Raw genomic sequence first — 70,644 nt, 5'->3', positions numbered from 1 at the left:
CCTTATCCGGTCTCTTTGCATTTCTTGGTGTTTCCGTTTCTGCGGCTGCCGACCTGCCTCGTTCAATGTACTGGAATAAGTGTCTGACTGCCCAGATTTTGATTGTGGGTTTGTCTGTGGGATCCCGATATAATCCGCTGCTTGGAGAATTCTATCAACCTCAATACTGCACTTGCCAATTTGGCTTGGTCCAAGGGATCCCTCTGTTCGGCTTTCTCCAACCACCCCCTCTTGGTTCGGGCCAGAATCTAGGGTCAGCTCTCGTTGATGCTCGGTGCGCTTAGTGCGCTTACATTCGTGACATAGAAGACCTTCCACACTCATTTTATTCCCTTGACCCAAGCATTTTGCCTTCATTTGATGGATGGTGGGTCGATTTTCTGGCTCATGTGGACGTGGCTGTCCTACGGCGGTCTCTAGTCAAGTTAGTTGACAAACGTTCAAGTGATGAGGGATCACCTGACGCCGTCTTCGAGGGGGTAAAGGAAGTACCCATGCCCTCGGCTACATGTATTATTATTTTTACTTATTGGATGCATGGTTCGGAGATACATATGACTGATTACCTTTCTTTCTATCGTAGGCATACCTCATCTGTCAAACGTTTGATCCTTATCACTTTCCGCAATTTGACACTCCCGAAGGTTGATCTCAAAGCCTGCCGTGCCCAAATCGCGGCCGAAATGGCCCGCCAAACGACCAGCTCCGTCACCGTCTTCCCCCCATGTAATCCATGAACGAGTTTCCCTTAAGAAGATAGACTCTTATCCCGTTGGAATTGTGCAGGTTCCTCCCAAAATGGTCACCCTTTTATCCTCAATCGCCTCGGCAGTAGAATCGTCTTCGTGGACATCACCTGCTCAGGTATACTTGGCCTCTCTCTCTCCTTGTACTTGCGTGTGCGAAGTTTCCTGATGGACCCTGCTTTGTAGGCTTTCCGCGCGGAGGTAGGCTCTGAAGCCGCCGCCAAGTCGATAGAGCGATCTATTTCCCCGCCGTCCTCTTTCCATGTGGGCGTTAAAAGATCAATATAGGTTTACCTCCGCGAATTGTTCTAACTGATGGAAGCATGCAGGTTTCTCATGGAGCTACAATTCCGAAACCGTGATTGAATCGGCCTAGACCCGCTCCCCTGTCTCAGTCAGGCCTGATAACACCTGGATGTCCGTTTCTCATACCGCTCCTTCAATCCCGGAAGTAGTTCCCGCCGATGTGGAGGCATATTTTGCTCAAAGCCTCGTCACTGATGTCTCTGCTCCTTCGACCCTTGGGGAATTGGGTCCGGATCCCTTTAATGCCTATCAATCTGCCATGCCGGAGAATTCGATCATCCTAGACACCTTACAGGCATCTGTCCTGACCGCGGTTGCATCCCTGTCGTCGGACCTGCATCACCGCAAGCAGCTGGAGGATCTTGCTGACCGCTTATGTGAGACCTCCGGGCACCTAAAGATGTTGCAGGGTGTCCGCAATATGAATGACAACAAGCTTAAAGAGTTGGTGGCTCTTGAGGCAAAGAAGGCGACCTGTGCTCAGAGTTTTCTATACGAGAAATAGCGCACTGAGGATGAGACGGCGTATATAGAAGGCCTTTGTGCTAAAGAAACAGCTCTACGGGCCGAATTGAGCAGAATTGAGGAGTGACTGAAGGAGATCCCACCGGAATTGGCGAGGGTGGCTGCGAGTCTCGTTTCTAGGACTACTCGGATGATGGAAATGTACAATCAGGCGAGGGCTCTAGATGAGCCTTTCTTGGGACTTTGCGGGCAGAAACTCGTCTTCGAGAAGAACTTCCAGCGGGCTGAGAATGGGTTAGAAGAACTTCGTTCTGCATGTCCTATCATGATGGTCCAATGGACTTATTCGCGCCTCGAGACCCCGGGACCAGCCAACCATCCTCCACCAATGTTGGTCACTGTAGCTGGGGGATCATGCATTGCAGATGCAATGCCCGAACCGCCAGCCAAAGATGGCTCTGTTGATGGCGTTGGGCTCATAGGCGTCCATGTTAATCGTGATGTAGGTATAAGTGATCCCCCCGTGGATTTGTAATTTGTTTCGCATATTGATCGGTCCTTCGTGTAACTTGAATTCAATTGCCCTTTCCCCCTTTTTATTTTTTCTCTCTTTTGCAATGACCTGTAAGCGGCGGGGGGAACTATTTCTGCAGATGTTAACCCAGTGCCGTATCGGCCTTGTTTTGATGGTAGACCGTCTCTTTAGTCCTGGTCATCTCTGTTATATCTGTGGGCCAAAAATCATTGATTACGTGGGCCCTTCTTTTTTTAACTCCCAAAGGGACGGATAAAATTTCTTTAGATATTTTCCATTAATAAACATGTTGAACTCCCTTCCCTCGGGTTCCATTAGCCTGTATGCACCTCCGGTCGTCTTAGCTGATATGATAAACGGTCATTCCCATGTGGGTGACCATTTCCCAAGTTTCGCCTCCTTTGGACCCACCAGAAGGACGACCTTCCAAACCATGTCACCTTCCTGGAAGGTCTGGGACCTGACGTGATTCTGGAAGGCCATCTCTGCCTTCTTCTTCTGATGTCACGTATGTTCGAGTGTTTGTAATCTTTCTTCGGGTAAAGCATCGAGCTCCTGGAGCAGTGCTTGATCGTGTTCTTCCATTGACAGTTAGTTCATCAGCAATGTTCGGAGAGATGGTACCGTAATCTCTAATAGAAGTACGGCGTCATGACCATAAGTTAGCCGGTAAAGAGTGCTGCCGGTCACGGAAGACTTAGCATTCCTGTACGCCTGATAACTCCAAATAGGAGCATATTCTTAGCTTGACAAAACTGTGTATTACTCAAATTTCCGTATAAAAACCATCGCAATGAATCATCAATGGCATACATTATTGATATATATCGCTTAGCATGATCCAGAATTCGTTGTTGAGATTATTGACGATTTTTGCCTTTTTAAGCGGTAGTCTGGTGCCAGAAAAGCTAAGGCAGACGCCATAAGCGACAGCCACCTTCGCTCGCAAGCGCCCAGAATACATCCTGAAAATACTAAGGCATGAGAGGCAAGCAACAGCCTTCACGGCCCGCAAGCAACAGCCTCTCCCGCTTGCAAGCGACAGCCCAGACACCCACCGCTGCAGACTATCATCAGATTCCAACTAAGTGTTCCAACTGCAGCGGTACAGCCATTCCATTTTCAGCCAGCACAAGCGAGCCTAGCTGCGCTGATGCCCTCCAGCCCTTCGGAAAGCGAGGAAGATCTGCGCCCCTACAATTCAAGGCAATCAAAGCAAGCGCCCTGGGAATTATGGTCAGCAACTGCCTCAACAGAATAACCACCAGCAACTGCCTAACTGCCCAGCGGTTGGAACTGCCCAACAACTGATTTCAACTGTCCCGTTTCACCTTCTATAAATAGGGCCAGATATCTTTATGTAAAAAAAGATCGATACTTCGATTTTAAACACTCTTAGCAAGTACTACGCAGCAAGTCGTCTTCCTGTTTTTTAGAGCTTCAACCCTGTAAGGGAGTTCTCCACAGGAGTGGCCGAGGGAGTAGGGGTTCTCCTTCTCCCTTGGCCAAGTCTTTACAGCTTTCTTAGATTAGATTACTGCTTTCATTTACAGCTTTATAGTGTTAATCTTTTCATGCTTTCATAGTAGATAATAAAAAATCATTCTGTTCTTCATCCTAAATTCTTCCACCATTATACACACTTATATAAAGTTTGAATTTAGATAATTTCATTCCACTGGTGTAGAGCTAAAGAAGAATTGATTATCTGAGCCTTTTTACGCGCCAAAAGCGGTCTCAAGGTAGTTCAATGTAGTTAAGCACGCGGGAGCCTTGTCGACCTGCTTAACTGCTGTTCTGAATTCAGTTTTGATTAAAAAGAGGTAACATAAGGGTAAAGCCACTAATGAGGCAGATTTCGGGAAAATTAACGGGACATAGGCGGTGGTCTATTAGGTCGCAGAAATTCCTAGTGACAATAGGGTTTCTTTCTTATAATATCTTGAATCTGGGTGTCATTGAAGTCTTGTTGTAAATTCCTTAAGGTAAAAAATTCTAGTGTTATGAATTCTTTAAGTTCAGTTTATATAATTACATTACTTCCTTCTCACCGCTTCCGTGAATACATATATTTCCGATAACACAACTTCATCGCTCGCTCATTGCCTCCAGGGAAATCAATCAATTTAGTAATGCACAGTTCAGACACAACATCTCTCCTTCACTCTCGGTCGCTCATCTATATATATATGTATACGTATAATGTGCCGCTCGCTCATGTCCCATTCACTCGGTAACCGCCATTCATCCATGTCCTGTTCATCTGGTCCCCACTTCCGCTCATGTCCCGATCATCTGGTTACCGCTGGCACTTCATCTTCCTCCTTCGCTTCGCTCACTCCCGCTCAGTCCATCTTTATCGCTTTATTTACCGCTTTTTATAGTCTAGCTAATTGGATCCACTGCAAGCAGATCCCTTCCTGTATTTTCGTCACTTTTTCAAGATCTTCATCGTTGAAATTCATGACTTAAAATTCTTGTGTTCGACCTGAAAACTCACCAGTAAAAAGAGTATAAATAATTGTGATGACTACTCAGGGTCTACAACCACAAAAATTGCTATATCTGATCGTTTTCTATAAATTTCCACTCACTGATTTTCAAATATAAATTCCCTGTGAATTGTGTAAACACGCACATTTCCCATAGTGTTTCTTCTAACATATCGTGCCAGCCTTTTGGATTGTTTTCCAAAGCTTTTTTTATAATCGAAATCAACACCTTATTCGTTGCCTCGGCCTGCCCATTAGCATGAGGGTAGTATGGAGAATAATGGAGCAATTGGATCCCATATTGGGCCGTGAACACCTTGACCTTCGCGCTCATAAACGCGGTGCCTTAGTCGGTGGTTATCGTCTTCAGGATACCGAACCTGTAAATAATATTCATTTTAATAAAGCGTATAGTATAGTTTTGTTGTACCTTGGTAAGCGATATGCCCTCCACCCATTTCGTGAAGTAGTCGATTGCTACGAGGATAAATGAGTGCCCCTTGGACGATGGGGCATGAATTTTTCCAATTACATCCATTGCCCATCCCTGGAAGGGCCAAGGCTTGATGATTGAATGAAGCTCCTCCATGGGGATTCGTCGAAGCAGTCCATGGCGTTGACATGTTGAACATCCGTGTGCATAATCCACACAGTCCTGCGAGATCCGTGGCCAAAAATAGCCATAATGGAGTATCATCCATCTCATTGCGGGTCCAGCCCTGTGTGCACCCCCAATGCGTTCATGAACCTCGGCCATGACCTTCAATGCATCCCTGTGACCCAGAAAATGTGCCAACGTCCTATCAGACCTCCGTCGATATAGCTCCTCATTGATTGGGTATATTTCAAGAGCTGGTACTGTATAGCTTTCGATGTGACCTTCCCAGGATCTACCAATCCTTCCAGCAGAGGGGTTCGCCAGTCTGAGTCTGGTGCGACCTGTAAACATTCGAATCCTTGAGGCATCTCTCTCATTTTGAAACCAGAAACCCACTGTGTCAAGTTGTTTGCTTCCAAATTCTCTTCCCGGAGTATGTCCTCTAATATTACGTCTGTGAGCTACTGAAGGAGGTCGTGAACTTCATGGAGAAGGGTCTGGAGCCGTGGATCTCTACACTTGAATTCTTTAAGGGCTTGTCGGATAACTAACTAGGAATCCCCTCGGATGACGACCTTCCTGACCTTCCTGGCGACTAGGAACCACAAAGCCAAAAGTAGTGCTTCGTACTCGGCTTGGTTATTCGTAACACCTTGTGGAAGTTGATGCACGAAGCGCCACACTCCCCCTTCCGGGCTAGAGATTATTACGCCTGCTCCGGCTGCCCCCGCGGTGCTGGACCCGTCAAAAGCTACCATCCAGGGTTCTAGCCCTACATAGTCTACAGGCGTGACTTGAACCATCCCTGGATGTTCGGCCAAGAAATCAACAATGGCCAGTCATTTGACGGCCTTAAGGGGTTGATATGTCAACGCAAAAGATGCTAATTTCAATGCCCATTTAACCAAACGGCCTCGTAGGACTGGCCTGTTTAGTAAATAGCGCAGGAGGTCGACTTTACATACGACTTTAGTTTCGACCGGCATCAAGTAATACTCTAATTTCGTGCAGGCATTATATAAGGATAAACAAAGTTTTTCAATGCAAGAATAACGAGTATCGGCCTCATTTAAAGTCTTACTAAGATAATAAATAGCGCGTTACCAACCTTCGTCATAATCCTGAGCCAAAAGACAGTCTGTCGTGTCATCAGTCGTGGCTATATATAGTTTCAGCCCCCTTCCGATGATCGACGACATTAACACCGGAGGAGATGTCAACGCCCGCTTAATTTGGTCTAGAGCTTCCTGCTGGGTTGTTCCCCACTCAAATATATCTTTCTTCCCATGCAATAATACCGAGAAGACATTCATTCTCCCAGCCGCGTTGGCAATGAATCTTCTCAAGAAATTGACCTTCCCCATCAAGCTTTGTAGCTCCTTAATGTTACGGGGGGGGGGGGGGGGGCGAGGTTTTGGACAGCCTTGGCCTTGTTTTTATCAACTTCAATGCCCTTCTGATGCACCAAAAATCCTAAGAAATTTTCTGCCTGTACTCCGAAGGCGCATTTCACTGGGTTCATCTTGATATCATGCCGCCCCATTCATATGAAAGCTTTCCGAAGGTCCAGCAGGTGATAGTCGAATGCTAGGGAATTAACGACCACGTCATCTGTATATACCTCCATGCAAGCACCAATTAGGTCGTGAAATATTGCGTTCATCGCCCTCTGGTAGGTCGCTCCGGAATTTTTTAGGCCGAAAGACATAACTATCCATTCAAAGATTTCGATCTCTCCGGGGCAACAGAAGGTTGTTTTATGTGTATCCTTCGCGGCCAAATATAATTGGTTGTAGCCAGAGTAGCCGTCCATGAAGGAATGGGCATTACGTACTCGTCCTTTGGTGTCGCTAAATTGAGATTCCGGAAATCATTGCAAATCCGGATCTTTCCGTTCTTCTTCACTACGGGGACGTTGTAAAAAATCCATTTTGGTTACCTGCACGTTCGAATAAAGTTAGCTTTAAGGAGTTTTTCAACCTCCTCTTTCACTTTTGGCAATAATTCTGGGTTGAAACGTCTAAGGGTCTGCTTATGCGGCCAAAATGAAGCCTTAGTGGGTAGTCGATGCTCCACTAAGCTTCTTGATAATCCGGGAATCTCATGGTAGTCCCGTACGAAGCAATCTCTAAACTCGCAGACCAAAGCAATCATTCGTTCTTTCGCACCAACATCCAGCAGGGCACTAACCCGTGTCATCCGAGGCACTGCGTCATCCCCCAGGTTAACTTCCTCCAAAGGATCTTGTGCTTCGAAAGGTGGGGAAGCTCTTTGAATTGGCGGCTGAATGTCCTCCTCATTCTTATCATAATCAGACGGCTGGGAGGATGTCCCTGCCTGCTCGGGCGGTGTAGCGGCATGATTTCCAGCCTGTATGAATGGACAGCTGGACCTACCTGCCCTTGACTCCAAATCCTGCACAATCAGGTCGTCAAGCATGATGACCACCTGTATCATTAGGCTGTTCGTCAGCCTCCACTTTGATTTGAAAATCTTTCATGGTTAAATTGCATTCTTTCCACATCCCAGCATCCTCTAGCATTATGGACAACGGGAATACCTCGAATGAGTAATAAATGGCTTCTGCGGAACCATGACAGGATCGGCCTCGGCTTTCACCATCTCAACTTGATTTTCATTCCAAAACATGACTTTCTGGTAAATTATATATCTCCCACCTATATTTTAGTTTTTTTTTAGCATAAAACCCCTTATGATAAAAATATTAGCTTGAATCACTTTATGTTAAAAAGTAATTGCACATGTCTCCTATCTAACAGACAAATATAACGTTGTTAATAATATATGTGATTGGACCATTATACCCCTAGGTTTAACAAAATAATTGTATTCTCCCAAATTTACTATGAGCCATCCTTTCATTTCTTTCTAAACCCTCTCCCCCAATTTCTCTCGAGTCCATCCGTCATCTGCCCCCGCCATCCGCCGTTTGCCGGAGAAATTTCACCCCGTTCGAGCTGGCGTTTCTTAATCTCTCTCAATTTCTGTCGTTCAGCACCGGATTTGTAGCTCGCATGTAAGAATCACCATGTCGATTTTGTGGTGAGTAGTTTTAATTTATGGGTTATTTTGCTAGTATGAGTTTTTTTTATGTGAAATTTTGTAGAAATTATGGATTTCTTGTTCGATTTTGAGTAGGGTTTGAGTTTCTTTAACACTATTGTTGCAATTTTCTTAGTCTTTGGTATTGCGATTTTTGGTTCGATTTTGGTCTTTGTTGCGATTTTCTTAGTCTTTGGTGTTGCGATTTGTGGTTCGATTTTGAGTAGGATTTGAATTTTTAAACTCATTGATTTGCAGTGACAAATTTGGGAATTTTTCTGCATTGTTTGCCGTATTTGATTTGGGCTTGGACGCCCTTGGATTATTGATATTTTGGAATTTCTTTACATTTTTTTCGTTGGAAGGTGTTTGTAGGGACCATGAAGTTTATTTGTTGAATTTGTTCAAATGTTCTAAATTGAAAAATATATATATATATATATTTATGCTATACAGGCATGGGAAACAATGTTAATGCGATGAAGAGGGAAGGCGAACATAGGAATGACAATATAACAATGGGTGATGGGGTGATAGAGGGCGTCAATCAGGAAGATTCTATTAGTGATGTGATGGAACATGGATAGGGCAGTGTTCGAGATGATGAGATTGCGGAGAGAATGAATGCACCACCCAGGCAGAATTGAAGGGCTGAAAATTATGATGATGAATGCCCAGAACCTTCTGACTCTAATCATTAGAATACAAGTGAAGAAACAAATGGGCCAGGGCGTAATTTCCCACACAGACCAAATGTGGCGTTCTCGTGAATAACATTAGTGAGTCTTGGAATCACTACATAATGGTGGATTCATAGGTTCAAACCAACAAAAAAAATCACTTCGTTTGAGTTTACAATTACAAAACAATTTACTTTTAGTGTCTTTTGTGACATAGAAGCATATCTTCCGCATCAACAAAACGGATTCTTATATCTCAAATATAACTTCTCATTGGTGTTTCTATGCTTAACCTTAGATGAACTACTAGACATAACTACTTTAATCGAAGTATGCGACAGTTACGTAAATCATTTAGCAAATCACAAGTAGGTCATTTACTACTTTTATGTAAGGCAACTACATTACTGCTTCGATAAAAATTTTCTGAAAAAGTAGAAAATTATTTTTGGCTTACGTACCTTTATTTTTATATAATATTTTAATTTTAAACAAAAATTTACTCATAAAAAGAATTACTGCAATGTGTTTCCAAAATCCATAAAACCCTACATTTTCAAGCAAATCACACAAAATTCACCAATATTTACATTCCCGCATAAAAATTATCATATCGATTTTCTCAACTCGACACAATCACAAACAAAAACTTAGATTCAAATAGTAATTGAAATTTGGATTTAAGAACAAAAAATTTCATATTATTTTGTATTGTCCGTTGTCGCCGATTTTGGAGGAGTCGCCCATTGTTGCTGGTCAGTCGAGGTGAACTACAACCCCAATCTCGATTTCAACCTCAGGTATTTTAAGAGCTTATACTCTCGTACAGAACACGTGCCTGTTATGGATATTATTTTAAAAACAGAGGGGGTTTTATGCTATAGGAGTGGATAATGGACTTTACCCTATATAATATATATATTTATATATACAGTACATAAATATAAAGTACATACATATAAAGATAAACCCGTGTGTATATATATATATAATATATATATATAAAATAGTTATTAGCGATAAAAATAACTAATATTTTTTCCTAATACGCAACATCATAAAGTCCTATTAAAAAGAAAAAATCTAAAACTATTTCTTCACTTACAAATCTAACTACTGTAAATAGAAACGAAAACTGGCCACCCCATCTGCAATTAAAGCAAATCAAATGAAACCAACAACATTTCAAGTTAAAGCAACAAGACATAGGTACCTAGCTACCTCAGCTCACACAACACAAATACTACTAACTACGACTATATGGCACACCAATCCATAATATATATAATAGTCCAACACTATCACAAACTATAAGCAGCAGCCAGCCAACTTCACATAATCAATCAATCAATCAACATCATAAAATAAATGCATAAACAGCAAAAAACCAACTAAAGATCCCGAGAACAAAACCAAAACCAAACTAGTAAGTAAAGAACAGACACAAATACGAACCTGCAAAGTAGAACCGCTGCTGCAATTTTTATCATAAACAATAGAATTCCCCATATAAATATATCGAGGCCACAGTTACAACAGCTGCTAGGTACACATCTTTTCCTTGCTACCCGAAACAAAATTCTCACTTTACAGGCACGACACCACAAAGAGGTCCGAGGTGGATGAGACCATAAAACAACAAAAAATAAAAAAGAGAAAAAGAATCGAAATCTATACTAAAACTAACAAATTAAGAATGAAGAGAGAAACCTATAGAAGGGCTCCCCAGGTATATCACTGGAACGACAAAACCACACATGAGAAGCAAGAAAGGGATGGTCGGGACATTCTGGCCTCGATTTTAACCTAAAAAGGTTGTTAATAAGTCTATGGGAAGACCACAAAAATATATCAGCCGATTTTATTGGCCTCTTCCATTACTTTACACTCCTTGCGCCTGTGGCTTCCGAATTTTCTCTCTCATCAAATTAGAACTTCTTTGAAATATATCCCATCGAGGCATTAGATTTGCAGATTTGAACCTGTGGCTGTCTTGGGGAAAGAGACGTCTATTTAGTAGTTGCTCGGCCAATTAAGTTGTGCATGCTGCGGCTGCTGGTAGACATTGGCTGTTGGACCCGCCATATCCATGGCATTGGTAATGGGTTGAGATTGCTGCAAAAGGGGATGAACATTTGCGGCAGTCATTGCTTGGGCCGGGTGGAAAATCCCAGTGAAGGCTCCGTGCCCGGGCTGAGTTGGGGTGAAAGCAATTTGACCCTGAGGGAGATTGTAGAAAGAACTAGCCGTCAAGGCAGATATGTCCCGATTCGGGGCAGTGAACCATACACCAGAACCTTCATTCTGAAAAGAAGCAAAGGAACTTACACGTCGTAAATGCTTCCAACATGTTAAAATAAATTCAAAACTGCACAAAGAAGAAAGAAGCCAACAACACTAAGCTTCATAAAAGGAAACTCCATAATGTCGACTCCTCGCAAAAACATTTGAGGAATAAGATTGCAATAGCATATTGAGTTAGCCCGTAAATGAAAAAATTAGGTATTATAATGAGGTGCACTTTTGCCAAGCACGCTATTGAACAGTTACTTATTTGGCATTAGCAAATGCTATCATGATATGCGTCTGAGAGCTAACACGAAAACAGTATAGAATGATGAACCAAATAAGGATAAAATAGAAGATCTGAAAATATTACAAGTAAACAAACCTGTTGGCCACCAGGATAGACATTATTATCCTTTATTTGAGGACCGCCAATATCCTCACTAGATGTCGAAGTAACAGCAGCTGCGGCTGAACTTGAAGCATAGTTAGCCATTGTTAGACCGTATGGGCCATAGCTTCCAGGCAATCCAACATGGGCTGAGCTCGCGGCATTTGATCCCTGTTTGTATTGAGAGGCCGAGTATTTTGCAGCTGTCCCAGGTGCCGTAGGATGCAAACTGCTAGCCTGAGGTTGCTGAGGATACGCGCCATTGCTTAAGAACTGATGAATTGCTGGTGGTGGGACATAAAATGGAGAAAAATAGGGACCGTAAGGAAGGTAGTTTGGAGGATAATGGGGTAGATGAACCCCAGTAGGTTGCCGGAAGACGGGAAGAGGTTGCTGGGTTGCAGAGCTTTGCATAACCCCAGCAGCTTGGGTAACTAGGGGACTAGGAGAAGCTGTAGACAAGATGAGAGGAACACCGCCCTGCAACTGAATGAGTTGATACGGTAGTTATAAACATAAACTGAGGAAAATCTTAATAACATATATGAAAATCGAAGGAAAGGGCTTAATAACTTCCAACAAGTTCAAACCAGAAACAGACAGAACAGATTATAGTATAACTACATAAACATTGTCCAATACAAAACCACACCAGAGAATAGTTTCAAACACAAGCACAAACGCCGAACAAAGATCTTCATGAAAATTTAAAACCTATTTCTCAGCAGAAAAACATGGTAAAGAACCTTTCTGTAGAGGTCAACCTGCATATGCAGATCATTATAAATAAACTATGTTTAAAAGAGACTTCTAGTAGGAAATATACAACAGTTCTCACAAAATGTACAAAAATTTGGAGCGCATGGCTAGGTTTCAAATTACCAGAACGTTTACACATATATTGAAATGACGCACCTCTTGAGGAGCCTGGGACGTCTGTGCAGAAATAAGAGCAGCATTTCCATTGAATTTGCTTGCAGCTCCAGGAGGGTGGAAAGGGGAAATGCGACCATCACTATCCATACCAGAACGATAAAATTGTGCATAATAGCTTGCTGCATCAAAAGATTGCGGCACCTGCTTTTGCATTAACAGCAATATTCAAAACATTAAAGATCAAAACATATGATGAGGGAGTTAAAAAATTACATAATACATCCATAGCATACATAGAACATAATATAGTAGACCAGAAAATTTGTAGTCCCTCCGTCCCAATCCAAAAGGGTCATTTAGGGTTTGTAGTAGATTAAAAAAATAATAATATTTTATTGATCAATGAAAATAGGTAAAATAATTTTGATATTTTTGTCATGTGTACTTTATGTATAAATAATTTGTGTGTGTAGTAGTATGTTTATATTTATGTAAAAATTAGCAGACATTTTAGTATTAGTGTGTAATTACTTTTACTATAATAGGAAATAGATACATTTGAACGGGACGAACGAAAATGGTAAAAACACATACTTTCAATTGGGACGGAGATACTACAAAAATAAATGATGAATAAGAGACTTACGACAAAGTTTGGAAGTCGAGAGGCATCACGAGCTTGAGATTCTGAACTTTCAGATGTAAGTTGACCACTCAATATTGACGGGATGAAACCTAAGTTATAAGCTGATGAAGTACGGACCACAGTTTGATGGCTTCCTGTAGAGACCTCTGGTTTGGCCTCACTAAAATCAGGGGCTACTGACAATGAGACTTCAACCTCATTCGGTGCAACATTTTCTGGCTGTTGTGAAGGTGATGGGGGGCAGTCAGGATAATTCGTTTCAGTATTCTCTGCAACTGCCAATGGACTTTGATTGCTGCAATTAGACATGAAATTGATGTATTAGAAAAAGCAAAATGAAATTTTGTAAGTAGAAAAGTCAGCACAAAATGAAAATCCTAGTAGAAAGCTTCAAGCACCATGCACCAAATCTCTGCAATGAAAAGCAATCTGATAGATGAAGTAACGGACAAGCAATGAGCAACCACTCAAAACAAATGACAGTAAGAACCAGCAAATTGACAGTTCAAGCAGCAGCATGGCCACTTCATGAACCAGTATTCTGAAGTTCAATCAGCCCAAATTATTTACATAAAGATGCAATTAATTTATAATAGAAACACATTTTTTCTATCTATAATTTCTCAGTAAGGAATACACAAAGAATGGAACAAATTAATGAACATAAATCAACAGATCAATCTTGACAAACTGAAGATGGAAGTGCAAATGATGCCTAATATAGTAAAACCAAGACGCTTGGCAGCAACTAGTGTGACTGGATGAGAATGGGGCATATTCAAAGAAAAAACACCCAAACATCAATACAAACAAGGCTCAACTTTACAAAAGTGAAATGGAAAGATTTACCCAGTGGAACTTATTCTGCAAATCAACACACCGAAAATTTCAGCTGCAAAGTTTCTAACTTCACATCTTATGTCAAACAACAAAGAGAATATTGTGCTATTAAGCTCTTTCCTGGGCTAATAAATTATATCTAACACATTTCGAAAGCAGCAAACTAGTAAATTGGGTACTAAAATCAAGATTTCCTAATAAATTTATGAAATATTCAGGCATTATTGTCCAATGAAGCGATTTCAAAATCATATTGATGTATTTCCTAGAGTTCTGCAAAATCTTTGATTCACTTCTACTTTAGCCAAAGAACTTTTCAGAATAATCATCTCACAGGTGTGAAACTAAAAATGAATCTCTGCATATATACATACACACATGTATTAAAGAATAAAATAAAATAAAAAAATAGATATATATATATAGAAGAATTGGATAAAATGGTTTTACGTTTGATACACAGCAACCAATGCCAACACTCACCACAGACATAGGGCTCGTCTAGCTTTAACAATGCAATGGAGGTAAACTTTTTTAGGTAATAGTTTACATATCTGCAGGTGAGAGCTGTTCTCAAGCACCCATCTATTTTCAGGACATTTGCAAGAACTAACCCAGCATACACTATTTTTTTATCATATAAACATGTGCTCAAGGAAATGGAAGATGAGGATCATACATGTAAGTATTAAATGAAGAAAAAATAACACAAAAGTAAAACCAAATTTGTTTGAGAGAGAGAGAGACCTTGTTTGTGGCTCCTGCACTGGTTCGTCAGTTGCTTCAGAGGGGGGTTCAGACAGTGGTGGAAGCTCATCACTCCCTGGAACACCATTTGGGTTCACATCCAATCCAAAGCTAGCATCAAAACTTCCAAAACAAAATCCTAGCTTGGCAACCTCGGGGACATGCAGATGATTAGGAATAATAACATGTTGGCTATCTGAGATGTGCAACTCCTCAAACTTCCTCTGCATCCCAAGAGTAGCTTCCTCTGAAGTGGGAACAACAGGAGTTGTCTGAGATTCAGTATGACAACCAACAGACACTGTAGAAGCCTCTGATGATGGAGCTGTAGCAACACTTTGACTATTATGGGCATTAGTAGACTTTGGTTTCCACTCTTTGCCAGGACCCACTGCAAATTCACACAATTAAACTCACTAACAGTTTGTATTCTAAATTCATAATGAAACAATAACGCATACACATTGTTAATTTAGGTCAACATTAATCAAAGAATTACATTGGGACAGAAGCATAGTTGTAAGTTAATACTCCCCCCGTCCAGTAAATTACGTCACTTTGTCGGGCACGAACACTAAAAATCAATGATATTTTAATAAGAAAGTAGGATAGGTAAAAAATAAAACAATAGTATTATAGGAAATTTATTAAATAGTTGGTAAAAATAATAGTGACAGAAAACATTATTTGTTATACTAAAGGCAATAAAATTGTGAATAACCAAAATCAGGACTCAGATGATCCCATCACCATCCAAGTAAAGATGATCAGATCGCCACCCAGGTTTACAATTTTCAAAAGACATACCACTGCAGATTAGACCACCATATATGATGGGTGTTTACAATATAATGTCTGTTAGATGTTCATTTTTAACTGCAGTAGCATTAGGTCTTTCAAGGCATATCAAAGCAGAATGACAAGTTTTCACACTACAACATGCCATACATACCTTTTTGTTGCCCAATCACTTGAGAGCGGTTGTTGTAGCTTGATGCAGGTCTGCTACCGATCGAAACACCACCAGTAGAAGATGTGACTGGCATAGGATCTAAAGGCTGGTTCCTTCCAGATCCAGATTGCAAAGCAAGCTTGGAAGTAGCTAATCCATATTTTAAACAAAATAATTCCCATTAGTTGTTTCCATGGAAATGTAAAAAGAAATCAATGTTAGCATAGAGAGACAATCAGCATACAAGTTTTAGCAGAAGATGATTTGCTCTCAGATATACCACCACCAATCAGTTCAGCTGTAACATCTTGATTTCCCACTTCAACCGTACCCACAGTACTGGGGACGGAGAAATCTTGAGATGATGACATCACAGGACCTGAAGAAGTAAGAAAACCCGAAGCAGGTGCTGGACTGGTGCTAATCTCCAGAATTGGTTGCTGCTGAATATCCTTGTTTCTCAAACTTTTATCATTTTCAATTGATTTGGCTCGTGGTTGAGGCTGAAGCGGTCCCTCTGACTTCTTGATACTAGTTGATGTATTGGATAAATTCACACCTCCTCGGGAAGCATGATTGTCTTGCACAACACTAGCATCCTTAGATGTAACACCAGATGGACCATTAGATACTGCGGCTATTGGGCTGCAGAGACAAAAGGCAACTCTCATAGAGCATCCATGAGAAAGGATGACAGGAAATCACACAGCATCAGTGTAGATTTGTTGCGTATGCTTGGGGATTTTTTTTAGTGGGTTCGTTTGGAAGACTTTGGCAGATTTCTACTATTCCTCCAAAAAATTTTCCATAAACATCAGATCAAACACTTATTTTTTATTTTTTTTTTAATATTTTACTAAAAATTAATTTTACATTCAAAACATCACATAAACACCTATTTATATAAATTCAAACAAATATTTCAAGTTAAAATCTTACTATTTAAAGCTCAAATTCAAAATCAAAACCCCCAAACAGTCACACCCAGAGATTTTTCACTATTCAACAAATTTTTTCCCTAAGAATATCAAATCAAACACTTATTTTTTATTTTTTATATTATACTCAAAATAAATTTTACTTTAACAACATCACGTCAACACTTATTTATATCACATCAAACATTTATTCAAATTTAAATTTTTACTACTCAAAGATCCAAACTCAAAACCCCAAACAAACACACCCGTGTTTTACAATAGAAGCACAACAGAGCACAGAGCAAAATTAGTGAACCATTTGCCGCACCTTGCAATGGAAGAAGCTGCATTCTTTCTCATATCTTGTGAACCTACTACAGGTACTTTGCCAATGCCTTTCTCTGGAAGGTTACTTGTAGCACTTTCCCTTGGAGCAACTGCACCCCTTCCACCGCTAGTGACTAAAAGATTATGGAAACACAAAAGAAATTAGTGAATGAGTAAACACAACCTTGGCTGCAATTTTTCATTCGTTACTTCTGTTGAAGGCTGGCTGATAAAGCAGGCATTGTCGAAAATTTAAGGAACAACAGAGTCAGTACTGCAGAAAGCATCAATGTCAGCTCACCATTAGATGTATACCGCAATGAATAGTTCCCACGGCTCACTCTACTGCTGCGTGCCTGGGCACCTTGCTTCCACTTCAATTCCGCTGGCTCCTTATTCTGGTTCTGAAACATACCAATAGGAATTCAGCTCACATACTAGATTTTAATTTCAGAGTGGTTTGTAGATTGGGGTGGGGGCATACACGAACGGATAGAAGCAAAAGTAGCAGAAGCTAATCAATTGTTTGGAGTCCAATGTGAATGCTGTATGTAGTGAAAATCAAGCCAAAAATATTTCAGCATTTAATCACCATTTTAAGAAGCTCCGTCGCAATCGTATGAATATTATTTTATTTTAATTTTCTTATGACATGGAGACAGACTTGCAAAAGATTCAAAAAATGATAGAACACTGGTTCAGTTTGAAATTTAAACATGAAGATCCCATCTTTTCATGATACATAGACAACAAATTGTACACACATTTCCTAGCCCAAGGGCAGATGATGGATAGAGGAGATACAAATTGGTCATTTAGTCTTTTCATTTATAGTTTGTTTTAAAGTAAATGGATGAAAAGATGTATTTTATGATAGTAATACCAATTGAGAAAAAAAAAAATTGGGATATTCACTGACAAATTGACTGGTTGAGGTCAGATTGACTTGAAGAACAATGATTATTCACAGATATTGGCAATTGTGCAGAGATTAGCAATTAGCAAATATCGTATGAGATTCTCTAGTCTAACCACTCTGCTATGCACTCTATGTGATCCAATACTCTAGTTCTTCCAAATTTAAAAGTTCATGTTAAAAGAGCACAGTTATTAACCTAACCATGTAGCAGTATAATCCTAGAGTTCAAACAATTGCTTCATTTTGAAACACTTCAACCCAAATATTCTTGTTTGGCAACACACACACACACACACACACAATATATATATATATATATATATAGAAAGAGGAAATTAAGAGAATTGAAGATGCAGCCCGACATCAAAATAAAAACCCAAAAATGCATAACCTTTAGGACATTCCTCTGGCAAACATTACCAACACAGAACACAACGAACTCAGCAGTGAAACAGAGCGTACCTCTTTTCTCTTATCACGTTTTCTCCGTACTTCATGAAACGTATCTGCAGAAGAATACAAACAACAATCTTCAGCACGCTTCACACAAATAGAATCCAAACAACATAAAGCCAGATCAGAAATCAAATACTCCACCCAAAGACACCACAGATCAAAAGCAAGAAGCGAGATCAAATGCCCATGAGTGAAGCAAAAAGAAAATTAAATTAAAATAGTTTTTTTAAAAAATAAAAATAAAATACAGAGTGAGTGAGAGAGAGGGAAAGGGGGAATGAGAAAATTCACCAAGTTGAAGAAGCTTCTGCGCAGTCTCGTTGGGATCCATGGAACAGTCCCTGAGCATTGCATAAATCTCATCCTCGGAGTGATTCTGGCCTGTAATTTCCTTAATATTCTCGATCGTCTTCCTAACGCCGCTGGGGATCGAAACCCTACCCGCACTTGCCTTAACCCCACTGCTCATCTTCTTCTTCTTCCTCTTATTCTTCTTCGTGCGCGATTGATTAATTAATCTGTATGTGTGTTATGTATATCAGAGTAAAAGCAATCCCGCGGGCATGAAATCAATCAATCAAGAGGAAAGAGGCATGAATCGATGAATAGAATGGAGAAATCAGCAGCGAAACATTGAAGAAGACGAAGAATCTGGGGGTGGGCGGGGGGCGGATTAAGAGAGAGAGAGAGAGAGAGGGAAGGGTTGGGTGGTGAATTTTTTGTATTTGGGGGAAAAGGAAAGAAACGCAAATGAAATAAATGAATGAGCAGAGGAGAAGAGAAACGAAAATAAGAAGACTGAAGTGACGACTAATTATTAGCTAAGGGGAAAGGAAAGGCAATCAAAGGGTTTTTATATATTTTTAATTAAAGATAGATATATATATATATATATATATTTTATTTATTTTAAATATTTATAAAATTAAATAAAAATAATATAATAATTAAATTTAATTATAATAATTTCGTGCATAGCACCTATTTATAAAATTAAATAAAAATAATATAATAATTAAATTTAATTATAATAATTTGATGCATAGTACGAGTTATTAAGAATAGAAAAAGGAAAGCCAATCACTTGTTAATATTAATATTAAGGGTGTGTTTGTTTGGGATTTGGATTTAAATATCAAAAATTTTAAATTTGAATAGTTGCATGATGCCGATATAAATTAACTTTGATTTGATATTTTAAATATTAAATCAATTTTTAATATAAAATAAAAAATAAAAATTAAGTATTTGATGTAATATTTTAAAAAAAAATGGAATGAATACTGTATTTAGGGAAAAGCCCCTAAACAAACACATCCTAATAAAATTAATATTAGTATTATAAGTAATCGAAATCTGTTCTTTTATCTTTTCACTTTTTCATTCGGTGCTATGATATGTGATTTATTTATATTTTATGTGTAAATTTGAATAAATAGTAGGAGTACGACAAAAAAAAAGAAAAAAAAAGTTAAATTTAATTCTATAAAAAAAAATAATAAATTAGTTAAATAATAAAATGGGTTGATTTTAAAAAATAATGATTATTTAACATGATGGTTTTTTTATATATAAGTAATTTTTAATTTAATATAACAAATAAAATATAGTAGATACAATAAAAATATTTAAAATTTACTTGAAAACGGACCTAGCTATTCTTTTGAATGTTTAAGTTTGATATGATTTATCGAAATTTTGGTTGCGTATGATTTATAATTAAATTTTTAATTTAATACTCTATAACAAAAATAATATTTTTTTGTCCCATTATAAAGTATTTATTTTTTTATTTTAGTCCGTCTCATAACAAAGTATTCAATTTTTTTTAATGATAAATTATTTTTTAAGTAAAAGCACTCCAAATTTTCAGTTAAAAGTATCTAACTAAATAAACATTTTTAATTTAATATATTATTAAAAAAATTAAAAATATATTATAAACTATCACATTAAAATATTAATTAAATCAAAATTTAAAATTTAAAATTATTTTTCTGTTTCTATTTTTTTTTTTCTTTTGTGAATTAGAGAAATTAAAATTAAAAAATCAAAATACATCTTTATGGAATTTCTTTTCTCTTACATGTGTAAATAAATTGAGAAAAATAAAAACTAAGAATCCAAATGAATGTGTGTTTGTTTGTTAATTTGTTTTAGTTTTTACTATCCATTTTTTACTATTTTTGTTGTATCACTCAAAAATACATTTTTCTTATTTTAGTGAAAGTATATATACCAATATTAAAAATACAGTACACGTACAATTACTTTATAAAAATATATATATATATAAAAATTTCTTATATATTTTTATTAACCAATAAAATACTAATATTATTTTTAGTCTGCTAAAAATTTCAAATTTATACATTCAAAATACACGGAATAATAGTTATTTGATATAATGTATATAATTGTTACTAAAATATTTTAAACATAAAATTAATTTTTAATAATATTAAAATTATATAGAAAAGAATAAGTGATGCGTTTCTTTGAAATTTAATAGTAATTTTTAATTTGAAACTTTTTCAAAAAAAATAATGAATAATGGAATATGAATTTAAAATCCACAAACCAACTAAAAAAAATATTTCAATGGTGCGCTTTTAGTTTAATTTTGAATATTTGAATATTTTTTTATTCAAATTATATTGGATATGATATTTTATAAAATAATAATAATACTAATAATACTCCATCCGTTTCAATATAATAGTCGTTTTTACTATTTTTATTTGTCTCAAAACAATAGTTTCATTTCCAGAAATAATTATATCACTGTAAAATTACTACTTCTTCCGTCCAGCAAGAAGGTTGTCATTTAGTTTTTGCATTATTGTATTTAACATTAAAAATATCTTTATATTTGAATAATTTACTCGACAAATATAAGTATATGTATTATAAGAGACTAATAAACATATTTTTGTTTTGTTTTCTTGATTTGTACTACGTATTAATATTATAATTAATATTCAAATATCAACACACAAAAAGCCAATGACAACCTTCTTGCGGGACAGAGGGGGTATTACTTTTTTATTATTATTACACAATTGTCACTACTTTTTACACTAATACACTCACAAGGGCAAAAAAATCTTTTATCCGTACTTTTTATCCACTACCGATATAATATCAATATTCATTAAATCTTGTATTAAATATAATCTAGATTATAGTTCTGGTACAAAGGAAGTATAAAATTTAAATAATAAAAAATTTACTAAAGATAATAATAAATAACACTGAGTTGAAGGGTTTGTTGTTTAGTATTTTGATTGAAAAATATCTTTGAATATGAATATAATGAATACGTGGATAATATAAAAATTTTAAAAATATATATTTTATATTAAATATTGATTTTTTCTAATAAAGTAATATATATATATATTAAAAATTATTTTGGAGAAAAATTATTGACCAAACAAACCCTAGTCTTTTTATATGTTTCTATTCAACTTGAAATTGACTATTAAAAGAGAAAAAAATAATAATAATCAAAAGTAAAAGCCAGTACTTGAACTACTTTTTGCTCCTTCATTTTTAAATTATTGAAAATAACAGCCATAATTATTCAAATATTAGGCTTCTATTTTTGTTTTTATTATGGTACTTTCTTTCTCTTGCATATTATCTCATATTTTTTATTTTTATTTATCTTACATATCATATCATGTGATTTTTTTAGAAAAGTATTTTATGTTTAATATATTTTAAATTTTATATTTTTTTTATTTTTTACTAAACTAATTAGTTCTCTTGATTTTAATTTACAATTATTTATATTATATTGTATTTAAATTTGTTAATGAATTCTTAATTATTTACTAATCATATCACTCTTCAATTCTCGTATCCACAATAATGCTAACATCATTACGATGACGGAGGGAGTATTATATAATTTATGATAAAAAAATTTATATTAATATACTATTAGTTGATGCAGATACTTTAGGACTAGTCGCCACAATGTCAATATATATATTTTTTTTATTTCACTTAAATATCATTGCATTCCAAATAAAATGAGAACAATTTTTCTGGCCCTTCCATAACTATTAATTGAATTTTCTATCAGTTTTTAGAATTTGAGTCAAGACCCAGGACATAGAACAAAAATTTGTCTATTTGCCTCAAACTTACTATACTTAAATAAAATAATAATAATAAAATAAAAATAAATAAAAAGATAAAAATAAAAATTCAAAACACTTTCAAAATAAAATCGATTATGACAATGACATATTGATTAGTATCATCATCACATTATAATAATATACATCATATATGATTATTGTTAAAACAATATAGTCTCTCCGTTCCAGAACTATAGTCTAAGTTGCGTTTGACACTGGATTTAAGGAATATTGATATTATATTAACAGTGGGTAAAAAATACGGATAAAAATTTTTTTTTACCCTTGTGAGTGTATTAGTGTAAAAAGTAGTGACAATTGTGTAATAATAATGAAAAAATAAAGGTAATTTTATAGTGATATGGTTATTTATGAAAATGAGACTATTATTTTGGAACAAACAAAAATAATAAACAAGACTATTGTATTGGGACGGAGAGAGTATGTTATATACTCTATATAATTAGCCATTAAATAATGCATATTGTTTATATGATTAATATGTGTTGTGCTAATGTCTTTAAAACAATATTGACATATTGTATGAAGTATTGCGATGTATTATGTGTGCTTTTATTATATGAGATTATGATAGATAATACTATTTATTCGATTTAATCTCATATTTAATTTAACGTATTAGAACTCTATACAGTTAAAAGTCCGTAACAATTATATTAATTTATTAGATTTTTAATACATTTTAATCCCTAATATTATTTAATCATACTTACTAAATTGTCTAAATTATCATTCTCTTTAAACACTTAAAAATATTTTATATAAATGTATTAACAATCTTTTATTTTTAACATATTTTAATTTCATTGAAATGTTAGTCATATACATATTTTAAATTTTTAATCAATAATATAAAATAAGTAAAACTTAATTTACAATTTTGAGGATAAAATTAAATATATTTAATAAATAATAAAAAAATATCAAATATTATATACATATTATGTCGTGACAATAACTCAAGTAAATTTTAATATTGTTATATATTATATTGTTATAATTAGAAAGAAAAATATATATCCTTCCGTCCCGGTGCAAGGTTGCCGTTTACTTTTTGCACATAGATTTTTCAATATTAATATTATAATGAATTATAGTGAAAAAGACAAAAATATCCCTATTAGTATTGTGTAATATAAAAGTAATGACATTTGTGTAATATAGTGCAAGTTGAAAGGGTGACGGATGAAAATAGAAAATGACAACTTTTCAATAGGACGAATGGAGTATAACAAATTTTATCACAATAACTTATAATAATATTATTAAGGATATTTAAAAAAAATAATAATAATCATACTATATAAGAAAACATAATATAATTTTATCTAATATTTAATCACACAAAGTAAATTTTATACTCCTTCCGTCCCATGTAATATGGGTGTATTACCGTAGACACAGGAATTTAGATAAAATATAATTAGTAAATAATTAAGAAGTGTATTAATAAAAATAATTATTATTTAGTAAAAATAATTATAGATTAAGATTAAAATAAGTAAATAGTTTAATTAAAATTAAAAAAATTATAAAATTTAAAATTTAAAATGCTATTAAAGTGCATAATTATATTTCCAAAAATAAAAATGACAAGTTATGTGGGACGAACGAAAATAGAAAATAAGGACAAATTATGTGGGACGGAGGAAGTATTAATTAGTCTATTGATTATATACTCTATTAAAATAATCCAATATTTTAATAAACACACCCTATTTATATTATACTAAAATAAAAAATAAATAATATATTGAGCATGTATTTGTTATAATATATCAACCTTATGTTAGAAGTTTATTCAAAGTACTAACTACAGCCCAAAACAAAACAAAAACATCTTTCTTTATTTTATATTTGCTTCAACTATAGCCACTAAATAAACAAACATTCTTAGGAAATTCAATTCCAACGTAACACAAAAAAAACAAAAATTTGATCTAGGTTCTAAAATTTTCGGACAAGGACCGGACAACATAGTTGAAAAATCAGGTTGTCCCCAGGTTTGTATATGAATTGAATCGAATCGAAGCGATTAGTGCAGTCTTCGATCGATTCGTAAAAATAATCGACTATTGATTTGATATTCGATTCGCTTCTAATCTTAAAATAATATTCGTATTCGATTCGAGATAATTTTTAAACTATTCGATTTGATTTTTTAAAATGCAATTTTAATAATATTATTCAAATATTTGATTAAAATTTGACTCATTTTTATTTTATCCGATTCGATGTAGCTATTCGACTTGAAATTTTAAAATTATATTTTTAAACAATAATTTTAAGACAACTTAGATAAAAATTATACACACATATATTATTATTATTATTATTATTATTATTATTATTATTTTTTTTTTTTTTTTTTTTTTTTTTTTTTTTTTCAAATTGAAACAAGACTTTCATGCTTTGACAAAAATAAAAATTACGTATAAATGTAGTTTTAATTTTATTATATATTTATTTATATAAAATTTAAAAGTAATATTATAAATAAATTTAGTTTCATTGATTTATTTTGGAAAGTACATATATATATAAATTATTTTATCCTATGTATATATATATATATTTTTATTATCGAATCAAATATTTACGAATATCGAATCAAATATTAAACATTTATATTTTATTCATATTCGAATCGAACCGAACATTTGTATTCGAATCCAAATCGAATATCTTATTGAACAAGATTATTTATTTCATTAACAACCTACTACTATTTAAGTCAGGCCGGCCAACTCTAATTTATAAAACTAAAATTTAAACTTAAATATTTTTTAAAATATAGTATTAACGAAGATGCAATAAAACAAAAAAAAATTATATATTAAAGGCTCATTTTTTTTAATTATCAATAAGAATATTATTTTATTACAATCGTATTTATTTAAATTAATGTAATTTACTTTTTAACTAAAAATTATACCTTCTCCGTCGGCTAAAATTATACTATAATTTATTATTTTTTGGCCTTCATTAGATTTATATACAATCTAATTACATTAACTATTTTGTCTATCTACAATTGTATTATATTTATTTTAATAAATAATAATTATTTTTTCTATGTGTCTCATTACTTTTTTTTCTCACTTTTTAAAATAATATTCTTACTTTATTTTTTACCGACTTGATTATAATATTAAAATTTATTATTATTCGTATCCAATCAAATCTACAAAATATGTAACTATTATTAAACCCGACCCGGCATCGTTTTCATTTGGGTCATGTCCTAAAGTGGGTTTTCAAGTCGATCTAAAACCAGCCCTGGGCCGGGCCTAGTTGGCTCGGATTTGAAAACGGGCCGGGCTTCAACACAAGAATGAATATGTAGGGCAGTCTAGAGCATTTCATTTAAACTGTACCGTACCATTCACACTTGAAAAATATTTGTACTTAAAAACTTCTTATTCAAAGGAAAAAATAGTAGTAGAGTGAGTTTGTTCATTACCTGAAGAAGGATTGCTTCAATCATCATCAAGTGTCAGTATTCTTACACACTACTTGTCATCAGATGCTATTCGACTCGACGACAACGACGGTCGTAAGAGGAGATAGATGCTCGGGCCGAGTAATGGAACAGCCGATACTGGAATCAGCCAAGATCCCTTATCACCCCTGGCAATACAAACACACAAAGTATCCCGATGAATATTATGTTATCTGCGAAAGATTCGATCAATCCTCTAAAAGTATGAAGGGTCGGGTGGGGTTAACCATTTTCGTGTGGTCATGTCATTGTAGACCCAGAACGGCGCGAATGCTGAACATAGAAGAAAATCTATGGTCGTGATATGCGTCTGCAACGAAATGAGTCAGTCCTCCAAGAGTTAAAGCACATCCTTATACATTAAACCGAAAAACATAACCAAAAAGAAAGGAAAAAAATTGCATGCTTATTCAACTACCCCTATAGAGTCGAAGATCCTTGAAATCAAATCTCGATGCCGTATGAAATTTCAATTTAACATTTGTAAAAGGTTAATAATAAGCAATATTTTCACTTAGCGTTTTTAATGTACACAACTCCAAAAAATATTACCAAAAATATATATACACAACAAAAAAACTCAACAAAAACCCAAAAAACATCATTCTCTATAATAATTTACAGCTAAAATTATACGAAACAAAAACGTTCTATACATATAAAGTTCATATATATATATATGTATATGTATGTATGTATGCATGCAAGATGAATGAATCGAGAAATGAAATACTCACGATTTTGCTTGCTTGAAAATACTGGTAAAATTCCTTCCATCCGTCTCCGCCAGCTGAAAGTCCATAGACCATCAGGCCTATCCCTCCAGCCAATGCAATCTGACAGATAAATGTATGTAAAAATTGCAAAATTAACGAGAGGATAGCAGGCAACGTCTTAGTCTTCTTGAATATGGTCATGATAACAACAAAAGAGTGATGCTTAAAGTGATTTTAATTCTATAGAATAAGTCACGAAGCCATTGTTTGGCTTCATAAAATTGGAAATCTATATAAAAACAACTCTTCTTTGTGGTATAAAATAGCGTCGCTGAGTTACTCAGCAAAACAATTACAGCATAATTCAAGAACAACACATAGTTACAGCAATGCCATCCCTATCAATGAGTGAATATGAAACGATTAACCATGATAATTTTCAAATTGAATTTTCTTAAATATTAATTCGAACATATTTTCACCGTGTGAGTAGTTAAATGTCCCCTGAAGCTTGTCTAGTGCAAATTCTTAGAACAGGCAAACTTACCCCTGCGGTAATTTTCGAGTCCAAAATTTTCAGTGCCCGTCCCTTCAGTTCAGATTTTGCAACCGGTGGAGATGGTGGCCTCCACAGAACGAAGTAGGGCAAAAGAGCATATATGCCGCCGAAGAGCGATAGAAGAAGAAATGGCCACACGGGGATTTTGCTTTTATAGCTGCAGAAATCAAGTCATGCTGTTACATAAGACCATATGCAGTTGTGTAGACATCAATCATCTTCGCATTGTTTTCGACCAAGAGGGCGTATAATGAGTTACAAGTTAATGCACTTATCAACAAGAACAGGCTCTAGCAAAAAAAATACACAGAATCAATTTAATTTGATTGGCTCAAACTGTCGGTTATGCTCAAAATTGTCGATGCTTACCATTTATCTTAGCTAAACATGAAATTGTGTAGTAAATAAAAATATGCCTGTCTGATCTTTTTATGTGATACACACAAACTGAGTTTGTATACTAAAGATGGAATAAAAATTACTTGAAATCATACTTTTGTATAGAATTAAGACATTAATAATACATGAATGTACATGATCAGACGAGATCTGAATGAAATAAAACTTTCTAGAAGTAAAGGAGAAAAAAAGGGAATGAACGATACAATATTCCACTAGAACCGTCTCCCTTGCATAAAAATGACACTAAACTAATATAGATGAACCAGAACTTTCATGAGGCAAACACTAGTTGTAAGAATGATTGATTCGAAAATTCTACAAGCTACCAAGTAATAACAACATTTTATACATTTACACACAATTTCATTCTCCAATCCCAGATGCTATCCCTCCATTCCCGGGGTTAGCTGGGGTCACAAAGGGGCACATAAGTATTCTAGAACCACCATTTCTAGCACCAACTATTTCATTCGGTTGTGACATCTAGAGCTTGGCTACCTTTCAAGGCTAAGATAAACGCCTTGTGTGGTATAGACTAATATGGGAACAAAGAAGTTCACAAATAAAACATTAGTTTGTGAGAATAACCGATTCAAATATTCTACAAGCTCGCAGTAGTAACACCATTTTCTTTATTTTTGTAATCAAAATTGCATTCTTGAAGACGTTGCCAAGTAGAGTCCACATAAGTTACCTTCGGGCAGTGGGAATAAGCAGCATACTGTACACCAAAGGCCATATTCCCATCATGTTCCATACAGCCACCAGCACTCTATTCATTTCAAATCCATCGTCTCTAATCCAAAACAGAAGCTTTTTCACGAAGTAAACATCCGTCGTCTGCAGAGATAGTTAACAAGATAAGGTCATGTTTGGTTATACTTTTCATCACATTTGTTGTTGAGAAGATGCATGGACTGTAAACAGCTTTCACAAATCCAACACTTGGAAAACAATTCATCAGTTGCTTATTTTTCGAAATTCAAACAATCCTAAACCAACTTAGAATCACATCAATTGCTGTAAACAACATATGAAAGGCCATAATTACCTCTCATGTAGCTCTATGCATAAAATTTCCATTAATATATAATAAATAGGGGTGGACACAGTTTGATTAGTTGTAAATATGTAGATATTTGATATTCAAACCGAACATAACAAATATCCGAAAACGTAGACTTTTCGTAGACCGTATTTGAACCTAAATTTTTGGTGAAGCGAAAATTCAAGTAACAAAATATATTTCTATTATTTGTAGATAATTGATTAAAAAGTTCGAACGGTTCAGTTTGAATATTTTGAACACCCTTCAATTGATAAAGCAGCATATAAATCAAAGAAACCAGAGAGCAAACCGCCACAACAGATTACGAAGCATCAAGAATTCGAAAAATAGCATAATGAACAAATCTATATGTGTGTATGTGCAGAAACATGAGCAAGATTTACATGTAGGAGAGAAAACAGATCAAAAAATTCGATATCTACGACTACTAGCAAAAAGAAAAACCATAAATGGATTGTCGAATTATCAGCACAACTAAAATGATATTAAAACGGGGGAAGTAGAAACATACCGGCGTCTGGTTAGGAGCAAGGAAGAAGACGTAATACATAAGACCGAGCCAGAAACCAAATAGCAAAAACGACGTCGTCCAATCCCTCTCCTCTCCTCCTCCACCGCTGCCGTCGCCGCCACCGAGAAACTCATCTTCTCCTTCTCCTCCTCCTCCTCCTTCAGAAGAAACAATCGACTCAGTCTCTGGATTCCTAGTGTCCAACGAACTCCGACGAACCTGAACATCACCCATTCTCAGCTTCATGTGCAACTGCAATTGCAACGAATTGAAGTAACCGCCGGTTCGATTAGGCTTTAGTGATAGGGAAATTGAAGGTTGGGGAGAAGCAAACAAGGATTTTCGCGGGGAGAGAGATGATTTGAGCAGTGTAGGAGGGAAATTACAGGAGACCGCATTTGTAACCGCTGCCATAGCTGTCTAGAGCTAAGGTTCTTTGCATCCATCGCCAAATTCACGTCAAAAAGCATTTTATAATACTAATATATATTTAAATAAAACAAGCAGACAAATGTATGAACAACCAAAGCAGTGACTTAAAAAGCTTTGTTTACTTAACAAGTTTTTATGTTGACACTATTTATTTTTTTAATGATCATATCAAATGTTTTTTTTTTCATAAAATATTAAATTAAATTTATTTTTACTTTACTTTACTTTTTTATCCATTAGTTAAATATATTCGGTTATTTTTTATCGAAGTCGACAAATATAATAATTTATCGAAGTCAACAAATATAATATTGAATTATTTTTCTTTTTTTTTTTTGTTCAACACTTATTTACAACAACAAATACTTCTGTCTATATTACATTCTCTCTTTATTTATTTTAATTTCTAACTAAATTTCCAAACATAAACTCAATTATCTTTTTACATTGATCATTTTTTCAATAAAATATTTATTTGAATGGACTAATTTAAATGAACTAAAAAATACTAAAATTTTACTTTTCTTCTTTTCGAACTTTCAAAAGTTAAAAAAAAAACCTCTGTTTAAACGGAGCTAAGTGGCCAACTGGTGCATAATTTTTGGTGATTTTATTGTTATTTTTTTTTATTTTATACATGATATTTCCAATGCGGACGCAGCTGCATAATTGGAGTTTTGCCCGTTCAATTGAATGCTATATCTAACACTATTTTTTTGTGTGTTTGCTACATGAAAATACTATTTTTTGTGTTGCACCTTAACAACTCTAATTATGATGTCTTTTTATTTATTTATTTATTTTTAATTTTTACAAATTGCAAATAGATCCCCGGAGGGACAATTTGTAGTTTTTCATATTTTAATTGTGTATATTTGTAATTTTTATTATTTATTTCGTGATTTAAATTTACGGACAATTGAGGATAAATCCCTCTGTCCATTTATCAATTGGGATTCAGTCCCTATTGATAAAATCTTTGTCTGCACTCCTTCGTTCTCATTTTTCTATCTTTCTTTCTTCCCCTATTTTCTCGATTCTTCTTTTCCTTCCCTTCCAGACAGTTTTTTTTTCGCGCTGAAAAATTCCTCGTCCGTTGAATCCTCTTCCATCAGGTCAAAATCAACCTCTCATCGCCCAGTTTCCGGTGTGAAAAACTCTCTCCCCTTCTTCCCACGGCCGGTTCGCTGTTCTTTCTCCGATATTCCGTCTAGTTAGCTATCCGTCCTCCCTTTGTACACCCGGTTCGACGTCATATGAGGTCGCGCGCTTTGGTGGGAGAAGCTTCTCAGACCGTCGTCCGAGGTCGCGCTTCGGTGGGAGAATTTTCGAGGACCGTCGTCCGAGGTCGCGCATTTTAATAACATTTGGATTAGTAAGAAAATTGTTATTTTAGGGTTTTGGGGAAAGTGTTGATACTTGTTAAACTACTAGAAATTTATACATGAAGTATGAGATTTGTGTAGTGGGTAATTTTTTGGTGATTTTGATAATAATTTTTTTTGGTGATTTTGATAATAAATTTTGTTGGCAGCTAATTTGTAAATGTTATATTTGTGAACTGGGTAATTTATTGTTATTTGAGAATCAGTACATCACTAGAATTCTAGGTTAACATATGATTTTAGTCTATTCTGTATAAAATTGTCGAATCGCCAATATGACCTAATATAGTTCATACATACATTGGTTGGATCGTTAGGTTCCGATGGACATGGAGCAAAGTAGTCTGAAATTATTAATTATCTGTTCGTACGAAGGTGAGCATCATGTAATTGGTTTAGAAGAGGGCACCATTCTGGAGAATCTTTACCGGAATCTATCAAAAAGATGGAATAAGGTGAGTGTAGAGGCGGTAAAACTTCAATATATTGCACCTATTCAGAAAAGCTACGTGACGTTATTGTATGATGATGATGTCGCCAATATGTGGAGAATGCATATCTTGTTAAAGGTTATGTTTGTGGATAAGATTGCACGGTGTAGGAGCGAGCACTAGAGCGTGCCTCTCCGAAGCACGGTTGGACGCAGGTATGTTACTCATATTTTGTAATTAAGTAGTCTTTATTCAACTTTGTTATAGAATGAAGTCACAACTGTGCCTTATGAAAGAATGCAGCCTGTAAGCGCTTATATATATTCATGTTCAACACATCTGAAAGCATGTTGTTTATACACAAACTTTTAGTTGGTATGATGCATATACCTTGAAGTTTGATATATTGGTAAGAAGCTACCTACCTTTTATTTATCAGTTACCTAATTCTTTCATGATATTGGCATACAACAATACCCTGGTATTTTGTTGCGATGTTGTCTGTAGGTAGTAAGTATTCGTCTCTGCGATTTTGTAGTAGCGCGGTGCAGAACAAACCACTGAAGAGATTGTAAAGATATGTAGTGGGGATATGACGTCTTGAAGGTATTTAAAGATGTTCACTCGTTCTTTACACGCGATTGTTAGTATCCTCTAGCAATCCGGTTTAGGTAGGTGTACCATGATCGATACGTTGAAATTTTCGTAGCCTGTGGCATTTACTGCATCATGTAGCTTGCTGCGGTGAATAGATGCAATTGTTCTTTTGAGTACCATGGATGACATGATAGGTAACCATATACACCGTGGACATACTCGGTTGAGTAAGATGGGTACCCATGTTTTTTTATTTACGAAGAAAAGATTTATCACCATATAGAATTAGAATTATTTACATCTGACAGAGTTCTCATTCTTATTATTTTATTTGTAATGCAGGGGTGAGGCCGAATGTTCGGGATTGAACGAAGATGGCACAGGTGGTATCTTTATGACCACATTAGTTCTGTGGTCGAATCGATGCTATTGGCCCGGGACTTCATTACCCAATCACACCCAGAATGTTGGGCAAATTCATTATTTAGAGGAACTCGTTGAGGAATAATAAATAATAACATTGCTGAGTCATGGAATAGTTGGGTGAGATCCGCAAGGTCAATGCCATTCGTTGGGATGTTGGATACCATTAGAAGGCAAGTGATGGTAATGATGAATGAACGCCGCGAAAAGTCGGAGATAATGCACGTGAGGCTCTGTCCAAAACATGAGAGCAAGTTGGCACTGTCGTATATGGCGTCTCGACAGCTACAGTGTTGTTCATCCTCTAGAGCTGTATTCGAGGTAACAGATTGTAATGAAAGATACGCAGTCAATTTGGAGGCGCGAAAATGCTCGTGTCTGCAAGCATGCCTGCGCTTGCATTGAAAAATACAATATGTCAATTTATGATTTTTGCAATCTTTATTATAGCATTTTAATGCTACAGAAAAACGTACCCGGAACCAATAAATCCCGTACCGACGCATAATATGGACGTGATTGTTGAAATTCAGGCGGACCGAATTCACCCTCCTCCGTCGTCTGTCCAACCAGGCCGACCAAAGAAGCAAAGGTTCGAGTCCCAGCAGGTAAAGAATCCACAAAAATGTGATTGTTGTGGGCGTCTCGGACATAATAGAAGAAGTTGCAGGCAACGAATAGATTAACAAACCTTTTTTTCATTGTATATCTTTTTGGCTTCCAGGAGTATATATTAAGACAGTAGGTATGTATCCAATAGGTATATTGTAATTGCTTTTTGTGTCTCTAGGATGTAACCGGTTTGATCCACCGACTTATTTGCAGTAGTAAGTGGTATGTAGCCCTCTCACGCAGGTATATAATGAAGTTGTGGAGGTTCGTAGTTATATTCTGCAGGTATATTTTTCATGTACTGAGGCATTTGATGATGTAGCTCTGTAGGGACGGATGGTTAATGTAATATCTAATTGTTTCGAAGGTACATGCTATTCTATTTTTTGGTTATTACTAGGAGTTATAGTTGTATTAAATTCGTCATACTAACCAACTGCATATGTCATACAACTTAAGTATTTTTTGATGCCTTCTTTAACCATCAGTAGTAAATACATGCTATTTGAAGTAAAAAAAGACCGTTTCCCTAGCCACAGGTAACCAAGGCATACATAATCGCAATTGAAGTATAATGTCACGGTTGTTGTACACCGTTGTTGTAAGTACGTAGTAGCTTACGGAGGGTATATACATTAATGATTCCAACATATAGGGTTGTGGTCCGAGTACAAACCAGATCTCATGTTGTTTATACGGTATTTAAATTGTATTACCGTGTAATAACTTGGAGGTGTAGTAATGATTAAAATTCGGCACACAGCTAAGTACCAAACTTCCATATGCCACACAACTATATTGTGGTTATATTATCATGTCTATTCCATTGCGTTCTAATTCAATTAAGGGTAACCGCTGTAAGTTTTATCTGTGGCCTAAGACACGCCATTCAAGATTATGGAGTTGACGAGAAACACTACCATGGTTAAACCAATACAATTTTAGCGTCATTTGGTGAATATTTCAAGAGAAAAGGCCGAGTCTCCACCCACAGGATACCAGAGCATTTGAAATGGTAACGGAAGTATAAAAACTATTGTCGTAGGTACATAATAGATAATATAGGGTATTTGTATTAATGACTCCGTTACGTATGCATCTGAGCCGAGTACCAGACTCGTTGAACGAGGTACATAGATTGCGTATGCAGGTATCTGTGTTGTAGTTGTAGGTATCCTAGTTGTAGGTATAGTAGCAATTATCTGTAACCACGTGTTGTTTAGCACTCCGCAAGAAATAGTTGATTGTAATTCAGACGTTGGCACACACGAAATTACCAGACACGCATGTCCCGCACAAATATTTTATTTTTATATTATCATGTTGTTTTCATAGTGTTTGATTTCAATTAACAGGCAAGCCCTTACAGTTTCACCGGTTGATTAAAACATGGCGTCCAGTAGGGTTTCACGAGAAACGCTGACACGGTTGAATTGATTCAAAGTAAACGCTAATTCAGTGATCAGTGCAAAAGAAAAGGCCGGTCCCACAAACATAGGTGACTGGAGCATGTAATATATAAATGGAAGTACATACTAGTTTAATGTAGGCACATAAAAGCTATCAACGGGTATCGCCACACATCGCAAATATATAATGAAAATGCCAAATCAATCAACATAAAAGACATTTACCAATTCCATCACATCGATACACAATGCAATAACTTCCCATATCAATCCAAATTGAAGACATTAAACAAATCCATCACCTCGCCACACAACGCAAGAACTTCCCAAATCAATCCATATTCATTACATGTGTTAACCTGCCATGTTTTTCCATCGGGGTCTACGCCTCATAGGGGGACCTTTCAATATCCTTGCCGCAATCGTGCCTCGGTAGCTTTTGACATTGTCGAAGTCCTCGCCGAGGACGCCCACGAGATTGACATCTGGACCCGCCCGCGCATAACACTTTGCGAACATGCAGACTAAAGGTCCACAGTCTAGCGTTTCACCCTGGTGTTGGAATCTAATGTACTCGGGTGTGTCGCTGACCATAGGCCATAGTCGTGACGCGTTCATGTACAATGATAAAAATCGCGTCTGCACAAATAACGTTACTATTTCGTTAAGGAATTCAACCTATCCATAGGCAATTAATTATAATCATTCCACAGACGTACCAATTTCTTTGCATTCCCCTGGCCGAAGGAGTCGCGCATTGAGTTACACTCCAGCATAACGTGTTTGACGGTATCCAATATGCAGAGATGCCAGTGAAACCGGGTGTGTACGGGTAGAAATATGTACCGGCACCCAGACCAGATTTTGTCCATAATTCCGGCGATCTTTTGGCCTACAGTCACTTGCAGTGAGTTGGCAAACGTGACCACATTACCCCTATTGATGATCGGCTTTTTCGCTCCCCTGCTTGGTCGTGATAGCGCGTTGTTCACGGCTTTCTGAAAATCAAACAAATTAACCAAAGCAATAATAACAGTGTGATTTGTAATACTAACCGTATAAATTCCAAATAGTATACTCACCGCTACGAACCATGGCACACAACCACACCACACTTGCGGATTGTGTTGGAGCTGATATTCATTGCTGCATAGATGATGTAGGTACACGTTGATGACTTCGCCTTTCACAGCTTCGTCAAATAGTAGTTGTAGAACGGTATAAGACGAGATAGAGACGACGCCCTGCTGCCATACAGTGTCCCTACAAGATGATAGCCGTAAACGGATAAAAACATCAATTGAGAAAAACATATAAATCCTTAATAGTGAATAGCAATACCGGATGGAGAATGATGCGAGAAATTGTTCAATGGTGATACTATAGAGGTTATGAAGATAGTAGAGAAGATACTACGAACGTTGACTGAGAACTTCAATTTTGTCGTCTACTCGATCGAGGACTCAAAAAATATTGATAAGTTAAATGTCGATGAACTACAAAGCTCTTTGCTTGTGCATAAAAAAAGTTGCGAAGTCAGGGTGATCATGAGCACATGTTGAATGTTGAGCATGGTTCCACAAATGAATAAGGCAAAGACAGAGCTAGAGGCATATTTTATAGGGGGAGTGACAACCACCTATGTGGAAGAGGTCGAGGAAAAATCTGGTCGAATATCAATAAAATTACTATCCATTGTTATCAATGTCATCGTTTTAGCCATTTTCTATACGAATGTCCTCACATTGACAAGGTATCAACTATGTTGATCTCAATTAAGAAGAAAAGTTGCTTTTAATGGCCCACACTGAGGTAAAAAAAAGTTTCTAGTCAAAGAGAATGGTATTTGAATTCTGAATGCTCAAATCATATGATAGCAATAGAGATTGGTCATCCGAATCGATGAGAATTCTAGTCACACGGTGAAGCTTGGTTAACTCAAGTGTAACAGTCACCGAAAATGGTAGTATCTAACTTGAGATTGAGGGAACAATACACATTATAAATATATTTTTCGTTTCAAAATTGTCTACTAATTTTTTGAGTATCAGACAACTACAAGAGAAGGGAATGACCTTCGTTATTTTGTTATTAAGGTTGGAATTCGTACAATGTATCATCCTTTAAAAAAGATTATTGTAGTAACTACGATAACCTCAAATCGAATGTTCGTGGTATATGCAATCAGGAGGCCTCTTATTCACAATTGTCTTGGTTACAAGAAGGAAACAATAACATATTTTTGTTATAAAAGATATGGTCCCCTAAGAAACAAAGAAATTAAAATTAGGCAGAATAAACAAATGTTGAAGGAAATACCTCAACTAAAAGGTGATGTTGAAGTATGCAAAGTATGAAATATTTGCAAGCAACATTATGCAACGATACCAAAGAATAGTCAATGGAGAGCATCCAAAAAGCTTCAACTAATACACACAGATCTATTGGTCCAATAAGCCCAACTTTTCCAAGTGGTACACCTTAGTATTTGTTGATGATTTTTTCTAGCAAGACTAGGGTCTAATTTCTCTCAAGAAGGGACAAGACTCTTGATATGTTCAAAAACTTCAAAATTAGTGGAGAAGGATGTAGATGGTCATATACGTTGTTTGCACAACGATTGGGGAGGCGAGTTCACTTCGCATGCTTTCAATAAGTTTTGTGAGCTATATAGAATCAAAAGACAAATGATAGCCGCTTACACTTCCCAACAAAATGGCATGGCTAAAAAATGAAATCATATCATAATGAACATTGTTAGATGATTGCTTGCAAAAAAGGAAATATCAAAGTATTTTTGGATTACTTTAAATTATTTGATTGTATTGGGCATGCGCATGTGCCCAAACAACTAAGAAAAAAGTTGGATGACAAGAGTCATAAATGTATTCTACTTGGGGTAAGTACTGAATCCAAAGCTTAGCGCATATCACATAAAAGGGTGATTATTAGTCAAGTTGCGGTATTTGATGAATAAGCAATGCGGAATTGAAATTTTGAATGTTTATATTTGGATAGCATAGAACATTAAGATCATTCCACAACCACACTACACAATGAAGATTAAGGTCTTGGTGACGCTAATATTACAACACAAGATGCAACAACTTAACCAATAAATCCTCAAGTCTTAGAAGAGTCACAGTGGGTGTTCAACATCAAGCTAAATGAGCATAGGAATGTTGATAAACAAAGCGAGTCTGATCACAAAAAAACATACTCAATAGGAAAGAATCGACTTCAACGAAGAGTTTGCAGCAGTGGCCAGATGGGACACCATCAGAACTTTTTTGGCCGTAGCTGTACGCACCGATGAAAGGTGTACTAACTTGTTGTAAAATATATCCTTCTGTACGGAGAACTAGATGAAGTTGTATACGTTGAGCAACCCCCAAGATTTACAAATAAAATGGAAAAAACAACATGTATCGACTGAAGAAGGCGCTGTACAGAGTAAAACAACTCCTAAAGCATGGTTTAGTCGGATTGAAGACTACTTTTAAGTGCATTGGATTCATAATGAGCAATTATGATCATACTTTGTTCATCAAACAGATTGGTGAAAAACTTGTTTTGGTAAATCTCTATGTTGATGACTTAATCTATGTTAAGAATGATGTCAAGAAATGTGAAGCATTTAAGAGTTCTATGAAACAAGAATTTGAGATGATGAGTCTAGGGATGATGCAGTTTTTTCTCTGCATAGAAATATATTTGTATTCAAATGGGATTCATTTGTGCCAAAATAAATATGAAAAGAATGTATTAGAAAAATATGAAATGAGTAATTTTAGGTACTATTCTAACTAAACAAAGACATGAAGAGAAGTTGATTTTAGTTTGTACAAACAATTGGTTGGTAGTTTAATGTATTTAACGGTCGGACGGAAAGACATGATGTATGCAATGTTTCTAATGTCTTGTTTTCTGTCTAAACTAAAAGAAGATCATCTACTTGCAACCAACATGATACCAAGATATTTGAAAATAATTGAAGAGAAAACAAATTAGAGATTTTCCTTCACGAATTCTGATTATGCAAGAAATGCATACAATAGAAGAAGTACATCAAGTTATGTTTTTGTCTTAGAGGGGGCTACAATTTGTTAGAATTCAAAAAAGCAACCAACTGCCACAATATCATTTATTGAAGCCAAATATCTAGTTGCCACCATGTGTGGTTGAAAGGATTACTGAAGGAGTTTTTTAGTAACAAGAAGTGTGGTACTCTTGACATTCTTTGTGATAATAGTTCACCTATTAAGTTGTCAAGAAATTTGGTGATATATAGGAAGACCAAATTTATTGATGAGAGATATCATTATTTGTGAGATCTCACACATAGGAACTGTGAAATTAATCTTTTGTGGAACCAAAAAATAAGTCGCTAACAGCATGACAAAACTTGTTACACTAGAGACATTTGTCAAGCTGCAAAGTTTACTTGAAGTGCAGGAATTAGAAGATTAAACCGAATACTTTCAACATTTAAGTTTAAAAGGAAAGAATTTATTGGAATATGCTATAGGTTTTGAAGTAGTCAAATAAAACTATTACCGAATAATGAATCACATACCTAAATTGTAGGAAATAGTTTTTTTTTCATGCATTTATTTATTTTTATTATTGTTATATGCTATATACAATCAGGGTGAATTTTTAATTCCATATCTATCATATTTTTATCATCTACAAATACTCTATCTGTCCCACCTGAAATGATACTATTTCATTTTCAGTTGTCCCACTTTAAATGATCATTTTTTATTTTTAGTAAAGTTTATCAAATCAAAATATAATTAACAATAACCATTAAAATTAATTACCTTATTTTATTATTAATATAAAATGAATAATTTTTAATATATAAATAAATAAATACACACTAACACACCCACGCCCATATCCACGATTTATAATTGAAACAAATAATTAAATTCTAAAAAAATCTAATAGCCTCACAATTTCTCTCGTTCCAAACAAAAATCCTAATTGTCTTCATCGATGTATTCCACCCTAAGTCCGATTTCTGATAGTTCCTGGTTAGTCGCCGCCACCTTGCTGCCGAGGATGTCGAAGGGAGAAGTCATCGGTTTCGATTCTGGGATCACCGGATTGTCTTTTCCATCGGTGGTGTCGACTGTTGAATATAGTGAGTTTGTTCCTCAAACTTATTACGCCTATGAATCGGGTAGCGACGTTGCTTGGTACGACCAGGTGAACCTCTCTGGCTATGTGACTGATACCCCTAATTTACATGGCTATCAAGGTCTGGGTAGATTCCAATCTTGGTTTTGCGCATATTCACCATTAGTATTCAAACAGTCTTTAAAAATCGTAGAAGAGTTTCAATAGCTCTACTTCCCCTCAATTTTCACTATGTGAGACTAAGAATTATCTTTAGTGATTTATGCTAAATTTTCATGTTTAGAGAAATTATGCCTCAATTTTCTTTTAATTTCTGCAATTTGATGCTCTCTTTGTTGATTTTGTGATATACAAATTATATTTCTCACTTGGAAATTTTATTCATAATATAGTACTCATATGAGATTTTATGCTCTATGAAAATTTATGTCTAATTTGTGTTGATTATGTGTTCCTTGTTATATGTTGGTCTTTTTCGTTGCATTTGATGAATATAACGATATGCTACTATGCAACATCTCACAATATACATAATGTTAAAGAAATGACTATATACTAATTGAGATGGTAGTAACCTTACACAGTTTGGTGGCTGTCTTTTGGTAAGAATATAATGCCATTGGTTCCTTTATGTGACTATGATGAACTTCTATAAAAATTGAAGATTTTTTCCAAATACTTACATTACAAAAAAAAAAAAAAAAGTCTTGAGTCACATACATATCCATGTATCATGTGCGTACAGTATGAAATTTACAAAATGTGCATGGAAACGTAACTATTCATGTAATATCAATACATATATAAGTTTTCAAAAAAAAATAAAAAATTCATTGTTTCCTTACTAAGTAAAAGTTATCATTAAGAAGGGAGAGATAATTGCATTTTGTACTTCGGTCAGCAAAAGCATAGCACAATCTTCTTTTCCTTTGTTCATAAAGTATGTGAGACAATTAATCACCAAATCATTAGTCACATTCAGGTGTCTAGTAGAGCATCCTGCCTAATAAGTGCATCATTTTTTATGTGGAATTTTCTACTTGTTTTGTCATCTACTATTCGCTATCTCAATCATGCACTCTTGTAAGTTCAAAAAAACTTTGTTTAGTTTTTCAGCTGTCAATTCTTTAAAAGATAACACCACTGCGTTCACTAGCTCGTCCACATTGGTGCAATCCTTTTCAATTTAAATACTTTGTATTACCCTAAATCATCCAAGATCATTAATATTCAAATTTGGAGAGTTGGGAGGTTGTTGTACTAAAATAATGTCAAATCCATCATTTGTGGCAATTTTTCTAAAATCGGCATCATTATTTTTTATATGTGGTCTAGCGTTATATTGCTAAATATAAATTCTTTTTGTTATATTGGCTGACATTTCTTTTTTATGGCTGAGATATTACATCAAAACATTGAAACATAAATAATGGACACATCCAATCTTTCAAAGTTAGTGAAAACATCTAGTAAAATAGAATAACTTGGACTTTGTTAGTTTGAAACACTAGTACAATCTAACCTTATTTATTCTAACATCGTATAAACTCAAAGTAGTATATTTACTTTGTCAATTTAAGCAAGTTTCTTTACTACTTCTTTTTGCAACTTCTTTGTAAGTGAATGGGAAGATACCGATTTTCTCATAAAAAATCAGCAAACCATCCGTCCCATATAGTAGTCTTGAGACTGCACACATGAATATAATCTTGATAATAAATGCCTTATTTTGACACGTAGATCTTCCTCTTCCGGATTCATATATAATCTATGTGAACCTCTAATGATACCACTTCTCATCTATGTGTATAACGTTATCCATACATTTAAATTAAATGACTTATTCTATTAAAAATAAAGATTAAACAAGTTATTCAAGTGCAAACTGCAGTTTGAATAGCTTGTTTGGTGCTGTCAAATCTAGTTTGAGAGCATTTGTTTGTGCTTTCAAAGCTCTATTTGAAATCCACATTCAAACAGTACTTTTAGAACAATTGATTGATGAAATCATATATCGAATAAAACTTCTCTTTTCTCTCAGAAAAATACTAGCAATCAACTCATAATTTAAAAGCACCATTTTTGGCTTAAAAATATTTTTTTTTTTACTGCGTAGTAAACTACTATTTAGCCATTATCCAATTGTTTTCTTATTATTAAAAATAATTTTGATAACTAAAATTATGAATTTAATTTTTAATTTAATATAAATATTTCACTGTTAAAATTATTATTTACCTAAACATTTTAATTCATTAGATTTTAAAATAAAGTAAATTTACTAAAATTTAAATAATATTTTAAAATTATTAACAATAATATCTATATAAAAAATAAATAAAATAATATCATAAAGCATTATCATTAATTTATTAAATTACACTATTTTAACTCACTAAACTACACTACCTTAAATACCATATCATATATCAAAAATATGATTTAAGGGACGGAGGGAGTATTAACTAAGCTTACATCTTACCTAGTATTATGATAGTGCTGTAAAAATAACTTTAACTAATTTACAAATCATTCCTTAAGTAAAATCTGTATATTCATCTTCTCCATCTTTTTATTATACGGTATGCATCTATATCTATTATATATAAAATACTAATATTTCAAAATTAATAAGAAGAAATATATATATATATATATATTAATACCAGAGAATATTTTTCCCTAATAAGATATCACGTGAAACAACAAAACCAAAAACATATAAGGATCTCAAATAATTGATCCGAAGAACCATAAAAAATAAAGATAAAAAATGCAGAATCCTCTCCTTGGATCAGGTTTTATCTTCAGCAATAGACAATATACATAGAGAGAGAGAGAGAGAGGTGATGATTCAATTGAACAAGTTTCTGAAGCCATCAAAAATCTTGAGAGCCCTTAGCTCACCACTTCTTATATCTCTCAGCCTTCTCCTTAATATCTGATGCAACAGACAACAATACAATACAACCATCATCAATATCATCAGCTTCAGCTTCAGCTCAGCAGTGTATAATGTAGTCAGTGTTATGTTTGTAAAGGCATTCGTCATCAAAATCTAGATTCGGCGACACCGACTAAACTCAACAAGCAAATGAAACACAATGGCGAACACAGGCACCTAGATAGTAAAACACCATGCTGTTGCGATTTTACATTTTGCAGAATTTCAAAGTTTTAGACTATTAATAATGAAATCACATATATATATATATAAGTATACGTCGTAAACTCAAATAATAACAATCTAATCTAATTTTATATAACCAAATAAACTTAATGTAAACTATAAACCAAATATATAAAATATCCCAACACATAATAGTATTTTAGAGCTATCATTGGATCTAATTAACTATTATCATTGTTTTGTGTCCTATAGTCGTGTATTTGCATCCAAAAACGATCTTCAGCACATAAGAGAAAACAAACATAGTAGAAAAAGAATTGAAAATAAAGCATCAAAAACTTTAAAACACACGATGCATGTATTCCGGTTAAAGCAAGTGAAAAAATTACGAATTCGAGGCAAGAGTGAGAGAAACTCCCTACAGATTGAGCGCGATACAGTATCCTCCGTTCGCTGGTGCATAAATCCATTGCCAGCTGTTTCAAGAACACTTTTCGGTTCAGAAGCTTAGGACTCGTCACGTCTAAATCCATCGATCCACTTTCCTGCCGAGGAGGAGTGGATTAGTGCAGTCCAATCAGATTTAGTACGATCAATAGCTGAATCTCTTTCCGAACTAACCTCAAGGAACTTCGAGTACTTTGATATACTGGCCTCGACTGTGTCCAGAATAAATTGCAGCGCTTCCTCCTCTATTTCGGGGAATTTAATATCCTTCTTGGACGTTGTCTTGTTCGATGCAGCAGCAGCAATCTGCTAGAATTCGTCAACAACATTTCTGCTATCCATTCATGATTACCGTTACGTAAGAAATGAAGTTTTACCAGACCTTATCAAACTGTCTCTTCATACTCGGAGGGCTTACTGCTAAATAAGCATACGCCATCAGCTCCACTGGCCAACCGGTGATTTGCACCGGAAAGCATTGTGATCTGTGATGGGTGGTCGATGAAAATTAGAGCAACTGAAATTGGTCGTTATTGAATCGTAGAAACGTCAAAGAGTTTATGAGGATCTCACGTGGATAACCCGTATTTCTTCAAAGCGTCCGCCTTTTCCTTGAAACACTTATCCGATTTTTTGAGGGACAGAGGCAACTCAACCGAGTCCCGAGGGTTAGTTCCTTCCCGTGGAACAAATCCATATGAAAGTAAGAGCTCCCCGTTGGATTTCTTACCGTATGATATGAATACCTGAAAGCATTGTAACTACGTCAAAAATCCAACGACAAAAATCACCAATCCGGTATACTGCCTATCTCAGGAAATCAATAAAAGAAACAGGGCTATCAATATAAAGCTTTTCTCATGAAATTTGGACTATCATGTAGATATGAGTTCTTATTCCCGAAGATTGAATACCTGCTCACCTGGCTGATACGCTCGATCTGTTGTGAACACAACTCCCTCGGAGGATTTGTCGTAATCCAGAAATGTTTCTACCTAAACAATTAAGCCAATCAACATATGGTTAATATCTCTTGAAAGACTATATAAAACTTACAAAATTTCTACTAGCTTAAACTTTTAGGTGAAATTGTCATTTATTAATTAGTATAGTATCAAAGCGGGAGGTCCGTGTAAGAAACCCACTGCCCTCCTCCGTAAAAAAAATTGTAAGATGAGATGGTTATTTAACATTGAAACAACTGATAAAGGGAAGAAAATAAGTCTAACAATTGTCATACCTCACAACTATGGTTCAGCATATCTGCCCATGGAACCAATGCAACCCTTCCACCCATCGAGGGTAAGCGTACCTATCACAATTAAACGTAAGTTAAATATAAACCATACTTGGACGACAAATACCAGCCTCCGCAGATGGTAGATATAACAAAAGGTAAACTTTTCGATTGTATCTAATACAGCGTACCAAGCGTGAAAAAAGAATGCCAAATGACCATTTGAACGTCTCCATATTGAATACCTGCAACAAATAATAGAAACAAGTAAAACAAAATTCGAAGCTCTAGCTATGGTAATAAATATTTAGTTCAACAAAGTATGAACCAAATTCAAGCTACGAGAACAGAGCATATGCCGCCCAATTATGAAACGTAGACGCATCATAGATAATTAATTACCTGCTGAGGAAATAAATCGCGATACCTGGAAAATATCCTGTCGTTCAAGTCATTGTATCTGCACAAGATGTTATCCAGCGATAAGCGGCCAGAATGCACGATAATTTCTTATCTAAATATGAAATTTAGTACGCAGCAAAAGGATAGATTATAATGTAAGTTGATGAAAGAGAAGAATGCATACGTCCCAGTAACATCATTGATCCTCTCGATTGCTCGTTGTCTTATTTGAGAGGCTTCCAGATATTTATCTAGTTCCGAACGCGTCCTGAAATTACATGTAGCTGCTGTAGAGAAACCAACTGAGCACAGACCCAACATGTTTTGAGAGGATAACAAAGTCCTCATCTGACCATTAAATTGAATCTCACCAATACAGAAGTGAATAGGGTTGCCTCGGCAAGGCTGCAATGTAATTTTTCCATCTCGAAGAGTTCATGAATCCTGCTTCACTGATCAAATACGTCGCAAGCAGTGGCCAATCGGGCACATTGTACTTCTTCAATACCTCGCCAGCCTCAGGGCAGCTCCACTCCTAAATCCACATCTCCATGCATTAAATACTTACGAGAACAATGAATCGATCACATTCGTAACAACTTGCGGAATTATTTACTATATCCAGAGCACAGTGTTTTTTATACTCACTCCGTTGTGTAAAATATGCCCATATTTTTTGCTACAAATTTTAATATGGGTAAATAATTGGGACATTTTTTATCTTTTATAATAAAAGAGTACAAAAAAGACAATGTATATGTGATTCTATACTAAAACGAGATATGACAATAAAAGAAACCATGAGCACATATTTGAAGGATAGGAGAAGTATATATTCATAAATTTAAGCAATTTCTTACGAGTTAGGGAAACCCTCTAATACCAATTACTAAATTACAAATAATGTGCACAAGTTAGTTTTAGGCTATGTTAGATATATTATGCATAGGGATTTTTTGTATTTGTATAGTATAAAGGCTTTTTAGGTATTTGGGATAGTTGTATATAATATAAATTTTTTGTATATTGTAAAAATTAGTTTGACGTGAATGAAAACATCGATCTTCTACATGGTATTAGAGCTGCCCTAATCCCGTCACCCACCCAATCTTGTCTTGCAACTCGCCGTCCGCCGCCGCACCATTCTCTCTGTTGTGATATGTTAGAGATATTTTAAATATTTGGTTTTAGATTTAGTAGATTTATATTTAGATTTGGTCTTATCTATAGATTATATTACTTAAATTTGAGTCTATCGAGTCTGTGTTGTATTGCATATATATATATATATATATAGGCTCCTTATTTTGATGATCAACAAGAAAATTTTATTATTTTTTCCAAAATTTCTACAATAGTATCAGAACCCGATTTTTCAAAACAAACCCTAGCCGCCGCCGCCGCTGTTCGCCGTCCATCGCCGCTCTCCGGTCGACACCGCCCTTACCGTTAGAACTGTCGTCGCCTGGCGACCTTGCAACCGAAAAATCAAATCACGGAGGAAAACACTTTCGCCGCCGCCTCCTGCTTTGGCTCCCTACGTTGTGGTGTGGTTAATTTTGTTTTTCGATTGTTACCGGTTGAATTGTTCGATTTGATTTCTTAATTTCTTGATTTATACCGGCGTGATTGGTTGTCATCGGAGTTGATTTGTCATGGCTTCCTCAGTCTAGAATCCCGTGACTCTCGTCCATCAAGTTCTTACTTCAAATTCCCCTTCTGTTATTAAAAATTCGTGGTATTTTGATTCTGGTTGTTGCCATTATATGACACCTACACTTGACCTCTTGACTGATGCGCATCCTATGTCTCATTCATAGCCTATACATACTACTAACAGAAATCGCATGGAAATCACTCATTCATAGTCTGTATCTCTACCATTCATATCTCCTTATACTTGTTGTGTTCCTCAATTGACTTTAAATCTTGTATTAGTTGGCCAACTAGTTGAGTAAGGACTTACTGTTACCTTTTCTTTTTCTGGTGTGCAGGTTCAGAATCCACTTACGGATCAAATTCTTAGAACAGGTCGAAAAGTGGGTCAACTATTTGAAGTACAATCTTTGAAAATTCCTCCAAGTAATTTCTCTGTTGTTGCTACTCAGATCCCTCTTAATACATTTTCTTCCCCTAGTCTTCAATGGCACATTCGTCTTGGTCATGCGTCTACCTCTAAAATTCAATCTCTCTTATTAATGGTCATTTAGGTCCTATCCGTTTTGAGTCATTTGATTGCTTACACTGTCATTATGGAAAACAACCAGTCTTATCTTTTTCAGAAAATATGTCGGTCGCAAGTAAACCGCTTTCTTTAGTTCATTATGATATTTTGGGTCCTTCCCCTATTCCCTCTATGGGTGGGTGTCGTTATTATATCGTTTTCATAGATGATAACTCCCGTTTTACATTGATATATTTTCGAAACACCGTTCAGAATTACTTTAAACATATATTCAATTTGCTCAAACGGTTCGAACTCAATTTTCTTGTCCTATACAGACCCTCCATACTGATAATGCCTTTGAGTATAGAGATTCTACCTTATTAAATTTTCTCTCTGCTCAAGGTACATTGATTCAACGTTCCTGTCCATACACCTCTCAACAGAATGGTCGCGCGAGCGTCACATTCTAGATATTGTTCGTGCATCAATTTTTGTCTGCTTCTTGTCCTGATAGGTTCTGGGAAGAAGCCGTTCTCACTGTTGTCTATACCATAAATCGCATTCCATCATCTGTCCTCCATAATAGCACCCCTTTCGAGCGTCTATACGGTCAGCCACCCGATTATAGTACCATTTGTCCTTTCGGTTGTCGGTTTTGTCACTATCCCTCCGCATGAACGTTCCAAAATTGGAACCTCGTGCGCATGTATGCTGTCTTATTGGTTATGGGTCAGAGCATAAATGTTATAGGCTTTGGGATCCGATTTCTAAAAAAAAGGTTGTGTATATCTCGTCATGTTACCTTTTGGGGGAGTGTCATATTTTCCACCATGTCTAAATTTCATGTCCTATTTATTCCTAGTCCACCTTCCTTTCTGTCGACATGTCCTCCCTTGTTTCCTGATCCTGATCCTACGGCTCCATCACCGCCTCCGAATTCTGTTCCAATTGAGGCTTCTGATCTACCTCCAGTTGAGGCTTTTGATCCACCTTCGACCTTGACTCTAGATGATGATTTGTCTGCGGTCCTTGGACTTGTCATACCTCGTCGATCGCATAGAGTGAGTCACCCTCCTCCTCATGTGTGTGATTATCATTGTTATTCTGTCATATTATCTCATCATAAGCCTAGGTCATTTCGTGAGGCAAGTGCTGATCTATTATGGAAACAAGCTATGACGGAGGAATTGGAGGCTCTCGCAAAACCTCACACTTGGTATTTAGTGGATTTGCCTTCCGGCAAGACACCTATTGGGTGCAAGTGGATTTTCAAAATCAAGACTAATTCTGATGGTTCCATTGAGCGCTACAAGGCTCGTCTGGTGGCCAAAGGTTATTCCCAGGAGTATGGAGTTTACTATGGGTGTGTTTGTTTGAAGGATTTTGGAGGATTTTCACTATTCATCCAATTTTTTCCTCCCAAAAATATCAAATCAAACACCTATTTTTCATTTTTTATATTATACTAAAAATCAATTTTACATTCAAAACATCACATCAAACCCTATTTATATCACATCATACAACTATTCAAATTCAAAATTTTTACTATTCAAATCCCAATCCAAAATCCAAACCCCCAAACAAACACACCCTATGAGGAGACATTTGCTCCCGTTGCTCGTCTCACTACTGTTCGTTTGTCTTCTTTCCGTTGCTGCTGCTCGTTAGTGGTCTCTTCTTCAGTTAGATGTCAAGAATGCATTATTACATGACTTACTTTCTGAAGAAGTTTATATGACTCCCCCTCCAAGTTTCTCGTCCTCTGGAAAGGTTTGTCGCTTACATCGCGCTTTATATGGGTTGAAGCAGGCCCCTCGGGCTTGGTATGCCACATTTAGCATTGTACTATTGGAGTTTTGATTTTACCACACGAGCTTACGAATCTGGCCTATTTCTTCGTTGTTCTTCATCTGGGATAATTATACTCTTTCTTTATGTTGATGATATGATTATTACGGAAGATGATGCGTCTGGTATTTCTGATCTACAGACATATCTTAGCCAATAGTTTGAGATGAAGAGTTTGGGTCCCCTTCGTTACTTCTTGGGGTTTGAAGTCTGTGATTCTTCCGATGGTCTCTTTCTCTCTCAGGCTAAGTATGCCTCCGATCTCCTTGCTCGAGCTAGTCTCACAGACTGTCAGGTAGCCTCTACACCACTTGCCTACGGCGTTCGACTTACTCTGCGTGATGCCTCTCTTCTTGATGACCCTACCCTTTATCGTCAACTTGTTGGGAGCTTGATCTACTTGACTGCCATTCGACCAGATATCGCTCATGCAGGTCATTGTGAGTCAGTTCATGGCCGCTCCGAGAACCTCTCACCACTCTGCCGTCTTACATTCTTCGTTATGTGAAAGGTACTCTTCTGCATAATTTACACTTTTCCTCTCACTCGTCTTTGACTCTCAGTGGTTACTCTGATGCTGATTGGGCTGGTGATCCTAGTAATCATCGTTCAACTACTGGTTTCTGCTTCTTCCTGGGTGATTCTCTCGTCTTTTGGCGCAGCAAGAAGCAGACTTTAGTTTCTCAATCGAGTGCCGAGTCGGGGTATCGTGTCCTTGCTGACTCTACGTCAGAACTTTTATGGCTTCGTCGATTACTCAATGATCTTGGTGTTCCTCAGTCATCTTCTACGGCTCTTCACTGCGACAGTCAGAGTGCTATAAAGATGGCCCACAATGATACCTTTTACGAGCGCACCAAGCATATTGAGCTTGACTGTCACTTCATTCGACAACATGTCGTTGGTGGTGCTGTCCATCTCATGTCGGTCTCCTCTGCAGATCAAACAACATATATTTTCACCAATTCTCTTCTTCCCAGTCGCTTTCGATTTCTCTTGGACAAAATTAAGTTGGTTTCTACGGCACCCACTTGAGTTTGAAGGGGGATGTTGAGATATGTTAGAGATATTTTAAATATTCGGTTTTAGATTTAGTAAATTTATATTTAGATTTAGTCTTATCCATAGATTAAATTACATAGATTTGAGTCTATCGAGTCTGTTTTGTATTGCCTATATTTTGATGACAATTTCATTATTTTCCCCCAAACTTTTTCTAACACTCTCTTGTTGTCGGTCTGGCTTTCCAGTGAGAGTTTGTCTCCTCTGTTTGGTGTTCTTTCTCCTAAGTTGGGTTGATGTTGGCTCGTGATTTAGGATTTAAGTTGCTTTTGTGATTCGAGATTTATAGAGCTTTCTTCAATTCAAATATTACCCCGAAATATGTTATCTTCTATTTCTTTTATGGGTATTATTTTTCTAAGCCCGGTTATTGCTACCGAACGATTGGTTGGGGGCTTTAATTATAGCTCTTAGTCTACAGTTGTCCAAATGTAGTGTATGGGTCCAGATTTGGCAAGTCATCTTGTTATTTCATCCTATTAGGTTGTTGATACAGAGAAAGCTGCATGGCGTAAGGCTGATGCGTGATGCCTTATTGTGCAGTTTGCTTTGGCAGTCTATTGATCCAAATCTTCATCCGAGTTTTACCAAATTTACAAGCTGTTATGACCTTTGGACACATGTGAAACTTTATATAACAATGATATTCCGCGCTTATACAGTGTAGTGTCCAATTTGGTCACTCTTTGTCAACACGGATTGACAATTTTCCAGTGTATCTTGGTGAACTTTCATCCGAACACAATTCAGTTTTGCCTCTTAGGAAAAATAGATGTGGAGGAGCTTGCTTGGCGCGATATATTCTTTATGGTGTTTGCAGTGATCAGCTTCTTTCAAGTTCAACAGTTCGGACTTTCTAGCTCGACAGTTTCAACCCTTGATTATATTAATTCTCGCTTACTACGTGTCTCCTTTGTGGCCCATCCCATTATTGATTCTGAAGACAAGTGTGCTCTACTATCTTCACGTTCTTCCCCTATACGAGGTGATCCTAGTTTTGTGAGAGCTCTCGAAACCACTACCTCTTGTTCACGCTGCACTTATTTCTTTTGTGTTCAGAACTGTCGCACAGGGAAGACGATTGGCAAAGGACTTGAGTTTCATGGACTGGATCACCTTGACCATCCTCTACCACCTTTAACCCCAATCGCATATTCCACTGTTAGTTCTCCTCAATTACTACACCAACAGTTTGTAATCCCAGTCTCTCTAAGTTGTGTCGGCTTGTTCCAAGCTTCTCTAGTTTATTTTCATTGTCTTGTGAGTCTTGTCAGTTGGGAAAACAAACTCGTGTTTTGCTTCCCCGGCAGGTTAATAACCAAGTTGAATGTCTTTTGCTTTAATTCACTTTGATATATGGAGTTTGTGTCGAACTACTTCTCTATTTGGTTTTCAGTACTTTGTGACTTTTGTTAATGATTTCTCAAGATGTACTTGGCTTTATTTAATGAAAGCCCTTTCCAAACTATTATTTGTCTTTGAAACATTTTATGCTGAAATTCAAAATCAATTTGGCATCTCTTAAAATACTTCGGACTAATAATGCCATTGAATATTTTTCTACTCCTATGACTCAGTTTATGTCATCTCATGGTATTTTACATCAATCTTCTTGTGCTTATACTCCCCAAAAAAATGGGCTTTCTGAAAACAAAAATCATCACCTAATTAAGACGGCTTGTACTCTGCTTATGCATCATCATGTTCCTTTCCGGTTTCGGGTTGATGATGTTATTATTTTCTACTATCTTATAAAACGCATGCCGTCTTCGGTCCTCCATAATAAATTTTTCATCACATATTGTTCCCTCAAGATCCTTTGTATCATTTACCCCTCCGTGTCTTTGGGTGTACAAATTTTGTTCATGATAATTCTTTGGGTTGGGATAAATTAGCTCCATGTGTGCTAAAAGGTGTTTTCCTTGGGTATTCTAGAGTTCAAAAGGGTTATATAAGTGTTTGTCTCCTTATACTCGTAAGTATTACTTATCAACAATGTTACTTTTTTTGAGTCTACACCTTATTTTTCTACGATCCCGTCTGTCAGCCACGGGCTACCTAATCTCTTTATCTTCTTCTCTGCTTCCGTTTCCACCTTTTCAAATTTATAGTCGTCCTTGTCCATAACTGTCTCCTTCCAATGGTTCTACCAATCATGTTTCTTCAGCGTCTTTTGATTGTATCGGCTCTCAAGACTTGCAATCGTCTTCTTCTCATGTGGCTTCTATCCTACCGGATCCTGCATTGTTACGCCGAAGTACTCGTTCTTCCCGTAATCCCCATCTCATTTACAATTTTTTTAGTTTTCATCATTTGTCTCCCACATACAATACCTTTGTGTCAAACTTATCTATTGTCTCCCTTCCTAAATCCTTTCGTGAAGCGTTTTCTCATCTAGGTTAGCGATAGGCAATGGTAGATAAAATGGTTGCTTTGCATGCTAATGGTACTTGGGACTTGGTACCTTTACCTTTGGGTAAGTCCCTTGTGACTTGCCATTAGGTCAATGCAGTTAAGGTTGGTCCGGATGGTCAAATTGGTCGTCTTAAGGCCCGTTTAGTGGCTAAGGGATTCACACAAGTCTTTGGTGAGAGGATAATACTGAAATCTTCTCGCCTGTAGCCAAAATGTTTTCAATTCGTCTCTTTATTGTTTTGGCTGCTATAGACTCATAGTCTTTCATCAGCTTGATATTAAGAATACGTTTCTTCATGGCGAACTTCAGGAGAAAATTAATATGGAGCAACCACCTGAATTTATTGCCCAGGGGGAGTCTAGTCATGTTAGCAAACTACATCATTAGCTATATGGATTGAAACAATCTCCGCATGCTTGGTTCGGTCTATTCGTCAGTGCTATACAGGACTTTGGCGTGATCCAAAGCGCTGTAGATCATTCTGACTTTTATAAGCACAACATCAAGTGGTAAGTGTTTATACATTCTTGTATAAGTTCATGATATTGTTCTCACCGGAACTGATCAAGAAGAGGTGTCACTCAGTTAAAGCAACACCTATGTAAGCATTTTCAAACTAAATATATAAGACCATTGAAGAATTTTCTTGATATTAAGATTGTTCAATCACGTGATGATATTGTTTTTTCACAACAAAAGTATGCATTGGATATTCTTGAAGAAACTGATTTGTCTCACTCCAAACCAGGAGACACTCCTATGGATCCAAATTTGAGGCTTCTTCCGGGACAGGAGGAGCCATTAGCTGGCGCAGAAAGATATCGTAGAATGGTTTGTAAGCTTAATTATCTCACACTTACTCGATCTGATATCTTTTTTGCTATGAGTGTTTTCTGAGTCAATTTCTTCAATCTCCATACAATAGTCACTTGGATGTTGTCATTTGAATCTTGAAATACATCAAAGGGTCTCTTAGTAGAGGATTATTGTACATTAATAAAGGTCACACTGAAGGAATTGGCTACTCAGATGTTGATTAGGTAGGATCCCCATTTGATAGATGCTCCACTTCAGGGTATTGCATATTTGTGGGAGTTAATCTTATCACATGGAAACGCAAGAAATAAAATATTGTTGCTCGATCAAGTGTAGAGGCAAAATATCAAGTCATGGCATTAGCGACATGTGAACTTATTTGAATAAAACAACTTCATGAACTCAAGATAGTGAATGAAACATTGGATTTGTATTATAGTCCCTAACGTCGGGTACTAACCGCAACCATACATAAATTTCTCCATTGAAATGTTAATAAATAAAATGACAAGATACACAATCATTAAGATAATATGCATGGATTGCACATAACCTAAATTCAAAATATAATGAAGCAATAGCTATTGCTTGACATATGCCAGCAATTACTATATATTAAATCAGTCTTCTACCCAGGATCACATCATTACCAAAAATTAAGGTTGTGTGATAGAAATAAAATAAAGGATAAGAAGAAACAAATTATATCAATAGTTTGCCCAAGAACAATCAAACAGTATCAACCATTTGCCCAATAGCCCCAAGTCTACTTTATTTCCAAAATCTAGAATTACTCAAATCTTAGCAACTTCTTAAATACAATTACCTAAACCATACTTATTAAAATTAAAATAAGTTCATAAACAAGAAATAAACCCAACCCAAAATAATAAAAAGTCCATAACTAAAAGCCCAATTAAATAAATATTAAAAGAATAATAAATAAAAGCCCAAGATTGCGAAAGCAAGCCTAAGGCCGCTCATACACGAAGAGTGACCTTGCACTCTCCTTATTACCAAGCTCCTATCCCATTTTCCTGTTAATCTCATCCTCGTTCGAAACAACTGTCCTCAAGGTTAAAGTCCGGAAATTGACTCGGGAAACTGGCTTTACTCATCTAAGTTACATCATCAATTGATTGCCCCGCACATTTAACCAACAAACTTTTTTTTTTTCATTCGCTCTTGCCACCAACCTAGCACCTTCTCGGGTTCAAGCACTGGCCCACCAAGCACTCTTTGTAACTTTGTCTTCATCAGGTGGTTGCCCACCACTCAGCAAGTCGCCGGACCCCTTTAACCCCACTCGTCCACCACCCACTCGAAACCTATTGTCAATGTTTCCCAATTTGTACGAACTTCTCCTAGTGTGACAAGCCATGCAGTTCCCATCAAGGCAAACACATGACAGTCTGCCTTAGTAATGCACCCCGGAAGCGAGATCGATAATTGTCTGCACACCCTCTCCGACTCCTGTCTATATTCGTCACCAAACTGAACTTGGAATTTGCATGTTTTATCCGGGTTCAGTTGTAGCATAGAAACCAAGGAAGAAAAAATAAGATTATGACTTGTGCTACTATCAATCCAAATCATCACCAGAAATCCTTCAACCACGCACTGAAGTTTTATAATGCACGGGCTGAAATTTCCAACCACAAAATCACCATCTTCTTTATTTGAACCCCCTTGAATCTCCTTAATGTCCTCTTAACCCGTTACCTCACAATACTTATACTTTTGGAGATCCAACTTCTCGGTCACACCCAGGTGTAAAGGGTTTCTTACACCTAAAGTACAGGCCCTTTGATCAATTTTGCTAACACTTTTGGCTGAAGCCGAGTGAATCTGGACGAACTGTGGATTGTTCGGACATCCCTGTATCTATTCCCAGGGCTGTCACGGGGGCTGCCCCACAACCTTAGAAAAACTACTGTTCGACTCCCACATATATACTACCAGTTGTTTCCGAATCCTCTAATGTTTTTGAAAATTATCCTGAACGTGTCCCCGATGTGTTGAAACTCTAATCCTCTCTCCCTCCATTTGAAATGACAATTCCATTGCTGTCTTCAAATCATTTGGGTAAAGTAGTCATAAGTAGCTATGAATTAAGTTCTTTAGTCCATTCATAAACTACCCCAAAGTGTTCATCATAAAAACCTAGCACGTGGCCCGCCAATTGGAAAAACATCGACACATAGTCCTCTACTATTCCAGTTTGCCTAACACCGGACAACCGCTCAAACTAGCTCTCCTTAAATCATGTGTCAAAAAGCGCTACCAATGTCTGTGTGGAATCCTCCCACAATATTCTTGGTTTTCGCATGCTCAACCACGTTTGTTATGCGTAGGCTTCTTTAGGGTAGTTAACTAAATGGGTTAGGAGTTCAGGCCCCATTGTGATTAACTCTAAATTAATCTTTAAATATCCCTCTTGTACTTGTAAAAATCTGTGCCGCCTCATACTAAAGTAATAAGGAAAGATTCTTGGTTGCCCCGTGGATGTAGGTCGATAACCCTTGTCGGCCGAATCACGTAATCCTTTGTGTTCTACTTTCTTGTTTGTGTGCGTGTGAGAGTTAATTCTAACAAGTGGAATCAAAGCGAGGTTGTTTACACGAGTTACACTTGTTCAAAAACAACAGAACAGACCGCAGTAAGAGCAGAGACCGAGACAGAATTGCCAGAGCATAACTGCAGCGTCACCTGTCAGATGCGTCAGATCCGTCAGTGTGTCAGACCTGTCAGCGTGTCAGATCCGTCAGCCGTCGTACCCGTCAGCGCGTCAGATCTTGCAGCAGCGTCGCCTAGTCTACTCGGCAGTCTTGATTGCTGACAGCACGCTGCAGATCCGATCCGACGCATCTCGCAAATTGCAGAATTCGTATTTGCATAATTAAATCATGTCTGAGGACAGAAAGACTAAGATTGATAAGTTTGATGGAAAAAATTTCAATTGGTGGAAGATGCAAATCGAGAATTTGCTTTTCCAAAAGGATTTGGATTTGCCTTTGACCGAAAGAAAACCTGAGAAAATGAGCAACTATGAATGGACAATCCTTAACAAGAAAGCCCTATCAGTTATCAGATCTACGCTAGCAAAAAGCATTGGACTCAACAATCCGAAGAAGACTACCGCATATGGGTTGTTGAAGACGTTGACAAACATGTACGAGAAGCCATCTCCTTCCAATAAGGTATTTCTGATAAGACAAATGGTGAATACGAGAATGAAAAAAGATGCGTCTATTACTTCGCATATAAACGAATTCAATACTATAATATCCCGGTTGTTGTCGGTGGATATTAAGTTTGACAATGACGTTCAGGCTTTGCTCTTGTTATCCTCATTACTTGAAAGTTCGTCAGGAACCGTCACAGGAGTTAGTAGTTCAACAGGAAATTCTAAACTCAATTTTGAAGGCATTCGTGACTTAATCAACGGGGAGAGGATATACGAAGGCGAAACTCTAGTGAAACTTCAAGCGCCCTGTTGAGCACGGAAAAAAGAGGAAGAAAGAAAGTAAAAAGGGAATGACAAAGGATGATCAAATTCCAGAAGGAAGGATCAGTCAAAACCGCCAGAGCAAAAGAGTATGGACACTTTAGAAATCAGTGCTCAAAACCGCCAGAGTAAAATGAGGTGAATGCCACTACAGACAGCACAGATGATGCACTTATTTGTTGTGTTGAGAATTCAATTGAGTCGTGGATTATGTATTCTGGTGCATCATTTCATGCTACTTTTAGCACAAAGACGATGAAGAATCTACGGACAGGTAACTTTGGTAAAGTTCGTTTGACTAATAACAACTCTCTTGACATCACAGGGATGGGTGACATAGATCTAAAGACTCATTTGGACACTATTTGGACGTTGAAGGACGTTAGGGTAATCCCTAGTCTTAAGAAAATGCTCATCTCCATTGGGCAACTGGATGATCAGGGATATAACGTCACGTTTGGAGGAGGGCAATGGAGAGTTGTCAAAGGCAATCTCATAATTGCCAGGGGCAAGAAGAGGGGTACTCTATACATGGCCGATGTCTCTGAAAATGAAGCGAATGTAGTAACTAGCAAGCAAAGTCTGTCTGTTTTGTGGCACCAACGACTTGGCCACATAAGCATAAAAGAAATGAAGATGTTTGTCGCAAGAGGAAAGCTTTCAGATCTAAAGAGGGTCAATTCCAAGTTTTGTGAGCCCTGTGTGTTTGGCAAGAAAAAAAAAATTCTCTTTTGCAAAGATGGGGCAGACATTGAAAGCTCAGAAGTTGGAATTGGTTCACTCTGATGTCTATGGACCAACGTCAATCTCTTCCTATGGCGGATCAAACTACTATGTCACGTTCATCGATGATGCAACACGAAAGGTATGGGTCTATTTTCTTAAAAACAAATCTGAAGTTTTCAATACTTTTAAGAAATGGAAGACTGCTATTGAATTAGAAACTAACCTGAAGGTGAAGTGCTTGAAATCAGATAATGGAGATGAATGCATTAGCACAAAGTTCACCGAGTATTGTGCTGAACACGGGATCCGAATGAATGCATTAGCACAAAGTTCACCGAGTATTGTGCTGAACACGGGATCCGAATGATCAAGACTGTCCTCGACACTCCTCAGCAAAAGGAATGCCAGAAAGGATGAACAAAACACTGAATGAAAGGGCCAGACGCATGAGACTGAATGTTGGAGTTCCAAATGCGTACTGGGCCGATGCAGTTAACACTGCTGCTTATCTTATCAACCGAGGACCATCGGTGCCATTGGGTTTCAAGATACCTGAAGAAGAGTGGAAAGGGGAAGCAATAAAGTATGAACACTTGAGAGTGTTCGGATGCAGCGCTTATGATCTGACAAGAGATGGTGACAAGTTAGATGCCAAAGCTAGAAAATACACCTTCATTGGATACGGAGGAGACAAGATGGGCTATCAGCTATAGGACTTTCAAGTAAAAAGGTTGTCAGAAGCAAGCATGCCACATTAATGAGGCTGAACTTTTCAAAGACAGAAGCACAAAGAGTCCGAAGATTGCGAAAGAACAAGTTGAGTTTGACAGTGATGTTATCAGAACCAGAGAGTCAGTGGGTTCTCAAGACAACAGGAGTCAGGAGAATGAATACTGACGAGATTGAAGGCATTCAATGGGACTTTGTTGTCAGTGAAAGTTCGGAAGAGGGAGGACCTCCCCATTCACCGGTGCAGCCGCAGCCAGCCGAGTCCCGATGGGTCAGGAGATCCACTAGAGTTACCAAGCCTAGCGTAAACTATCTCCTCTTCACTGAAAATGGTGAACCAGAAAGCTATCATGAAGTAGTCAAACAGAATTATTCGATTCAATGGGATTTGACTAAACTTCCTTATAACAATGAGGCACTTCAAAATAAATGGGTATTCAGAATCAAGGATGAACCAGATGGGTCGAAAAGGTACAAAGCTCGCTTAGTGGTTAAAGGATTTCAGCAGAAAAAAGGGAGTAGACTACACTAAAATCTTCTCTCCAGTAGTAAAGATGACCACTATTAGATTGGTTCTTAGTATTGTAGCTGCAGAGGGCCTACATCTAGAGCAGCTAGATGTTAAAGACAACATTTCTACATGGTGATCTCGATGAGAATATTTACATGGTACAACCTGAGGGGTTTCAGGTTGTTGGCGAGGAGAAATGGGTCTATAAGCTGAAGAGGAGCTTGTATGGTCTAAAGCAAGCCCCCAGCCAATGGAACATGAAGTTCAACAACTTCATGATGAGAACAGGGTACAAGAGATGCGAAATAGACCACTGCTGCTATATGAAGAAGTTTAAGGATTCCTTACATCATTCTACTTCTCTACGTGGATGATATATTGATAGCCGGTGCAGACATGGGAGATATCAATAAGTTAAAGCAACAGATGTCTGAGGAATTTGAGATGAAAGACCTAGGTCCAGCCAAACAAATACTTGGGATGAGTATAATCAGAAACAAGGATGGAAATCTGACACAATCTCAGGAGAAGTATATCGGGAAAGTGTTAGAGAAGTTCAACATGAATAGTGAGAAGACTAAACCGAGAAACACACCTTTGGAAAGCCACTTCAAGCTTACCAAAGATCAATCTCCGAGAATAGACAAATAAAAGGCAGATATGGCTAAAGTCCCTTATGCATTTGCATTTGGTAGCCTCATGTATGCGATGGTGTGCACGAGACCAGACATTGCTCCTGCATTCGGGGTTGTTAGTCGCTATATGTCAAATCTGGAGATAGAGCATTGGGAAGCCGTCAAGTGGATACTAAGGTATTTGAAGGGTACTTCCAAGATGAAGTTATGTTTCAGAGGCAAAGATGTGATTCTCAGAGAGTATCTGGCTGATTTGGCTGGATGCAAAAAGTTGCTTAAGAGCACTATAGGGTATATCTTCACAGTATGAGGAACTGCAGTCAGTTGGATGTCTAAACTTCAGAAAAGTGTAGCGCTTTCAACGATAGAAGCTGAGTATATAGCAGTTGGTAAAGGCTAGCAAATAGTTAGTTAGGCTAAAGAACTTCCTCCTGGAGTTGGTTAAACGGCAAACAGATTATTCATTACATTGTGACAATAAGAGTGCAATCAAACTTGTCAAGAACCCGGTCTATCACGGAAAAACGAAGCATATTGAGATACGATATCACGTTATCAGAGGATTGATAAATGAAGGGACGATAAAGTTGAAAAACATCTCAGGTGCTATGAATCCAGCAAATATGTTCACAAAGACTGTGACGCTGGACAAGCTGAAGTTATGTATGACTTCAGCTGGTCTTCATGAGAAATGATGAGAAAACTGGGGCAATCAAATGAAGCTGAGGATTTTACGGAAGTACAATGGAACGTAGATGTTTCGAAGCCTTTAAGTGGGAGATTGTTATGTGTAGGCTTCTTTAGGGTAATTAACCCTAATGGGCTTAGGAGTTATGGCCCAATTGTGATTAACCCTAAACTTAGTCCTTAAATACCTCTCTTGTACTTGTAAAAATCTGTGCTGCCTCATTCTGAAGTAATAAAAAAAGATTCTTGGTTGCCCCTGTGGACGTAGGTCGAAAACCCTTGTCGGCCAAACCACGTAAGATTTGTGTTCTACTTTCTTGTTTGTGTACGTGTGAGAGTTAATCCTAACAACGTCAACTAGTACAAGGCTGGTCCATCCATAGCAACCACAACTGATTCCACCTTTATCTTTGGTGGAGTATGGTTCAATTCAAAATTTATTTTTCCCAAGCTATCCATCCAATAGGATATCCACCGTTATATAACAACAATGACATTGTTGTCACACCACCATGCATCTGATCACACACTGGCGGTGCCGCCAAGGATGTGACGGATGCCTTTACCCTCTTTGTGTGCCTCCAGCCAATGAGTCCCTCTCTAGCGATGGTTTTAGAATTGCCTTCGATCGCACGGCCAGAGAAGCCGCGATCTCGGCTAACTGTGCATTGTTCTCTACTAATGTTGTACTATTCTCTACTAGTTTCTTCTTTATCTCAGCTTGATCGGCCTCCAATCTATCCAATCAATTGTTTATTGATCTCGTCATTCCGACGGAAATGGGATCCATCAGGTAGGAACAATTGATAGAAACAAGATAAACGATAAGAATAATTAAATGATATCAATCGTTTGCCCAAAAATAATCAAAAGGTATCAACTATTTGCCCAAAAGCCCCAAAGCTAATTTATTTCCAAAATTCAAAATGATGTCTCAAACCTAGCTACTTCCTTGAATGCTATTACCTAAATCATATTTACTACAATTAAAATAAGTCCATTAAACATGAAACAAACCCAACCCAAAATAACAAAAAACCAATAACTAAAAGCCCAACTAAAAAATATTTAAAAAATGATAAATAAAAGTATCGCAAGCCTAAGCTCATCTTCGCCTCTTATACACCAACAGTGGCCTTGCCCTCTCCTAATTCCCAAGCTCCTGTCTCTACTTCCTGTCAGTGTGTTTGTTTGTGCTTTCACAACTATTTTTACATTACTTATTCTACAATAAACTAAATTTCCCCCCAAAGAACTCCACATTCAACACCAATTTTTCTTTTAAAACATCACATTCTATCTAAGAAATTTCAAATTCAAAACACCTCCAAATAAAATATTTCAGTAAATCTATTCTACCATCAAATGATTTGTAGTAAAGCAAGAACTTTATAACTTATGCTTAAAGCAATTCCAGTGTTCGACGTTGATTCAGATCCTGAAGTTCCAGATCCAAATCAGATACTCTCAATAGAGTTCCGGATCCGAAACCGGATCTGCCAGATCGGTTCGGTTCAGATCCTATCTTGGGTCTAATACCCTTATACAAATCTGCCTCAAATCCAAATTTGGGACAGTGCATAAACTCAATTATCAATTTATTGTCTCTAACCTTTATATACCAAAATATCATCACACAATTCACTTTTTACCCACTAAACCCAATGGTAGTTCAAACTTTATCTGATACGATTCAGATCCTGAAGTTCCAGATCCAAATCTGATACTCTCAATAGAGTTCCTGGATCCAAAACCGGATCTGCCAGATCGGTTCGGTTCAGATCCTATCTTGGATCCAATACCCTTATACAAATCTGCCCCGAATCCAAATTTGGGTCAGTGCATAAACTCAATTATCAATTTATCGTCTCTAACCTTTATATATCAAAATATCATCACACAATTCACTTTTTACCCACTAAACCCAATGGTAGTTCAAACTTTATCTGATACAAACTCACTCATGTTTTTATTAATCTACTAGAACAATCCTATGAGACAATGTAAGCGAGATAGAGGGAACATTTTGACCCAGATCAAAACTATGAATACCCAATCTGAAACAGTATAAAATAGATGGAATACCTATTGTGTGATTTGGACCGACGAGCACCGTCTGCTCAATTATCGAACCAAAGGCAAAACCACCCAAAATTGGCAATGGAATATATATTATATATATGTGTGATTAAAAGAGTAAGGTACACAGTGTACTTTTATTTACTAGGGATGAGGAGAGAAGGCTGTTTATATATATATATATATATATATACGGAAAATGAAGCAATTAATGGGGAAGAAGGTAAAGAAAAAAGTGAAACAGATGATCGTGACGCTGAGTGATGTGAAATATGGAGTGATTAGGTTTAGTAAGGGAGAAATAAAGTCTATAGATCACATGGTTATATACATATATGTTATATATATATATATATATAAAAGGAAGTAGAAGTGAGAGTGTAGGAAATACGTAGCAAAAATTCTTTATTATGATTGAAAATGAAAGCAAATAAATATTTACAGACCTCCAAACTAAACCGATAACATAAAATAATAAATATTTACAGACCTCCAGACTAAACCGATAACATAAAATTAATAAAATTTTCTAATAATAAATACCTAATTTTATCTAAACTTTAGGAATAAGAAAAATACTAAATAAGAAAAACGTGGTCAAAAGGAACAAGTCCTGCTACGGCAGAATTATTTCCAACTAACTCCCCCATAATCCTAACGAGGCTTCAAACGAGCTCCGTCTCTATTTTGGAAACAAAAATGTAGGTTATCCGTCATCTTTGTCTCCCGTCTTAGTTTTTTCCTCCAAGAGAATTAGATTAACTTTTGCTACATACGGCTTGTTTTTTACATTCGGATGCATAGTGTCCTATTTTTCCGCATTTGAAGTATTTGATGTGACTTTGGTCTCGGTCATTCCTTTTGTTCGAGTCTGTCACATTGTTGTTGTTGTCGCCCCTCTTCTGGTCGTTATTCCAATTACGTCAACACTGGTTGCAATACCTTCGGCCATCTCAATCTCCATTAAGCTTCAGTGAGGAGCAACTGACTATCTCCATGACTGATGGGCTTTCGTATTTGCGCACGTTCCTCAAATGCCTTCGGACGTCCAATTGCTTCCTTGAACGGTATATTTCTAAGGTCACAGAATTGCTCAATTCCTGCAATGACAGGATAATATTCTCAAGTAAAGTGTCAAACAATTTCTTTACCAATGTCGCATTGTCCAGCTCGAATATCTTGCGACCATCCCACTCAGTTTGGTTTCGGATCGGGTAGACCGCTAAATCCAAGTCATGTTCAACAATAAACGAGAAAGAAAGCAAATAAAGAACTTAGAAATTTACGTGGATCGGTGACGGTGTGTCAACTTGCGTCCACGGGCAGGAACCAGAGAGATTTTATTATACTGATTCAGAGAGTTACAATTAGTGTCATACGGCTATGAACTATAGCTATCTATCCCTCAAAACACCTTAAACCCTAAGCCCATTTGTTATTAATTAGGACAGGTCAAAAATAAACCTTGTCAATTGAAACAGTCTTTTCGTTTTGGTTTCGGGTCGGATAGACCGCTAAATCCAAGTCACGTTTCAACAATTTCCACTTTGACTTGGAGTTTCTCCAATCGCCAAAGGTCCCTCAGTATCTCTCTCAATCATCTTCTTCCTGCCAAATGCCCCGAGGGGACTTTACCTCCTGTGAATATTCACCAAGTTCAAGCAATTCTCGAACTTCTTCGTTGGTAGTTCCTTTGTCAACATATCAGCTGGATTGTGTTTTGTAGCTATTTTCTAAATAGAACACTTGTTTTCCTCCAGAACATCACGGATAAAATTCAACCTTACATCAATATGCTTGGTTCTCTCGTGATACACCGGGTTTTTAACCAAACTCAAAGGACTCTGACTATCACAAAATAATACCGGTTTCTCCACCTTCAGACCCAAACTCCGCACCAGACCATGTAACCAGATACTCTCCTTAATACCTTTAGTCATTGACATGTATTCCGCCTCAGTTGTCGACAGCACAACCGTAGGTTGTAAAGTAAACTTCCAATTGACTGCACATCCAAACAGAGTGAAGATAAAGCAAGTCACTAATCTTCGTTTCACCAATTCACCCCTGTAATCAGAGTCTGCATAGCCAACCGGACCATCACCATGGCCTTCATCATCATATGCTAGACAAATATCATACGCTCCTTTCAAATATCGCAAGATCCACTTTACAGCTCCCCAGTGAGCTTTACCCGGAATAGCCATAAATCTACTCACCACACTAACCGCATAAGCGAGATCCGGTCTTGTACATACCATCGCATACATAGGACTTTCAACTACACTTGAATATGGAACCGCTTCATGTAGCTAACTTCTTCATCTGTAGCCGATATAGTGCTTCGATCAAGTTTAAAGTGTGACGCCAAATAAGTACTTACCGGTTTGGATTGATCAACAGAGAATGCCTGCAAAACTTTCTCAATATACTATTCTTGAGAAACCCATAACCGTTCTGCTTCTCTATTACGCCAGATCTCCATACCCAGTATTTTCTTTGCCTCACCCAAATCCTTCATCTCAAATTCACCCTTTAGTAGAGCCTTCAAGTCATTGATTACAACCATGTTTTTAGTTGCAATTAACATATCATCCACATACAACAGCAGAAACACAAAGGAATCACTATAAACTTTCTTCGAGTAAACACAGTTATCAAACTTATTACGAGTATAACCATTAGACACCATGAAAGAATCAAATTTCTTGTACCAGTGCCTCGGAGACTGCTTCAAGCCATATAGAGATTTCTTTAACAAGCATATTTGGTCCCTTTTAGAACTGTCGAACCCTTTCGGTTGAAACATGTAAATCCGTCCTTCTAGATTATCATGAAGGAATGTTGTTTTTACATCAAGCTGCTCCAGCTCCAGCTCCAGATCAAAAGCACCCACCATTGCCAAAAGAAACCCGGATGGTTTTGTGTTTCACCACAGAAGAAAAGACTTCATGGTAATCGATTCTTTCCTTCTTTGAGAACCATTTTGCCACCAGTCTCGCCTTGAACTTAGTTAATTCAACACCAGGAATTCCATCATTTCTTTTAAAGACCCACTTGCATCCCACTGGCTTCACCCCTTTCGGTAGTACAACGAGATCCCGAGTCTTCTTCTTTTCAAAAGACTGCATCTCTTCATTCATTGCTATAATCCAGTTTTCTGCATCTTTACTCGCCACAGCTTCTTTATATGTTTTTGGTTCATCAGAGCCAAGATCATCACCAACCGCCAATGCATAAGCCACAAAATCCATGTCACATGTATTGACACATCCTACAAACCTAGTTGGTTTCTGTTGGTTTCTGAATATTTCTCTTTCCCTTTCTAGCTGCTATGGAATCTTCAACCCTAGTACCAGTGTCAGCTTCCTCCTCAACCGATTTCCCTTAAGGTTTTGACTGATCTGGTTGATCGGATTGATCAATAGTATTATCCTACTGCTCTTCCTCTAACACAACTATGTAGAGAGTCTCAAACTCCACCTTCTAGTCAACACCACAATCTTTTGTACGTGCAATACTTTCATAACTTTTACTCTGATCAAGCATAGCAGATTCATCAAAGGTAACATCTTTGCTAATAAGAAATTTACCAGGACTTTTACCTTTTGTATACCACAGTCGATAATGTTTGACTCATGTTGCATACCCTAGAAATATGTATTTTACCGCCCTCGGCTCCAGCTTACCATCATTCACATGAGCGTATGCAGGGCATCCAAATATTCTTAGATTAGAGTTATCAGAGGGTTTACCGGACCATACCTCTTGAAGAGTCTTTAAGTCAATTGCAGTTTATGGAGATCTATTAACCAAGATAGCTAGCAGTGTTAATTGCTTCAACCCAGAATTGCTTAGATAAGCCAGCAAATATGCGCATACACCTAGCACGCGCCATGAGAGTTTGGTTCATACGCTCTGCAACCTCATTTTGTTGTGGTGTGTATCATACAATGCGGTGTCTCACTATACCTTCTTTCTTGTAAAAATCATCAAATGAAGTGTTGCAGAATTCCAACCCATTATCAGTTCTTAAAGTCTTGACCTGTTTACCCATCCGTTTTTCAACCATGGTCTTTCACTTCTTGAACTTCCCAAACACCATCTTTAGTCTTCAGAAAGTACAACCAGACTTTTCTTGAATAATCATCTATGAAAGTGACGAAGTAAGAACAACCGCCCTGCGATTTCACCGAGAGGAACCCCATAAATCTGAATGAACATACTCCAGAAAATCTTTTGAAGTGTGATGACCGGTACTAAACCTCACCTTGCATTGCTTCCCTTTTACACAAGCCTCACAGAATTGAATTTTACCTTGTCGCATCCCCACCAAATAAACCCTGCTTGCTCAGCACAGACAACCCTTGCTCTCTCATGTAACCCAATTGACGGTGCCACAAATTTGTCCTGTCATCATGTTTATCCAAGGACTGGAATACCGCCACCGTTCTCATCACTGAACTGCCTAGTAGACAATAAATTTCATGCTGCAACTTTCCCTTCATCATCACCAGAGTACCTTAAGGACTTTCACCTATTCACATTCACCGTGATATTTTAAACTATTCTTGGCTAAGGTGGCCAAGAGAAATCAAATTCTTTTTGAGTTCAAGAACATATCAGCAATCAAATTTCCTAACAGTACTGTCATGCAATTTTATTTGTACAATCCCGCTCCCCATCATCACCTACGAGAGAGCATCATATGGTGAGAAGCATCGGTATCCATAATCCAGGTGCCAACAGTACTAGCGCTACATACTGTCAGAACTTCACCAACGTCTCCATCATCAGAATTGTCTTGTACCACAGCAACACTGCCACTGTTACTAGAGGATTTGGATTTTGAACGCGACCCCCATTCCCGTTACCCCTCTCCTATGGTCTTCTTCTACATGCAAATAGACCTAAACCAGAACCCTCTTCCAGAGAAACTTTTCTTTTCAATTCTTTCGACATAAGGACATCTTTCACATCATTAACAAAAATTGTAGTTCTACCATATAGCATAGTATCTACAAAATTCTTATATAAACCAGGTAATGAACACGGTAAAATTAGGGTTTGATTTTCATCATCTATTTTAACCTCAACCCCTTGAAAATCAAGAATAATACGGTTAAAGGGTGTCAAGATGATCCTTTACCTGAGTACTTTCGGACATCCGGAGGGTGTTCGTTACTTATGATATAGTCTGTTCGTGAGAAAGTTGTTCTGATACTTCTCACACAGTTTATCCCATAACCCAGAAGCCGTCGTCTGATCTACAACCTCCCGTAACACCTCATCAGTAATTGACAGCAAGATCGCGAAATGAGCTTTTGACAAAATCTCATTCTTCACCTCCTCATTCGTGTCTTTACGAAACTTGTCTTCTCCCTCAAAAGCAGCCGCACATCTCTGTTGAACCAAAAGTGCCCTCATCTTGACTTTCTAGAGCGTGAAGTCATTCGACCCATTAAACTTCTTCAGATCAAACTTATACGAGTACATCTTCAATCAATCAGATATGGCTCTGATACCAGAACACAAAGGTTTTGCGTGGTTCGATGACGGTGTGTCAACCTACGTCCACGGGCAGGAACCAGAGAGACTTTATTATACTGATTCAGAGAGTTACAATCATTGTCATACGGCTTAGAACCATAACTATCTATTTACAAGCACCCCCAAAACACCTTAAACCCTATGCCCATTTGTTATTAATTATGATGGCTTGAAAAAAATCCTGTCAATTGAAACAGCCTTTTCGTTTTGGTTTCGGGTCGGGTAGACCGCTAAATCCAAGTCACGTTTCAACAGTCCCAAACTCCTTGAGCTTCCATGATAGTCTCGACCTTGATCGACCAGTTCATATAATTTTTCGATGTTAACTGGGAATAGACAACAACAACAATGCTTCAAGTGTGAAAAAAGTAGAATACTATCATCCAAATGCAAGAGCAAGCCGCATGCAGTGGAAGTGAATCTAACTCCCTTGGAGGAAAAAACTAACCTGGGAGCCATAGATGATGGAGAACCTACATTGTTGTTTTCTGAAATAGAGATGGAGCTCGTTTGAAATGGCGTCAGGATTATGAGGGAGTTTGTTGAAAATAGTCCTGCCGCAGCAGAACTTGGTCCTTTTGACCACATTTTTTCTTATTTTAGTATCTCTCTTGTTCCTAAAGTTTAGGTAGAAGTACGTATTTATTATCAGAAAATTTTGTTAATTTTATGTTTATCGGTTTAATATCGAGGTCTATAAATACCTCCTACTTTCATTTTCAATCTTGTTTTTTTAGTCAAAATAAAGAATAGTTTTGCTACTTACTTTCTATATATATATATATATATATAACCATATGATCATATAGACCATATCTATCTTAATAAACTTAATCACTCCATATTTCATATATATATATATATAACCAGATCAAACTTATACGAAGATATCTCTGCATTTTCACGTGTACTTCCTTTTTATTTTAGTATCTCTCTTGTTCCTAAAGTTTAGGTAGAAGTACGTATTTATTATCATAAAATTTTGTTAATTTTATGTTTATCGGTTTAATATCGAGGTCTATAAATACCTCCTACTTTCATTTTCAATCTTGTTTTTTTAGTCAAAATAAAGAATAATTTTGCTACTTACTTTCTATATATATATATAACCATATGATCATATAGACCATATATATCTTAATAAACTTAATCACTCCATATTTCATATATATATATATATATAACCAGATCAAACTTATACGAAGATATCTCTGCATTTTCACGTGTACTTCCTTTTTATATATATAATCACCTGATCATATAGACCATATCTATCTTACTAAAGTTAATCACTCCATATTTTATATCACTCAGGTCACGTCATCATGATATGTTTCACTCTCTCATTTACCTTTTTTTTCATTTATTGTTTCTTTTCCCATATATATATATATATATATACTTTCTGGAAGTGAAAAACGGTGTGTTTAGTATAGAGAAATAAGTTCAAAGCATTTCTAAAATTGGTAGTTGAGAAATAAATCATTTCTGATTCTCTGATTTCATTTATCTATTGCAGAGAAATACAGAGAATTAAATATTAATGCAGCACAATTATCTTTATTTTTTATTTTTATAATTTTTTTAATTATATTATTTCAATTTTATAAAATATGATATTTAATTTTTACAATTTTTATTTTAAAAAATTACACTAAAATATTAATCTTACAAAATATCGTATGTAATTTACTATTTAAACAAAAAAAAAATCACAAAAAATACTTCTTTCATAGATTCTAACTAGTTAAAACCCTTTCTTGCCCCATTAAACATTTATTATTTTATTGATCTATCCATAAAGCTGCATTTTTATATTTCTCAACTAATTTATCTATTTTACCAATCAAAAAAATTAATTTCCATTGATGAATTCTTTTTTTCTATGGAATTCTATTATCTGCTCTCATACCAAATGCCCTTCTTGGTTCAAAAGCTCGAGCTCAGCCACAACTAACAGTGGCTTCACAAAAGCATGCGATCAATCAAAAAACTCTCCAGAAAATTCACCAGCAAGGCAGCAACTATATAAATTCTAGGCTAAGTCAATCACTCAAACCCTAATTCGTGAATAAAATCATCCAAAAAATAACAAAAACAAGGATTAAGCCTGAAAACTCACAGAATCAGCGGTGATGAAAAGCAACGGAGGCACAAATAGCAGCTTCTCCCCTTTCCTAATATTCTTCATAGCCACAAGTCCCCTCTCTCCAACGTCCACTCTTTTTATAGCCATTTTCTGGGGAGGAAGCCCGTTCTGAGACAACCATTCCTGTAAATCCGACGCATTCTCCAGAGAATCGACTTCGCACCCCCACGGGACGGTGGTTTCTGTTGCCGCTGAGACGGAGCACCGAATTCGATTAAATCGGACACTTCTTCCGGCAAAGGAGAGATCGGCGCGGATTTTGAGAGCGGATGGAGATGGAGTTGGAGAGAAAATAGGGATGAACGTGGATTGGAGGAGGCTCGAAGTTTCAGCCATGGCGATTGGGGGGAGTGCAGAGTGAATTAGCCTTATCTTCTTCATGTGAGGATTTGGAAGTTTGGCTACCGTTGATGCTTTTCTTAGAAATTACTGAAAGGGTAATTTCATTTTACTACTGTAAAACCCTGCCGTTTTTTTTTTTTCAACAAATTATATAAATATAAAATATAATTAATAAATAATTAAAAATATATCATGAAAAATAATTATAGTATAATATAAAATTAAAGCAACTAATTAATCTAATTAAAATTTTAAAATAAAATTTATTTGTATAATATAAAATTAAAACAATTAATTAGTCTAATTAAAATTTTAAAAAACATTAAAATAAAATTTAATTATATAATTCTTTTTTTAAAAAATAACAAAATAAATAAAATAAACAAAAACAGAAAGAGGATATGATAAGTGGACGGATGGGGTATTAATTTTATTTGATCTCCAAATTAATATACTATTTCTATAGTTATTCATCAAATAATTTTTGGATATGATTGTAGATAAGTTCATTTCCAACCCACAATCCACCCCTAAATCCCCCCTCTCCCTATTTTTTCAGGAATCAACAGTGTTACTCCAAAAATTGA

The 70,644-nt window shown here is 36.4% G+C and overlaps 3 protein-coding genes and 1 long non-coding RNA gene across 4 annotated transcripts; all 4 read right to left on the bottom strand.

Annotated features, from left to right (window-relative positions):
• Positions 1 to 10,337: 10,337 nt before the first annotated feature.
• Positions 10,338 to 19,016, bottom strand: LOC127265914 (GBF-interacting protein 1-like). The gene is made up of 11 exons (XM_051295941.1): positions 18,537 to 19,016; positions 18,252 to 18,295; positions 17,172 to 17,274; positions 16,872 to 17,004; positions 15,868 to 16,268; positions 15,624 to 15,773; positions 14,672 to 15,062; positions 13,085 to 13,379; positions 12,478 to 12,639; positions 11,557 to 12,048; positions 10,338 to 11,189 (listed from the first exon to the last, which is right to left on the bottom strand). The coding sequence occupies exons 1-11, from the start codon at positions 18,712 to 18,714 to the stop codon at positions 10,899 to 10,901; spliced, it is 2,640 nt and encodes an 879-aa protein (XP_051151898.1). The 5' UTR covers positions 18,715 to 19,016; the 3' UTR covers positions 10,338 to 10,898.
• A 6,744-nt stretch (positions 19,017 to 25,760) lies between these two features.
• Positions 25,761 to 29,626, bottom strand: LOC127265915 (uncharacterized). Its single transcript, XM_051295942.1, has 6 exons — positions 29,177 to 29,626; positions 28,291 to 28,436; positions 27,183 to 27,351; positions 26,657 to 26,755; positions 26,147 to 26,229; positions 25,761 to 26,047 (listed from the first exon to the last, which is right to left on the bottom strand). The coding sequence occupies exons 1-6, from the start codon at positions 29,588 to 29,590 to the stop codon at positions 25,930 to 25,932; spliced, it is 1,029 nt and encodes a 342-aa protein (XP_051151899.1). The 5' UTR covers positions 29,591 to 29,626; the 3' UTR covers positions 25,761 to 25,929.
• Positions 29,627 to 35,023: 5,397 nt separating this feature from the next.
• LOC127266179 (uncharacterized) lies at positions 35,024 to 35,721 on the bottom strand. The gene is made up of 3 exons (XR_007842088.1): positions 35,548 to 35,721; positions 35,185 to 35,463; positions 35,024 to 35,104 (listed from the first exon to the last, which is right to left on the bottom strand). It is a non-coding gene; the product is annotated as an uncharacterized LOC127266179 (long non-coding RNA).
• A 6,597-nt stretch (positions 35,722 to 42,318) lies between these two features.
• Positions 42,319 to 70,105, bottom strand: LOC127266017 (ribulose-1,5 bisphosphate carboxylase/oxygenase large subunit N-methyltransferase, chloroplastic). The gene is made up of 12 exons (XM_051296087.1): positions 69,689 to 70,105; positions 45,201 to 45,364; positions 45,014 to 45,097; positions 44,830 to 44,887; positions 44,619 to 44,672; positions 44,431 to 44,502; positions 44,105 to 44,185; positions 43,764 to 43,936; positions 43,573 to 43,675; positions 43,365 to 43,496; positions 43,166 to 43,288; positions 42,319 to 42,554 (listed from the first exon to the last, which is right to left on the bottom strand). Exons 1-12 carry the CDS (start codon positions 70,094 to 70,096, stop codon positions 42,468 to 42,470), a joined length of 1,539 nt encoding a protein of 512 aa, XP_051152044.1. The 5' UTR covers positions 70,097 to 70,105; the 3' UTR covers positions 42,319 to 42,467.
• Positions 70,106 to 70,644: the final 539 nt, after the last annotated feature.

This window comes from Andrographis paniculata, unplaced genomic scaffold, assembly GCF_009805555.1.
Source record: "Andrographis paniculata isolate CXL003 unplaced genomic scaffold, ASM980555v1 Contig74END, whole genome shotgun sequence".
Lineage (NCBI taxonomy): Eukaryota > Viridiplantae > Streptophyta > Magnoliopsida > Lamiales > Acanthaceae > Andrographis > Andrographis paniculata.
Note: the sequence above shows the minus strand (reverse complement) of the source record. Positions and strands in the feature narration are given on the sequence as shown.

Excerpts from the sequence above, each read along its gene's own strand:
- LOC127265914 (XM_051295941.1), bottom strand. The coding sequence starts at position 18,714 with ATGAGCAGTGGGGTTAAGGCAAGTGCGGGTAGGGTTTCGATCCCCAGC. Across the intron at positions 17,275-18,251 it reads AACGTGATAAGAGAAAAGAG|AACCAGAATAAGGAGCCAGC; the intron begins GTACGCTCTGTT and ends GGTATGTTTCAG. Across the intron at positions 12,049-12,477 it reads CGTCCCAGGCTCCTCAAGAG|TTGCAGGGCGGTGTTCCTCT; the intron begins GTGCGTCATTTC and ends CAACTCATTCAG.
- LOC127265915 (XM_051295942.1), bottom strand. The coding sequence starts at position 29,590 with ATGGCAGCGGTTACAAATGCGGTCTCCTGTAATTTCCCTCCTACACTG. Across the intron at positions 27,352-28,290 it reads CTTATTCCCACTGCCCGAAG|CTATAAAAGCAAAATCCCCG; the intron begins GTAACTTATGTG and ends TGATTTCTGCAG. Across the intron at positions 26,756-27,182 it reads ACTCGAAAATTACCGCAGGG|ATTGCATTGGCTGGAGGGAT; the intron begins GTAAGTTTGCCT and ends TTTATCTGTCAG.
- LOC127266017 (XM_051296087.1), bottom strand. The coding sequence starts at position 70,096 with ATGAAGAAGATAAGGCTAATTCACTCTGCACTCCCCCCAATCGCCATG. Across the intron at positions 44,186-44,430 it reads TGCTGAACCATAGTTGTGAG|GTAGAAACATTTCTGGATTA; the intron begins GTATGACAATTG and ends TTAATTGTTTAG. Across the intron at positions 43,289-43,364 it reads AGTACTCGAAGTTCCTTGAG|GAAAGTGGATCGATGGATTT; the intron begins GTTAGTTCGGAA and ends CCTCCTCGGCAG.